Here is a 72,089-nt window from a genome sequence, read left to right as displayed (position 1 = left end):
ATGAAATGCTAATTAATTAATACATTTATACGTCACTTAAAAAAAAAAAAAAAAAAAAAAAAAAAAAAAAAAAAAAAAATGAAAAAGAGAAGAAAAAATTATCCCTAACGACTAGCTACAACAATACCTTACAATTTATTAGAAATTCTAAGAAATTTGACAATTTCAACAAAAATACTCTTCAATAAAAGTTCATTAATATTCTTTATTAATTAAAATTCTCTCTCGATAATTAGCATTTCCAGTAAGTTTATGATAACGTTTCAACTCACAATCCTCCTACGCATTTTTCATTATTAATTTGACGATACAATCGACACAACATTATCATTGGCATCATCACCATTACATGTATTATGCTTGTTGCATTCGAAGAATAAAGTACATTTTATTTTAAAAATTTTTATTCCAACGTAACATGCAATTAATAAGGAGAGATGAAAGGTATGCGATACTTAAAAACTCTTGGAATAAGAATAAATCAATTAAAATTACAATCAAAAATATAAATTCACCTTTGATTTTATTATGCCACGACTCAATTGTTCTAAGTATGTACATTTTTAGAATAAAATATTAAATAAAGATTAATATATACCGATTGTTCTATTTATTTTATTCTTTCAATATTAATGTAAATTTACGCACACGGGTATATCAATTTTTTTTTCTTCTTCTTCGGGTTTTTTTTTTTTTTTTTTTTTTTTTTTTTTTTTTTTTTTTTTTTTTTTTTTTTTTTTTTTTTTTTTTTTTTTCCACGATTTATGACTAAAATCTCAAATCGATCACTTAACACTGCACTTTAACAATTATCCAACAAAAATGATCCAACGCGTCCAACTAGATATAACGACGATAAACTTATCTATTAAAAATGGATTAAGAAATTTAAGAATTTTTTTCAATTAAAATTTAAGAAATATATAATAAACTCTTTAATTAATGAGACATTTAAAAATAAAAATGCATTTTGCACAAAATAGAATTGAGCATGCGTATACTTTCGTACTCGACATTGACAATTTCATGTAATTAATTGTGCATTAACATAAACATCTTAAAATATATTGAGATGAAATTTAATTTATACTATAATTTGATAAAATTCCACGTATAAAAATAACATATCATTCGTTAAATAAACAAAAAAAAAAAAAAAAAAAAAAAAAAAAAAAAAAAATGTCATCATTATTATTGTTTAAGTATTTTATTCACTGGTAGAAAAATTATTTCCGTTAGAATTTGTGAATTTAAGATAAGAAAATTTGTGGGTCGTTTGATTTTTTTTTAAATGAAAGACACTCCACCGTTCCCCTCCTCCCCCACCCATTAATGATTATATTCAATTGTATTTTAGACTTGAAATTAACAACATTCTACTCATATCACTAAAAAATAATTTTAACTCTACTGAAAAATATTTTCTCTTATATATTTTGGTGTGGTGGTGGTAAGAGAATTTTATTATAATATAAAAACCCGTTTTTCTCTCGAGTTCAAATTAATTTTAAACATTCAGGAAAAAAAAACAATGTCAGAGAATTGACGAACGAAGTAGTTGGTAGTAAGTAATAAGATAATAATATTATATAAATCAAAGTTGTGTTTAACATATTTTTTTTTGTTTTATAACATTTGATAAATATTAAGAAGATTCTCTCTCACAAAGTAGAAAAACAACAATATTAATGAGAATTTATTATTAATAGTTGGGAGGTGTGTGTTTGTTACCACTAATAAATATAATACTATTAAGCCACTATTAATGATTATGTAGTGGTAATAGTGGTAGTGGTATTAGTTACTAGTGGTAATAGTGGTAGTGGTAGTGGTAGTAGAATTACTACTTATCTTAAATTATAAATACTTTGTTTGAATTAGATCACAGGCCCAACTTACGTCGGGCACACAAAAAATTGGTAGTTAGACTCATCAAGTGTTCCCCTCCACGGAAATCTTTAGTAAAAGGCGAAAGATTTATACGTGTTATGAAGGGAAACCAGAGTGACTATCGACTGGTCGCCTAGGCATTATATGCTCTAAGCCTCACCATTTCTTTTGTAGTATTGTGAAAAAAATTTGTCGCCACCTAGCGGTCATAATTGGAATCGCGCGTTTGATTATAGGGTTAGCGCCAACATTTCGATATTTTTGTTACCGCTAATACCGACGTTTGCCCACTCATTTTTTTTTCCTCCTCTTCTCTCTCATTTCTCTCCCATTCCTTTCTCCGTCTCCTCCATTAAATACACTTAATTTATTATGTAATGAAATTAATTTATACAATTTTCATCTATTGTAATTGCTCACGATGTAATTGTTATAATTTTTTTTATTCTAGTTTACAGGTCTTGTCAATGGGCGGCAATAGATTAGCCGAAGTGCCCTCGACGCTTGGCAAATTGACCGCTTTGCAAGCATTAGTGCTCTGTGATAATAGACTCGAAAGCCTTCCAAGTACCATAGCCAATCTAAAGAATTTGAAATCCTTGCTTTTGCATAAGAACAGGCTACGTACACTGCCGACCGAAATCATTAGCCTTAAATGCCTAACCGAGGTACTTTAGACCTTTAGTTTCCTTTACTTAATTCTTATTATATTATATTCTTACTATCGCCTTCCTACATCGTCGCTACTATAAATATTGTATTTATGATATTTCTGAATAATTAATAAGCACGCGTATGGGTGATTAAGTAAGTGTCATGTAAAATAAATATTCCCATTATATATTATTGTTATTATTATGATTATTATTGTTATTATACAGCTGTCATTGAGGGACAATCCACTTGTAGTGAGATTTGTTTCGGATATGACGCATAATCCACCATCGCTTTTGGAATTAGCTGCTAGGGTTGTTAAAACTATTGAAATCCCTTACCGAGAAGAAGATTTACCGAGAAATTTAATAGACTATCTAAATAGCGGTCACCGTTGCATCAATAGTCGTTGCAAAGGTACGTAATAAATTAATAATCACATTAGATTTACAAATAACATTATTAAACCGCATATATGTTATTAAGAAATAATAATTATTCGACATTTGTAAATGATGCCCATATGGATTACTATTTATTGCGATTAACAAGTCTTTCATTTAACATGATGAAAAACAATTAAATAAAATTCATTTACAAAATTCAATTAATTATCAAGAAAATTGTGGAAAAATTGTTGTTCTACTGCTTGGAAGCAATAATTTCAAACGGTCGTTTTAAGAAAAAAAAAAACAAAAACAAAAAAAAAAAAACAAAAAAAAAACAAAAAAAATTATACAATAATTCTCTACGATCTAATAAATATAAAATGTATAAAATATCTTTTTAAAGTACTTTATCGCGTAGCTTAAAAATACTTTTGAATAAATTTCTTATTATAAGAGCAGCTCTCGTTGATCATTATTACACAGCTGTTGTGTGATTGAATTTTCAAATCACCGATTAGAGTAACAACGTTTTCTCTCAGACCTTATAGCTGAGATGTACAATTTTCACTACGCATACATTCAAGTTAAAGCTTCTCAACGACACATACATCAAGCAAATTAAACAAATCTACGACTTTCAATCAACATCCGACAGGATGAATACCCTATTTGTGTAGTATAAAGAATTTCGTACTTTTCCGTCCCGTTCCTTATTAAGAACAAATATTATAAGTGTTTATAAGTTGATTTTACCTCGGCTTGCCGATATTGCTGAAATTAAGCTTTATAAATATAGTGACGGGACGGGAGGAGGGGGGGGGAGAGAAAAAAAATAATAAAAATACGATTATAAAAAGTAGCCAGTTTTTGCATTTTCATAAGAAAATTTGCCCCTTCTTACATTGACAATTATTGCTTTCACCCAAACGTTACAAGAAATTATTCGTTATACGCATCCTCTCCCCCCCCCTCTCCCTCCACACCGCCATCACCACCACCGCCACCAGCACCACCCCCACCTACCCCAGTTAAACAAAAAGTGTCAGTAAAAGAAAGAAAGAAAACACGGAATGAGCTTAGTTTAATAATTTGCCATGAACATATTAATGTACAAAGTTCGATGAAATAATATAATCCTTGTGGATTTGCAGGAGTTTTCTTCGACAACAGGGTCGAGCACGTCAAATTCGTTGACTTTTGTGGCAAATACCGCCTACCCCTATTACAATACCTCTGTAGCAGTAAATGCATCAGGCCAAACGACCGCGACGAGGAACTAGTTAGCGGGGCCATGATCCGGAAGGTTTTGCTCGGATAAAAAGCCATAAGACGTGCGGGTCGTCGCTGGATTTCTTCACACGCCTTACCGCAGTTTCCGCTCTTACTCTTCTCCTTATTCTTACGCTCCTCATTCTACTCCTACTCCTACTCCTTCTCCTTCTCCCCTATGCCCTATGTATAGAGATTTTTTTCCCCTGAAACATTGGGAGGAAAATATAGCCTCGTGGGAGGCGTCCAGAGCTCATCAAGCAAGAAAACTCCACGATCGACTCTAAAGTCGGCACTTTTGTACGGGCACGATGTATTTTGCAAGGTGAAGAGAAGAGAAAACTTGCAATTATAATGTCTATTATTGAATAACCTTGCGTCGTATTAGCTTATGGGTTGTATTATTTTATGTATACTTGTGATAATTCAAGTGAATAAACTGATTCGTCGAATATTATATGTGAACTTTTTTTTAAAAAAATTTATCGTAATAGGAACCTTTCACTCCCTCCTCCTCCTCCCCCCCCCCTCAACCACCCTCAAACAATAATCTAATGCTAATTAGTAATTGTAAATGTAGATTGACCTTCGTTAAGAAATTGCGTATTTATATTTACATTGCCGTTTGTATTAATATTAAAAAAAAAAAATATATATATATATATATATATATATATGGGAATGCAATTTTATTGAAAATTATAAGAATTTTATGAAACATAAATATAAAATAAAAATATAAATAAATTATTATCTATTGAGAAAACATATTTATTATCCCATTATTATTTTTAATCGATAAACGAAACATAAATTATTGTTTTCTTAATGGGAAATACAAAACTTCACTATACCGAACACTAAGGGAGTAAGAAATAATATATGGGACAAAGTAGTAGATGGAAACAAAGTTATTTTTAATATTTTATTGTTAAATAAACCACAAAAATGTACAGTAATAGATCATAAAATGCGACCACACGTGCGCAAGTATCACGATCAATTCTCTCTTTAATACATTCAATAGTATACTACGTAATAAAATGATAACTGCAATATATATATATATATATATATATATATATATATATATATATATATATATATATATTGCAGTTATCATTTTATTACTTCAGCGTTAATTTTCTATTGTTTCTAAACGATTTACTTCTCTTATTGTTGTCTTTACATTAATTGTTGCTTGTTCTCTCTCATTTTATAAACGCATTATCTTTCCTCAAACATACAATATTACTCGTCATTTTTACTTTTGTTCAACCAACCATGTGTATGAAATTCCAAATACAAGATATGAAAACAGAAGCTGGCGTTTTTAATTCATTTAAACATAATTTCTTTTAACTCTCCATTTCTCGAATTACGCTTATATCTTAAACTTAGATAGTTAAAAAAAATTTTTCCGATCTAAATGCTCACGATTAATTGTGTATGGTAATTGCGTCGACTATGTAATACGTTTAGTGTGCTCTGGTAGTATTTGTTTTGACAATACTTATATTCGATAATAATGCAAATTATACGATTATCCATTGCTCATTATGATTCTGATTTCGTCTATTTCTTTTCAATCAATCCTCAATGCACATATACAATTTTTATTCAACTTCTTATTTATTGGTCTGTGAGAAAGAAAATAATTGAACTTCATAGTATAATAATTTTGTATTCTTATTCAACTCAATAACAATTATCATAAATCATAAACCCTTCATTTTCCTTTCTTCGAATCTCGTCGAATTAAACATTTATAACTAACTACATCGTTATCATTATAAAGGATTCTTAGATATTTTTTTTTTTTTTTTTTTAGCAGAATATAATATTCCATTATTTGTATGATTGCTATTTCATTCGTAAATATGTGAGGGTAAGGAATACTTTATAAATACATTATTATCCTGATGATAATATTGAATATATTAAATAATTACAAAATAATTAATTTAATAGTTCGACAATATTAATACGATTTAAAATAGTATGAAAATCAACCCTACTTTCGTCTCTATATAATATAGAAGAATATTAGAAGAATTAAATTCGCGTGCACATAATTATTTATTTATTTACTTATTTATTCGATTTTTTTTCTTCGTTTTTTTCTTTTTCTTCCTTCTTTTCTCTTTCATTATTTTTTTTTTACATATTTTATACACGCGAGCGTCTTTGTATATTAATGCAAAATCGATTGCTATTAGAAAAATGTTTCTTTTTATTTATTTATTATTTTTTTTTTTTAATAAACAAACCTGAGCATCGTAAACTACCATCTTGTTTTTTTTTTTTTTTTTTTTTTTTTTTTTTTTTTTACGAATATTGCTTTTTAGTATTAAATATCCAAGTTACTTGTCAATTAAACTAATGGATTCGCGGTTCAAAGAGAGGAGAAAAGAAGATTTATCGTTAAAATATATTTAACGTACATAATAATCATAACCAATGCAATTAAAGCGAAAATACAGAGAATAAAGTTTTTATAATCGTCAATAATAGTTTTTTTTTTTTTTTGTTTTTTCTTTCAAAGCTAGCGATAATTTTTATTTAATCTTTCGATTAATTATCGAAAGGATATAATTATTAAAGGACAGTATTTTAAGGCAATTTAGGATACTCAGGATTATAACTAACAATTAATAGGATTATACGAAGTGACATCTCTCTCTCTCTCTCTCTCTCTCCTCTTCATATAAATCAATGTTTAATTACGTGTGATATTTAAAATCTTTTCATGTATCTTTTCATGAATATGTATAAATTGTCCCTTGATTATTTCTTAGTAAACTGTCGTCCTACAGATAGAATGGCATTTAATGTTTTTATTAAAATTTTACAACGTTGATTGGTTGTTGTCATTGGATATTTACAAAGTTAGACAACAAAAATTTGTATTAATTAAAAAAAAAGTTTCTTAGAGTTTAATGATTTTCTTCAATAATTTACATTTTTACCCGTTTTTAAATACAAATTTTATTTTAGCTTATTTACGATTCAAAAGCAATTAAAACATTAATTTTTAAATATTAGAAATGTTTTTACTCAACTAAATTAGTTGAGAAATTTATTTACACTTACAATTATCTCCTGTAATTTAAATAACTTGAAATATTTATATAAACATTGAGTTTGTAATTTATCGAATAAACCTTGTGTCAAATAAACTAATTAATATTATAATACTATATAAAAGAAAAAAAAGAGAAAAAAAAAAAAAAAAAAAAAAAAAAAAAAAAAAAAAAAAAAAAAAAAGAAATAAAAGGATTAAAAAAATATTAATCTATATATTTAACTTTAAAATACTAAAATATATATATTGTATAAAATAGAGTTTACATTTCATACATTGTTTTCAGTAATCCAATATATATATATATATATATATATATATATATATATATATATACATTTAATGCATATAACAATGTTATCATATATTGTTATATACGTTGTATATAAAAATAAAGAAATTAAATTTTCGTAGTCCAATTATTTAATGTAGAGTCCCTGTATAAATTAATTTTCCCCACGTGATCTGTCTCGTATGTGCAAAGGTTGAATATAAAATGCTTAGCACTACTGATTACTTTGTTCTATCTTAAAAATGTATTATTTATGCCACGATAATTCCTTCTTTTTCTTTTTTTTTTTTTTCTTTTTTTTTTCTTTTTTATGTATCACATAATTAATATCTTATAAATTTTTCAATCGTAAATTAATTAAATATATAACTGAAATTTTAGTATATTAATGAAGAGGAAAAAAAAAGAAAAAGAAAAGAATAAATAATTTAAAAAAAAAAAAAAAAAAAAAAAAAAAAAAAAAAAAAAAAAAAAAAAAAAAAAAAAAAAAAGAAGTAAACGAAAAAAAAAAACAAGGCGAAGCTTGAAAGAAAAGTACAAGGATTCGTTACAAGAAAATTGAAGATTACATTAGTGGGCACCGTTGACAGAAATGTAAACCTAAATAAACAATCAGTTGATGAGTCTTCACAAAATGTTTAATCGTCTTAATGTTTATAATACACAATTTACTTGTATAATTTTACATAAAAGATAAAAAATAAAGAACACTCAAAACAATTTCGGTAGATTATTCATTTAATTTTATTTGTTAATAGTATATAGGCATCACTAAAATTAAAAACATCGCAATTATACATTACAAAAAATTAAAAATGAAAACTCGGTTGAACGGTACATTGTAAAGACTCGACACTCGAATGTTCATTCGAAGCAAGAGAACATTTTTTACTTATTACTTTGTTTTTCATAGTATCAGTGCAGTAGTCGCTAATTTTTGCATGCGGTGCACTAAACAATGAAATTGTCGCCGTCGTTTACATTTATCTACAAGTATATGCACCCATTTAACAAGCTTTATTTTCTCTTTCCTCTTTCATTTCGCTCACGCATTCACCCAGGCACACTTTTTCACAGATTAAATTATACACATACGCAATATCGTCACTATTTTATTATTATTATTTTTTTTTATTATTTATTTATTTATTATTATTTTTTTTTTTTCAATTTTATTATTATCATTATTGTAAATCGATAATCGATAATTATACCCATATTGTAAACAATTATTACATTTATCGCCATTCTTCGTCGTCTAGACTTATGTCGAAACATGAAAGCAGAGAACGGACATACGTAAGCGATTTTGAAAAATACAGCTTTAAAACATCAGTCATGATTCTTATAAATGTTAATGTTTCATTGAAATGAAATAATATATAAAGCTAAAACATTTTAGTTAAATAATGTTTTCGAACATCAACTTGCAAGAAAATATGTACATAAAAATGTTCAAATCGCTAAAATTGCGTGTTAATTCGATGTGGTAATTTTAATGTTAATTTATGGTTTCGTTTATTTACAGGCAAATTTTTAAATTTTATTTTTCATTACACAAGTAAAAATAAATCATTTTCTTATTATATTATCCTAATATATACATTAAACAGTATTGGCATAACTTAAGTTTTATGCTCTATTTAATTATTATATTTAAAATAACTTGTTATTGTATATCTCCAATTTAATGCTTCGCGTATTTTATTTTAATAAAATATCATTAAATAAAGCACAATATAAAATTATTAACATTTACGAAAAACATGGGATTACGGCAAGTTAAAGGTGTATTTTTCAAATCTTGGTTTAATTCTTTTTTTGTCCATTTGATTATGAACATTGTGAAATGTGAATGAAAAGTGGAGCGAGTGAAACGGTTTCTCTCAATATTCATGCGCTCGATTCAAAATGGTTTGCTGCGAAGCTCATTCTTATTTATTTATTAATTTTTTTAATTATTCTTTTTTTTTTTTAATTTTTTAATTTTTTAATAATAATTTTATGCAGAGTAGAATAAATGGGAAAAATGATATTAGCGTGACTGTGTGTCGTAGTGGCATATAATAACAAATTACGCAATTTCGATTTACTATTATTATTATTCATTTTAATTTACTTTATGCTTTATGTGTATTTTATTATGATTATTCCACTTTTTCTTTTACACAACAGCAGAATCGTTTTATTCTGAATTATTGATAATCTTAATTATTAAAATTAAGTATATATATATATATATATATATATATATATGTATGTATGTATGTATATTCATATTCATGTTCATACACGTACACGCATGCACGCACGCACGTACGCATACGCACGCACACACACGCACGCGCACACACACACACACACACACACACGCGCGCGCACATTTATTTATACGTAGACTTTCGGTATTTTACATAGGTTTACTTCTACAATAAGATTACCTCCCACCCCGACAACTAGCGTGGTTTGCTCAACTCGCTCGGGTTCTCTTAAATTTTCTATTTAATTATTTTCCGAAAGAGAAAGTAATTAAGAAAAATAAATCTAACGTAGATGCAGTTGTCCTTTGAATTGCACGCATAGTCAACTAACTTCGATATTGGTTTGAAATTCCATTCCTTTTCCCTTCCTTCTTTATATTCCTCAGTCGCAAATAGATCAATTGTCATCTCTTTATAAAACCAAGTAACAAGGTGATGATTATATATCTATGAAGCCGTTCTTCTTAAGATTTACAGAGCTAAGACGATTTAAAAACTTCAAAAAACAGTTACGAACTTTGCTACGCTGTACAAATTAGACAAAATCCTTATTCTTACGTTTCCATTTCTCTCGTTTGCTTGTTACTGAATTCTTCTCTTCGAATGTTCGAATGTAGAGGTAATATAATATACTATCAACACACTGAAAATTCATTTTTTTTTTTTATCTTACAATCATTCGAGCACTATATTTTATTTTTTTTATTAGGTTTGCTTATTCAATTCACATCTTTACTCTTTGCACTGATTACTCTGTAATTAAGTATTTATTTATTTCTGCATTTATTTTTTTTACAATGTATAGGGACGCAAATCGAGCTATATAAAATCGACTGTGTACTCGGTTTTCTTGTGAGAGAGAACGACAATATTATCAATTTCTTTTTTTATGTATATATATTTATATATAATAATTCAGTTTGTATTTCTTAGCTACTACGTAAACGCTATGCAAGAGAGTCTAGGCGCTTTCTAATGTTTTGCCTAATGTCGCCCACGCTTATAAGCAAGGTGTTCCTTAAAGCTTTTTCCCTCTTTCTCCAAGCAGATCGTACATTTCTATAGGCAAGAAAACATTAAATTTCGAGTAATTGTTATAAATCAGGTGACCCTTTTTTCCTCTTATATCCGTTTTATTTCTTATATACACACACGCGCACGCACACGCACGCACGCACGCACGCACGCACGCACGCACGCACGCACACTCACTCACTCACTCACGAGGTGTTGCTTTTGTTGTCATGCAAATTCTTCATTATAAAAGGCGCTCGTAGTAGTTCAACAATTTCTTTTTTCTTTCACGGACATATAATCATTCACTCATCGTGTTCTGTTTCATTTGCAATAGATTTTTGTAATTTTTTTTCTCATGAAGCTACTAATGTGTCTATTTGATTTATTCTAATAATAATAATAATAATAATAATAATAATGAGAATAATGAGAATAATGATAATGATACTCATAATAATAGTAATAGTAGTAGTAGTAGCAGTAGCAGTAGTAGCAGTAGTAGTAGTAGTAATAGTAGTAGTAGTAATAATAATAGTAATAGTAATAATAATAATAATAATATTAATAATAATAATAATAATAATAATGATAGAAAGGAAGAATACAAATAATAATAAAGAAAATAATAGATTTACGGAATGTTGCTTCTTAGTACATTAATTTACTTCTTTTACATTGATCTTTATTTAATTGATGTCTTTATTAAATTTGTGTATTGCATATTCCATATACATGTGTATTTTTTTTGTTAGCTGAAATTACAATAACAAAAAAAAAAAAAAAAAAAAAAAAAAAAAAAAAAAAAAAACACGAACAATTAGAACATGTTGAAGAGATGTATTGCGGTAGGCCTACAAGTTAATAATCAAACCCGTCAAACCTTGCAGATATTTTTATTTATTTCGTCTTTCATCAATATTATTGGAAACTGTTTTAAATTTAAGTAAACGTATGTTTTTCTGCTGTATTTAAATTTATTAAAAACGTTATTATCAATTTTAACAATCTATTTTCTTATATTACGTATAATTATTTTAACAATGATTCAATAGTAAATTTCAAGTATACTTTCAAATTATTTTAACGAATTTTTATTTTATTAACATAACAAGATCAAAGAACAATGAAATTTCAGTATTTTTTTAAAGAAAGTTTAGATCGAATCTTCACCGTGAATTCATTTTAACATATTGATGTTTCAAATAAATAATAAAAATAATAAATCGAATCGAAACATCTGAATTTTAATAATCTTAAGTTTTGAAAAGAAAAAAAAATCATAAATAGGAAGTGTACATTAAACCAATAAGACAAGAAAAGGAAGATACTTTTCATCGAATCATTGATAATAATTATAAAAATGACAATAATAATAGTATTAAAAATAGAAAGAGCGACAACATTTTAGATCGAATATTAATAATATTTGCATCGTAAAAATTTCAATTATAAAAACATAATACAACTATGATGTCGATGAGAATAAAATTTACAAAAAAAAAAAAAAAAAAAAAAAAAAAATAATAAAAAAAAAAATAAAAACACACACTAACGTAAACATTCAGACGCATTCTATTAACAACATTTTGTCTCCGTTCTAAACACGCATCCCCCGAAGTTCTCATTGTATAGTGCAATAGACAACTGTCCCACATCAAAAGAAGGAACTATATTGCTTCGTTAAGCTGCATCAGCCACTTATGAATTTGTGATATGTAAGCGTGTATTGGGCAGTCAACAGAGACAAAAGTTTCATTACTCATACGATAAAGCTTTATTTTTTTTTTTTTTGTTGATGAATTTTTCCTCTCTATTTCAAAAATTGATTTCTTACATACTTAATCATTCAAAATATTGTTTTCCTAGATAATTTTTTTAATCACTACTAGTCGGAGGTTGATTTCAAATTTAAAATGTTGGGATCAAGGAAAGGAAGGTCTAATACATTATCCATTTATAAGATGAAGCATATATATATACACATATATAGAGATATGGGCACACAAGTATTATATGCAAATACACAAATATTAAAAGCTTTGTGATTTTGCTTTCTTTTTTCTTTTTTCTTTTATATATATAAAGGAAACGAGTGTATAATTTGCTGATTAATTTTTTTAATAACCTTTAGATTTGAAAGAAAAAGTATATTTTTATCGACCAAATATTCTTTTATAAAATTACAAAATCGATAGTAAAAAATGATCAACCGGTCTTTGTCTTTTTGCCCTTTTATTTGATTAGATTCTGCAATCGAGACGATTTTGGAACCTCGACGAATTGTACTGATATAGAGTAAAAATGACAACAATTTTAAAAAGGGCTTTCTTTTTATTATAATCAAATGATTTCAATTTAAAAAAAAAAAAAACAAAAAAAAAAAAAAAAAAAAAACAAAAAAAAAAAACAATAATCACATCAAGTATCAAAGAGCATGTGCTGTGCAGAAAAAAATCCATTTACAACTGGAACAAAAAAATATTAAGTATATACTCATACATTCGACTTCGCTTAGTTTCTTTACAGATTTTAATTGTTCAAACGACGAAAGAAGAAAAGAATTTAAAAAACATATTATAAGACCGACGGCAGATGAATGTCAACTCTGAGCGTACGTCTTAGATAAGTCAAGACATAAAAGATTAAAAACAATCACTCACGCGAGTTTCGTCCAATTAAAAAGCGTTTGTTAATCGCAAGTAAATTGTACCTGATTGAACAGTACTCTTGATTTTCGCAATTCTTACAAACTGTTAAATTTACTTTTAAATATCGAAAGAAAGAGAGAGAGAAAAAAAAAAAAAAAATCGGGTATTAAAAATCAAGAAAGAGAAAATTAGTTTCCTCATAAATAACAATTAATTTTTATATTATAATAAAACCTTTGCTTAGGAAGACGTAAATGGGATAGAAGTTTTTCATGTCGAATGTCTTTTAATTACATTGTTGGATGCTTCCGTTAGGATCTGTACATATACAAACAATAATTATTATTTAGGATAAAATCGTAATTTCAATTGTTTATTTCATACGGTTAAATAAAGTAAGTGACATTAGTAATGAGCAAATTTTTTCATTCAAATTATTATTGACTTTATGGACTGATTGAATTGCAGCATTGATTAGCATAAAATTTTTTAAAACTTATAGAGTGAAACGCGAAAACCAGAGTGAATGAGGAGCCATAGAAGATATACGAAAAGTTGGCTGTGTTTCTTGCATATACTTTAGTCGATATATGAAGGATTTCATTTCTCATTGAAGAAAGGAATAAGGCAAAATAGCTTTTAAAAAGCCTTTTATCCATTTTCTTTCTTAATTCAGAGATTCTTGAGTTATTGAGAAATTAGCTCGTGACTTTGAAAAAAGTGTCTTGAATAAAACAATAGCTAAGAAAACCAAGTGCACGCCTTCTTTTCTTCTTCTTTCCCTTATATGTTTTTATTGTTGTTGTTGTTCACGTCTCAACATAGCGAATCGTAAGTATATGCATGTGCGTCAAAGAAGGAAAGGTAGATAGAAAAGAAAAGTGTGTCCGGAGGGTTCTTGATAAATTCAAGATAAAACGCGAGTCTTTTCTTCTATTAAACGTTATTACACAACTTCTCTCACGTACACAAGCGCGCACACGCACACACGCACACAAAAGAGTATATTATGTCTTTAGTTCTGTTATATTATCATAACTATTAACGTCGCTTTCGTCCCTCGCGAGGTGGGCTATTTTCCTCGTTCTCTCTTTTATCGTTTATTTCTTTTTATTATATATAATATATATACCGATGTAAGATCTTTGTAGAATTCATTCTATTTTTTCATTTACTTAACTACTTCTTTTCACAAATCATTATTAGAGCGCTTTCTATATGTACAATACAAAAGATTCGACCACACGCTAGTCGACAACCAGCTTCGTTCAGTTATTAGCTAATCTGATACAAGATTTTATGTTTTCATTTTATTGGAAAGGATTTCGAAGATGTCATTGTCGTATCTAATATTTTTTTAATTGCAGACGTCCTCGTCTCGAAAAATTTTTTTTGCGTATTCTCTCTCTCTCTCTCTCTCTCTCTCTCTCTCTCTCTCTCTCTCTGTGTGTCTCTCGTTCATTCAATCACTTCCTCCCTTCTATCACTGAACGTCCCTCCGAGCATTCATTCATAAATTTTGTTGTTATTTTCTTGATTTATTGATCAATGATCGCGGTTAGTTGTATTTCATTACTATTTTATACTTTACGTCCGCTTACAATGTTATTCTGCTTATATTTCAAAGCCTTTAAAACAACCCTCTCACTTTCACACACTTACAATCGCGCGCGCGCACGCACAGGCACGCGCCCGCTCGCACTCGCACGCACTCTCTCTCTCTCTCTCTCTCTCACGCACAAATGCACGCGCACTCTCTCTCTCTCTCTCTCTCTCTCTCTCTCTCTCTATCAATCTATCTATCTATCTATCTATCTATCAATCTATCTCTCGCTCCCTCTCCATCATTTTTCGCTATATGATCTTTCGAGTGAAAATCTTGTTAGTGACGATGCATGTGACGTTGTCAAACCTTCGGCAATGGGAAGGAAATTGTTGTCGTAGACGAATAATGCTAGTCCGTCGAAAAGTTTATAACGACTTCAGAAATGTGCAGACTGGTACACAAGACGTGTTTCCTCTTTCTCTCTTTCTTTTATAACGATCTTTATCGTTTGTTCTTTTTATATATATATATAAACTGCTTTTCTTTGCTTATTCGTTTGTTTTAAAAATAAAATGAATTAAGAATCAAATAGAAAGAAAGACGAGAAAAAGAAGCCGATTCTCCATAAAGCACAAACCTGAAAACAATGGAAAACAATATTTAAAACATTTTCGACAATTTTATTAAAATAATGTTTTTCTTATAATTGCTTAATCCAATAATTAAATACTTATTGTCGCAATATTAATTTTAGCTAAATCATTGTCCACTATAAGTATATAAATTGTAATTATAGACACCATGGAATAATGTATACCGAATCACAATTTGTCAATTAAAGTTTGACACTAACGATCGTTATGGAATTTACATAATCATAAGACATTCGTGCGGATTGATTGGAAAAGTAATATTATAATTAGTGCCTTTGGTATTATAACCATAAGTATTTAAAATAGATAGACACGATGTTACTACGAGGATAAGATATTGTTGTTTAAAATTTCTCATCTAAATTAAAAATTGACAGTCAAGAATGAGAGACAAAACTTTAAGTGCTTGGGCATTTTTATACATAATCAACATCATGAGTATATTTATAATTTTTTGATGTCATGAAAAAGCAAAATCTGTTCCTTTTCGTTCATTTCTTTCCTTCTTTCTTTCCTTATATTTGCATAGTATCGAGCCTGTGATAAGTGATGAGTAGTTAAGTGGGCACCGATCGAACTTAAAAGCTTCTACTTAAGTCTTAAATCGCTCGACGATCAATTTCGCCGTTCAATTAGGCTGAACTATCGTTAATCCCAATAACTCTCGTCTACATCGCGTTCAGCACAATAAGTCCTTGAATTATTGGATTGAATGTGGGAGGACCGAGGGGCGAAGGAAGCCAATGGTGGTAATGTATGAATGTAGAGGTGGTGGAGGGTTGAAAGACACACCCGTTCTAAGCCATGTTCGATTGGCTGGAGTCGGCGCTCTGCTGGGCGTCGGGTAGTTGGGCAGCGCTGACCTGCGCCTCGGCCTCCTCACCGACGCTACTGCCCGTGGCCTGCTGGGTCCCGGGGACCGCGAGTCCGCTCGCGGGGTTAACGTCGGTCCCGGTGGCGCTCGTCGCCGAAGTTGATTGGGCGCCTTTACCCGACTGCTGGCTGTACTTGGGCCGAAGCATGTTATTGAAGATCGGTTGGATCCTCAGCTCGTGCTCGGTGAAATTGAAAAGGGGCGGCAGCTCCCGTCCGTTGGGCAGCCTCATGCCGGGTTCGCGCAGCTCGTCGAAGAAATTGTGGACGCAGGCACCGAGGGGCGTCGCGCGCTGCGACGGCGTGTACTCCAGGAGCTTCGCCACGAGGTCCATCGCTTCCGGGGGCGTGCGCGCCCTGAATACCTAAGCGCCGGAGGCGAGACAACAGATGCGATCGTCAGTCCAGTGGGCTTTGAGACGTACGAGGGAAGTATTTGTTTTTTCTAGTTGGCACTTCGTTGTGTTGTATTAGATTAAGATTATTTTATGAAACGATTGGCAATTATACCGACTGTCCGAGTGTCAAGTCAACACGGGCTTTCATGACTTTCGAACGCATTCACTTTTAAATACAATTGGACCTCACCTGCTTTCTCTTTTTTGCCTTTTATACGTATGTTTTGTTTACCGCATCGAGTGTACATTACCGTTTACCATTTAATCATTTCAAAACTCGAGATACTTTACTGTCACTTTCTTACAAAACCACCATTAAGAGAATGTACAAAATAATACAATATGATTGTTAAAATAATGTTAATTTTCAAACTAGATAATGCAAGTTACAAGTTTCAGATTGTTTATCTCAACGTATCGACATTCTCCTGCTCATAATAACACTATAATTATCCATAAATTTCACCTTACAACTTTAAAATTATATGGCTAATTAATTTTTTTGCTACTTTTACACATTTCATGACAATAATGATTTTTCACAATGGCTGCAATGATAGATCATCGGCATATTAGAATCATCAAATGAATATATCATTTCGTAATAATTTTTATCAATGTAAGTATATATTTTAAATGAAATATGGCTACATATTTTTCTTATTTGAAATTCAAATTAGTTATATTAATATTGTAAAATTAACTTGACAATTTATACTTTTTGCTTTGTATTTAATTGAAAAAAAAAAAAAAAAAAATAAAAAAATAAAAAAAAAATAAAAAAAAAAAAATTTGAAATTTTTTTTTCATTGCAATAAATGTTAAAAAAAAGTGACTCATTAAATAAATATATTAAATGCATTCAATTGAACAAATTTCAAATAACAAACGATTGATTTATAATAGTGTCGATTTATGAATTATCTTATTAATATTTTTATTTTATCACTTCGTTTTAATACTACATAATATATAGAATAAAATACAAATAAATGTATATTTTCACCATGACTTTTTATTTTGAAGTTTTATTTGTAAGCTTAGCATACGTAAGCACAATGGAACTATTAAGTTTAAATTTCAACTTGACAAGTTTTCAATTAACAACAGGAATTTTTACCAATGAATATATACCAATAACGTACAATTTATTATAATCGATGATTGAGAAATAAATTTTATGGCCAATACTCATTTCATAATTAATTATTAATGAATTTTGGTTATTTTATTGGACTAAATTTGAACGATTTTTATATATTTATATATATAAACATTTTTGGTTTTCGTAGGTAAACAAACGTTGAATTTAAATATTTATTCAGTATATTTATAAATATGACGATAATTTGCTTAAAAAACAATGCATCATATATAAACGTAATAATAATAATAATAATAATAATAATAATAATAATAATAATAATAATAATAATAATAATAATAGAAATATAAGGTGAAACGAAATCTTTAACTAATTTTGTGTAAATATATAAATGTCATATAATATTTAATTAACTTGTAATTTATTTGCAATGAATAATCTTTGGAATTGATATTATTTTTGTGCATTAAAGAATGACCAATTGTGTGTATGTAAATGAGAAAGTCAATAATTATAAACATTTTATTATAATTATTTCATTATTAAATGAAGGACAGAAAATATTTCCAACATTATCGATGCATTTATTAAAAGAACAATCATAGTGAAATTAACTTATTCATATTATTTATACAATATTATATGTATTTATTATTGTTATGAATTATTCCAGTTAGACCCTAATATATGCACACCAAAGTTGTTGAGAAAAAAATGTTTAGTATAAATACGCCTGAATTTTGTATAAGTTATGTTATTTATGAAAAATATATATAAAAAAAAAAAAAAAAAAAAAAAAATGAAAAAACAATGGCATTTATCACAGACAACATTAACAGTTAAGCATAGTCTTATAAAAATTACAAGTTTTTGAATCATGAGAAATCGTTATGAATGATGTTTTTAGCTTTGTGTCTGATGAGATATTGTTATATGATAACATTTAAAAAGTCGAAAAATGATGCTTGGTAAGTTGATACAATGTTTATATAAAATTTGAACAATAATTTCATTAGAATCCTTATTCGAATCGCGTGTCTTCGAAACAAGGAGCACCGCAAGATTAAAGTAAGTGATGTATTTATTTATTCAAGACATTTGCAATGTTGGATTAACTATGTTAGTAATGTTAGATCTGCCGCAAATGATCATGGAAGAAAATATTGGTTTTAGCAGTAATTTGTAATGTGTTAAAAGTTTGAAATATTCTCGAATATTCTCATTTGAATATACTATTAATAATCGTATAAGTATTCCGAACTTCAACTTTCATGAACAATGTTTGTAGTTTAGCAATAAATTTGAGAAAAAATTATATTACGAAAATGTCCCACACTTGTATATAATTTGAATAAAACGAAGGATCATAAAGTCATTTGAATTTTCTAAGATTTAAATTCTTTCCTCGAATATTTGAAAAACTAATTTTGTCTTTATAAGTAACATTGAAACATTTTATATCATTAAATGACATATAATGTTTATATGCATGATTTTTAATATATTTAATTTTTAAAAATCTTTACGAATCGATGCATTAATACCCGCACCCTAGTAAAGTATTTTACTTTTCATTGGCTATATCAAACTGTGAAATCACTGTAAAAATATAAAAGGATATCATTAATTTTATTACAAGTTTAATTGATTAATTTACTAAATTGAACGTAGATTTACGATGAAGTTGTTTTACCTGAATTTCTTTAGCTTTGCTGGTTTTGTGCAATAACGTTATGTCTTTGAGAATGAGAAATAACTGTATTTTCAATATTATAATGAAATATTTTACAAGCGGGGATAAAAATGTAAAGAGACAATTTAATACTGAAGTCGTATGTAAATTTATAAGAAATATAAATTTTCTACGCCGTAATAGCATTCAAAATACATTTCAAATAGCTGAATTATACGATTGAATATAATTGTGAAGTGACATTTACAACGGGGCCCATCATCGTCATCTGTTATTTGAATTTTTCATTAAATCACCGATATTACACAATAACGTAACGCGATATAATTAAACGGTCATTTAAATTCATATTTAAATAATGAATATCCGATAATTTGTCTATTATCAAATTTGTATATATAATTATAATAGTTAAACAATCACGCTTATTATATCTCATTTTCAAGATTGAAGGAAACGTAAGGCAGATTGTTTTACAGTGATATTCACAAATTTGTGACTCATTTGGCTTTGTTAGTGTGTATCCGAGCTGGCAGATAGATAGATAGATAGATAGAGAGAGAGAGAGAGAGAGAGAGAGAGAGAGAGAGAGAGAGAGAGAAAAAACAACAAATAGAAAAACGTATAGTGTGGCAGCCACATAAACACGTTCCAAAATTTTTGTCACCACTTACTCTAATCTTTTGGTGCTCGGTGGAACATTTTGGCAAGCTCATTCGTTGAAGCATAAACTGCAAACCATGAGTAATACGTGACGTTGATACATATAAATAACGGGGATGGCTTGATTGTTAGTCTTTACTTATTTATCTAACTTTAAGGATAATAAATTTGCCTATTAGTAACGTCTCTTGCATGTCTATTCTAATTTTTCTGCTATTAATACGAGCTTATTTATATAAAGTATTTTTTGTACAATTTGGATTTACATTGTCGTTGTTGTGTTAAAGGTTTTACTTTACCGTTGAAAGTGAAAAATTAGACGTAAACGTAATACCATTGTAATGGTATTATTTTAAGTGCCTCGACTCACTCGGATATATTATAATGTGATGATAAAACGCGACTTAATGTATTTGAATAATTTTATAAAACATTTAATATAAACAGGATTTAGTCACATTAAAAGTTATATAAAATATAAATAGCGTTTGAACTATGATTAAAATAAATAACGAAGGGGAGATTAACGAGCCAAAAATAAATAAATGGTAATGACAAATGACCTCGGACAATTGAACGTCGGCCTGTCTGTAGTTGAGAAAAATTCATTCTTAATTTCATAATTTTTATGAAATCTCTTTACCTTTTGCCAAGGATGAGACCTAATTTGTGGGAATTTGAATTCGGTGTAGTTAGGATTCATTTCGCGAATCTGTTCACGTGTCGGTGTACCGAGAACCTTGATTATCTCGACTAATTGATCCACACCACTATCCCCAGGAAAAATAGGCTGTCCTAGGAGAAGTTCTGCCAGAACGCAGCCGGCGCTCCATACATCTGCAAAGAACAAGGATTTGTAAAACATTGTCATGCTAGGATTTTTTAATTTTTTATTTTTATTTTTTTTATTTTTTATTTTTTATTTATTTTTTTTTTATTTTATTTATTTTAACTCTCTTTCATATCATTCAAATAAACGTTTAAAATTTTATTTACATAAATTGAAATTTCAGCATAAAATTACGCCTTTTTACTACGAGCAGAGCGAAAGAAGTGTAAATGGATAGTAAATAAAAATATTTACCCCACTCTTACGATTCCTATTTATATTATAATGTGCAAATCACGTTAAATCGATGCAATAAATGTCAATATAGTTTTGTAAAGCTACGTAAAACAAGTGGCTTTACGAATTCAGATGATTTTATTTACTTTCTGATGAAAATTGCAGTTCTAATATTCACAGGAGGCACTTGACGGAACAAAACATACTAATGCCATTATACATTTTGATCCCGTTTGCTCGATTATAAAATACCCAATATAAGAGATGCTTAACCGTCGACTAACCAATTTTCGTGGTGTAATCAATAGCGCCAAAGATGAGTTCGGGGGCACGATAATAGCGGCTGCATATATAAGCGACATTTGGCTCGCCTTTGACGAGGTGTTTAGCCGAGCCGAAATCGCACAGCTTCAGTATCCCAGTCTCCGGGTCGAGAAGTAGATTTTGCGGCTTTATGTCTCTGTGACAAATCCCTAACGAGTGGATATATGCCAGTGATCGGAAAAGCTGGTACATGTATAGCTGTAAGAAATGTGAAAGTGCATTGTCAATCGTTACGATCACGTCAATTGTTTTTCTTCTCTCTAATAGCCCCATCCGAAGCGATGTGACGACGTAACGACCGTCGACACGGTATATGAATAAATCAATTGTCTTAAATATGAAAAGATACGATTTGCAATTATAATATTGTAAGTTGCTCTTGGGCGGTTATCAAATGTGCTTCCTTATTAAGTAAATTCAAATTAACAAATTGGCACTTTGTGTTAACTTACCGTTTACAATGGTATTCACAACAATTATCATTATTTATTGTCATCGGTGAGATACGCCGTCGTCGTACATTCTATTACGATTCAAAAACGATGACAAAGGAAGAAAAAAAAACTCTATTCTTTATCGATAGATACTTAAGTGAAAAATACTGCTTTCTTTAACGAGAGACTTTGTTTTTACCTTAATGAAGCTGATTGGTATCGTTTGCTTGCTCTTGCTGTAGTGTCGAGCAACTTTATACACGGTTTCGGGGACGTATTCCAGAACTAGATTGAGATAAACTTCATCCTTCTGTAAACATTCGATAAAGGCATCATTGAAGAAATTCTGAGAATAATTAATTAGAGCATGAATGTATATCGCAGATATTATATAGAGAATTTTTTTTTCTTTTTTCTTTTTCTTTTTTTTTAACTTTTTGTGTTTTTGTCTATTTCTTTTTTTTCTTCTTTTTTTCTTTTTTATGCATAAAAAAGTTGTTAATATCGATCACAGAGAAATTCATACATTTACATGATAACAATTTTGCATAAAGGATCTATGAATACACTGCGTTATACGATCGGATGAGTAAACAGTCGAATTTTGTACACAATTCTAGCAAATTCTACAAGTTTATTATATAATTTTACATTACAACAATTATTTATCGTTCATTTGCTACATCTATAATTTATTTACTTTATTTGTTACTTTATTGATATTTATATCGATTTAATTATGTATTTATAACATTAAAATTTTTTAAGCCTAATTTTAATCTAAGAATTAAAAGACATAAATAACGTATTGTTTAAAACATTGTTTTACTTGAATTTAATAAAAGTAACTATATATATACATAAATACATTTGTGTATAATCGATATATTTACTAACAATACAGAAACGAATCGTCTCTGATATTAATCTGGACAGTATCAATTTTTATGTTATAAATTTTTAGAAAATACACTAAGAATTAAGTAAGTCGATAAGTAAATATTATAAAATAACTATTTAATAATAATACACGAGGGCAAATTGAAATGAAAATTTTAGTTTAATAAATCTTAGGATTGCAAAAGTTTAGCGTACTAAAGAAGAACAATTTTTATAACTAGCCAAGCAGCTTTAGTCACTAAATGCATAATTTAATAGCTTATTGTTTATTTATTTATTTATTTATTTCTTTTTTCTTTGAAAAACTTCTTTCTATTTAATATGTCATTTTTATAACTCATTTATTTTTTCGTCATTTATATAGTTATATTGCACTTTTTCTACCGCGGAAGCGTGACTGCCTAAAAACTCCGTCAAAGGATTATTTTACAACTACTGTACGTACGCTTCAACTTACGTCCACATGAAAAACTGGATTAGTCGCATTTAAGAAGTTCTACAAAATAACACAATAATGACGCATCCATTAAATTTCAAAAGTTATAAACACTTATTATTGAATGAAGAGATAAATCTCAATCTTATTCTTATGTTCATATTTATATTCGTGCATTTATGCTGACTGGCTATTTATTATTGCTATACGGTCGAATAAAAATTAATTGTCTCCTCATGGTGAGGATAAAATTTATATTATTTTCTTGAAATTCAAACATCATTATCAATTATATGCATACTCCATAATGAAAATTGTTTAATATTTCTTCCAAAAATAAACTTAAAACAAGTCATTATAAAGCTTTCTAATAGTAAAATTAATTCTTGTTACACTTAATTATAACATTGTATTATATGTGTGTGTATAGTAATATTTTTCATTTTTATACTAATTCAATATCTATTAATCAAGCGATATACATAATATATAATAAAGCAATGTATTTTTAGTTAATCAAAAATGTTTAAATTTATCATTTCTGTCTCTATGGGTAGTTTAGTGTTTCATTATAGAGAAATTTTTTTAACATTATTTATACATATATTTTTATTATAATCGCTATTTAGTGATCGTAAAAAAAAAAAAAAAAAAAAAAAAAAAAAAAAAAAAAAAAAAAAATTACATTAATAATTATAAATAAGTAAATTATATATCTACTTATTATGATATGATAATAAATATAATAAATATAAGTATAATAAAATAAGTAACGAAAATGTTAAGTAAATAAAAGTTACCTTATCACCACTAGAGTAAAAGAAATACTTTAGTTTGACGATGTTGCAATGTTCGAGGCGTCGCATTATTTGCAATTCTCTGTTCTGAAATAAAAGTTAACGAATTAATTGTAAATTTCTAATACAATTGTCTTTTGGATTTTAATTCAATACGCTACGGCAATTAATGTCTCACAATAACCACTTTCTTTTTCTTACAAGTCATTGAATACGTAAAAGAAAAATCTTTGGTTCTTCAGAACGGTGTACATTAATATTATAATACAATTTGTTTATAATAAGTACATAAATATATGTGCAATGAAAGTGAGCAGGAATTTAGGTATTTCACGTACAATTGTTTTATCGGTATTTAGCTAATGATTACTGACGCGAAATTTCTTATTTGATTTAGTAAGAATATATTGCAATAGGAAAGATTGAACGAAGATGAAACGAATATAAATAAACTATATATTTATAAATATAAAAGAAAGACGTTATTACATGATTCCTAATGATTCCTAATTAATTGACACATTTTTTTTTGTTTTTTTTTGTTTTTTTTTGTTTTTTTTTTGTTTTTTTTTATATGTGACTAATCTCTATTGTACGAAATTAAAAATAATATATTTTTTATAATTTGTAGAAAATGAGTGAAGAAAATTACAAGTACTGGGATAACTAGGCAGGCACTTTGTTGATAAAAATTGCAGTTACAATTAAATTGTGAAGAGCCAAAAGTACAATTATAAGCCGAATATTGATATACAAATAAATAATGAAGCTTTTCACTTGACATTTATTTAATTTAATTAAATATCGCTTAATTATTTACCGATAAAGTTATAATATAAATTTATACTTTATAAATAAAAGTATCATATTTTCATTCATATTTTATTACAATAATTTCGATAATATTATGTCCCTTTTAAATATGATATTAATAGCCGTCAATTTCAAAGATCGTTTTAATAATTAATTTAAAAAAAAAAAAAAAAAAAAAAAAAAAAAAAATAAATTTGGTAATTTTTTTTATACTTTATCGGAGCTTAAATTTTTTATACGAATCATTGGAATATTTTTTCCTTTTTTTTTGTAAGCCAATGGTATTGGAATTAAAGCTTGTAATTATAAAGGGGAAAAAAAGTACACTAGTTAGTTAAATTGTCGCCTATCATATTGTTGGTTTATCAATTAAATTAAACGACGTTAGATTTGAAAAGATCAAGATGAATTGGCGGCATGAAATTATAATAAATTCATAATTCTTCATAAGATTTATTATAAAGAACTTTCTATAAGTATAATCGTAAGAGAAGAAATATGACCTCATTGATGATATTTTAATAAATAATTCTTTATACTAGAAAAATGTATTGCATTGCGAATATTTAATATCCTACGGTAATAATGTATAAGGTCCACAGAAAGTAAAAGGTGTGCATTCATTTACTGTATACGGAATTGAGTTTGAAGCTCCTTGGCGCTCAATGATTATAGTAATTAAAAATTCTCTCTCTCTCTCTCTCTCTCTCTCTCTCTCTCTCTCTCTCTTCAAATACATATGTATAATTCTTTCTCGATTGCAATGGTCTTATTAGCTTTACAAAGCTTGGCTTAGTAAACAACACCGAGTTGCCGATAATCTTGATACGGGTGTAGGAAATATCTTGAGGACGATATGCATCATAAAGCCAATTACATTAGTAATATATATTGTTTACTAGAGAAATTGGTTTTTAAAAAGTTGCTTCAACTTATTTAATATATGATTATGGTGAAATTGTATCGAATCAGAAATGAATAAACAAACCTAGTAAATATAGTAAATTATTTTAAGTTTATTATTACTATGTGTAAATGGGGAAACATTATTATATTTCTTAATACGTGGATCGATCGATAAATAAATAAGTACACGTATGCTTGTAACCGTGCATTAACTAGATTTCCCTTAAAAATGTAAGATAATAAAACTACAGAAAATCATCTTAAAGTTTCGCGCATTCGTAATAGCCAATAAAAGGCGAAGGCTTCGTGTGGCTAATGTGGCAAAATAATTTACCTTCCGCTTTCACTTTAGGCCGCATATAAAAATAGACTGACTACTAACCTTAAACCGCTTGTCCTGCAAGACTTTCTTGATCGCGATGGTCTCATTGGTTTCACAAAGCTTGGCTTGGTAGACAACACCGAAGCTGCCATTGCCGATAATCTTGGTGTCGGTGTAGGAAATTTCTTGAGGACGATCCGGGCCAGCGCCAGGTGTCGCTACCACTGTCGTTGCCTTGTTGCCATCCTTGCCTGCTTCGAACATCGCACCATCCATAGAAAAAACGGAATAAGAGAGCGGAAACGCTATAGTGCAGTGACGATATGGTTATTAAGATTTTACAATAAAGCTATTAGTGCAAGTTGGTAATTATTTCGTTTCTGCACTCGGGTAATTCGGGTGCAAGTCATTGAAGGACAAGTGTCGCCATTGAATTACCGATTGGTAATCAATTGTATAATGTGCGGGGAGCATCATTTTGCCGCGACCATAGGATTAGATCTTAAAGATATCCTTTTGGATCTGAGAGGCTCGGTTTCGCGTACTACTTTTAAACGTCTTTCTTTTATTCGACAAAGTGCTATCTCACACTCTACTCGTAACTAGGTCAAAAATATATAAACTTTTGTAAACAATCAAACGTTATCTTTTTTCAAATTTTATTATCTCCATTCACTAATATTATTCACAATTTCACATTATGGGGACACGCACACACAAAAGCACACAAAAACACGCACGCACGCACGCACGCACGCACGCACACACACACACAAAAAGGAACAACATTAAATTTCAAATTTTTACATGTAAAACAAAGACAAACCAAAGGGAAAAAAGAAATAAGAATTCAGCTCAAATATTTGAGAAATTTATCAAGATTCATTGTCGGATAAATAATTGTATAGAGGACACGATTATGCTTAATCTTTTATCAACACCCAATATTATTTTGTTTGCATAAATAGCTACGTAATGCTCGTAATTATGATCGTTAATTAATTACCCCTGATTTATGAAAAACTATGCTTTAAGAATTTTAATTTTCTATTGGCAAGCAGAGAGCGCCAACTACCTACATAAAGGTATAAAGAACAAGAAGAGGAAGAAGATGAAGAAGAAGAAAAAGAGGAAGAGTGAGAAAAAGTATGTCGATGATACATTGATGCACATCTCAAGATATTTTGACGTCAATTTTAAATAAAGGTCCCTCCGTCCGTCCCCCCCTCCACCCCACCAAGCAACATACACTTCCGTCACGGCAAAGCGATATTTCTTTTCATCGGTTCACAACTGACCTAAATTATATGCGAGCTCGGTCGACTCGGAGAGACGAGGACTCTACACTTGCTTCGACCAGCGAATTATCGAGGTCTGGGAAGTAGCAGCTATCTAGGCTCTATTTTTGGTTGACTGCCGGTGTAGAAAATAGTGTCGCCAAGTGCTTGGGAGAGCGGCGAAGTGTACCGCTCTCCTTAAGGAGTGAGCGAGAGAGTGTGTGCGCGAGCGGGCGCGCGCGCGTGTCCCTTTTAAGCACGAGACGAAATATAAAATGAAAGCATTTTTAATGTAATATGTCATCGGGGTGATGAATGCGCGTTGGGAATGGGCTGTTTGAACCGCGGACAATGTAACCAATGCGCGATCAACCGTCTTTTTCACGCTAATCTAACTAAAGCGTGACTTTTCTATTCTTTTTTTATAAAAAAAGGTTTCGAAAAAAAAAAAAAAAAAAAAAAAAAAAAAACACAAAAAAAAAAACACAAAAAAAAAAACACAAAAAAACTTTTATAATGACAATAATAACAATAGCGGTAAATAAAATAATCATAATTTCGTATTGATAACAATAACGACAACAGTACAAAAAATAACGATGTTCGTTTTTCTTTTCTTTCTTTTTTTTTTTTTTTTTTTTTTTTTTTTTTTTCATACACGAGGCGAATGTTGCTCGATGCAAATCGCCGATTCCAATTATATAATACAGTTATGCTTAGAAATGTCATAAAGGCTCATTGTTAAATGAAAACGAATAACAACGCTTTTACACAAAGTTGAAATATCGAATAATTTTAAGTGTTAATTTTATAATACTACCCAGTCCAAATTAAAGAAGCAACATCCCATTGGTTTATAAATAAATTTTTATAAAAATAATAATCTCCATAAGTAAACAGATTATTTTAAGATATTTGGTTTCGTTAAATCGAAGTAGGGATAGTTTATTTCAATTTCAATTTTGTTTTCTTTCACAATTCTTTATCACATATAATCGTCTAATTCTAAATTTAAATGTATACTAAAATCTAATATAATTAGCATACCAATTATAATGATTATTACAATATATTATTCGGTAAAGTTAAGTGATTTTAACGTTTACACGAGACGGAGCATAATCGTCGAACTCATGAGGTGGGAAAGAAATCTAAAGGCTTAATTTTTATTTTCATTAGCTACATAAATGCTTTATTGTATCGTAGAAACATTATTATCCACATAGAAGTTAATATACTTAAATCAGATAAAGAATCACAAGTTTAAATTCTGTAATTATTTTTTATAAAATTACAATCCCAATATGAATTTAAAATTGAATCTAAAACTTTGCTGTTTCATGGATTAAATGGATGGCAATTTTAATCGCATTATTGGAGAATAATAAAAGTTAAGCCTATATAATATAGAAGTTTGGATAAAAAATCTTTAACATTTTGCAATAGTGAAAGATTTTTAACTTTCTTAGTTCATTGTAAATTGCTACAAAAAATTGATAATAATTTTCATTTGGACCGAATGAAGTATCCTTCATTCAAAAGCTTACTTCCCAATATATTATTAGTTATGACTAAGAAATAACAAAGAGACAATAAATTTTTTATTCCGATTGATAATAAGTTAATGGCTTAGAGTTGAATTCATAATAAAAACAAAATTAGGAAAGAAAGTGAAGAAGACCTTCCCTTTTTCAGCTTCACAATACCCATCGTCAATTCATAAAAGTAATAAAATAATGTTTTATTATGCACCCATATCTGTGATATTTTAGCTTTACACCCCGAATAAAAATATATTTCTCATCGTACGCTAATATATCACCTTCACCCTTACCTGTAATCATTTAGATTTACCGAACACGCATACAAATATATCATTTTACGAGAGTTTTTTACTTGCCTCTCATCTTGGACTAATTCACTATTTGTATTTAATAATTTAAAATTAATTGAAGTTATTTAACAATAATAATTATTTAACAATAATTTGTTAAGACGAACAGATTTTTAAGTGATTGTTGTTGTTTTTTTTTTTTTTTTTATAAATATTTAATTATTTTTACATAAGGACACAGGTACCGAGATAAGAAAATATCAAAATAACAACAAAGTAATTAGCTTATTTTTAAACTTAAAATAATATGTAGTACATTTGCTTAGAATTAAAAAATAAATTAAATTCAAATAATATATGTAATAAATCTACTAACAATTGTCATCATAAATTTGTCTTCTTAAATTTCAATTTTCGTTATATAAGGAAGTAAGGTGAAGCCAATATAGCTAGACATTTAATATTTCGTATGCACTTCTTTTCAAATGTTATATATTAATATAAATAATTAATAAATAGACAGACAACTTATCGATGATTTTTAGAGAAATCATACATTAATAAATATCTCAATTATATTATTATTTAGGATACTAAACTAAACGTAAATATAAATTCACTAAATTCCCGCTAATGTCGATTTAACCTTTTCGAATTATATGCAAATTAGATATCTTTTAAATAATCAAAACTGCATTTGTTTATGAAATTGATTAATTTAGCGCTATAATTATAATTTAATTATAGGCGAAAATTGGACTTAATATGGTATAATTTACGAACCAAAATTCAAATTGAAAGCAATAGATAATAAATAAAACTGTAATTATGAATAACAAATTTATAACTATCAAATCTAATTTTATGGTTGAAATTAAAATGGAATTACGATGGAATGCCGCAATAGCTACTGATGCGGTTTAAAACATTTTTTTAATCGTATAGATAATTTATTTTAGAAAATTAGTTTTCATTTTTTTAGGAAATTGGAGTTACAAAAAAGAGGGAAGCAAAAATTATAATATATGATTGCAAACGTTTGATTGTGTGTATAAGGATAAAAAAAGCGAATTATTAAACTTTAATAGAGAACATTGACGATGATCAAATTCTCGTAATAATTTAAGATTTCCATTGTATATAATAATTGTAAATATAAAATTTAGAAATTAAAGATTAACGTCATATTTAAATTTCATTTGAATATGTTAATTTGATATTTACGCGTTGCGTGCCAATGTATTAGTTTATACATAGTCAGAAAATTTGGTGAAATTATTCAAATGTCCTACCTCTATCAGCTCCTAATAGCGCAAAAGTGTTAATGTTAACATTTCAATTATTAACGATAAATGTAACGGTTGTTTTTTTTTATTGTTGTTGCTTTCTTTCATTTTCAGACTAAAAGTGTGAATAGATTTTGTGAAAATAGCCTCACGTTCTTATTATCGATTTTGAAATAATGTAACATTTTCTTAAATATAATTTTCAGTGTTACTTTTCTGAATTTATCGTTATTATTTAAATTTCAGCTTTTTGTTTGTTTGTTTGTTTGTTTGTTTGTTTGTTTTTTTTTTTTTTGACAAATTTCTACCACTGTATAATTGCAAAATTTGTAAATCAACGCTCTTTGAAGAATACGACGAATGGAACGGCGTGATTCATAAATTGTCTTGAGAGCGTACGAGCTTTGTGCGCATAATGGTCGGACATATAAATAGATATTTATTTCTCAGAATAACATGCACTGCCGGGACTGGCGGCAAAATTTTACTTCGATACCGAATTGCAAATAAAAGAACAGCCTTTATCACAGAACCGCCAGGTTATGTAAAAGTGTATGCGAATTTAAATTGCAGCACAAAGGCAAAAGTACATTCCGTACAGTTTAAGACGATTGTAAAGAAATCGGGTATCGTCGAGCAGATATATTTCTTTCGTACAATGAGCTAATATTACCGCTGACTATTATTATTATTTTAATCTTGAATTGAAAATGTTGACGAAACTAAATACTGCATCTTGAAAAATTCATTATTTTTTAAAATTATCTTAAGGAGTAGTCTTGGGGGAGGGGGGAGGAGAGCGATATCGATTATTACGGTATTTAATAATTTATAAAAGTATTTATCAGACAGAGATTGTATCGATAATTTTAACGATGAATTCTCTAATAACTGTTTTTTTTTCACGATAAAATAACAATTGAAAATAATTAAAAATTTATAGAATGTAGGAAATAATTTTGTAAAATATATAAATATATATATATATATATATATATAATTAATAATACATTACATTACCACAGGTATAATTGTAAATTATTAAAGGGGATTAAGATTAAATTTTAATAATAGTCATTAATTCCTATTCGTAATCATAATTCATAAATCAGGTGCTCGTGTTGAAAAAAATCGATAACGTGATAAATTGTAAAATTAACGATTTAATCAGATAGTTTTAAGCCACACGAGTCTTTATTAAATATGAATTAAATTCTGTATCGTTATCATATCCCTGGTGCGAGTAAGAAATGAAAACTGTCAAAATTGATGGGATATTTGTTTACATTCAAAGGTTATATGGAGTAGATAGGCTTTATGTGTACAGTCTCCCTAAAATTGCATGCAATTGATCAAATATTCATGTAATGATATATTAATCTAATACGATATAACGTAATGTGCATGTATACGTGCTTTTCCGTATGCACACTAGATACGCACATATGCGTGTATGTACGGCACGCACGCGTAGTGTTGATGAAAATACGTCTGGGTGGCACGGAGGTGGTATGGAGGTAGTATGGAGGTAGTATGGTGGTGGTATGGTGATGGGGTGGTAGAGGGAGGGATTTATATAATGAAAGCTGGATGGTCTCGTGAAAAATCCAAAGGATTCCAAGACTGAGGTTAGGATGATCGTATAGAGAACCGTGGCCTCCCTTTTCCATTACAGCCCCTTGCCGAGCAGCAGCCGTATTGCAGGCAAGTGAGTGACCGGAGTGCCCTTTTATCTTCAAGGTCTTGACGCGCGGCGACCCTGTGGAGGAAACGCGTAACTCCGGCGCTCGAGTCCCGCTTCTTAATTCGCTCGGCGTCGCCCCGTTCGTACTTCCGCATCGCCGTGCTCTCAAGTTTCGACCTCGCCTTAACTCTTAATCACCGGTTTTTGTATTTTCGTTAGACTCGCTTCGCATCATGCGCAAGGGCTATCGTCAGGGCGTTCGCAACAAGATGCGACAGTTGAAGGTGAGGGTCGATCGTCCCGTATCCGCTTACACTAACCATTTAACCATCCTGGCTTTGCCCCCCCCCCCGACCATGCCCACGCCAACGCCAATGCCCCAGAGCGCTTTGTATTTACCGGGCGATCCTTGGGAACCTTGCATTTGGAATCGTTCGATGTGTCGACGATATCCTCGTTCGACGCACAATGCAAGCATTGACACACAGAATCTAACCTCACTTTTCGCGCATTCCATACTTTACCGCTAATTTGAAAGTCGCATTATGCTTTTCTTTTTTTCCCTCGTATTATATCCTTTATTGAGTTGGACATTACGCATTTCCATTGTCCAATAATTATTTCTCTATCGATTCATAGGGGAGAATGTAGTTCGATTCTATTTACAATGCTATGCGTACAATACTTGCAATGCTTCAAGATAAAAAGACTATTGTAATCTAAAGGGACTATGAAACAAAGTATAATTTTTATTATACTTATTTGGGGCGACAAAAAAAATTTACAATTTCCTTATTTTGTCTATAATTAGTATTTATGAGCTGCGATATTACAAAGTACAATTCGCGATTGTTTAATGCTACTCTTATGTCTTATGATAATTGAGCTCTCTGTTTGGTGATTTTACATTAATTATTAATTTATTGTATAAATATATACTATCCAAAGTAAACGACATTGATTTTTATATGGGAGAAAGTCATATAGATTTTAAAGAAGAATAGTTTTATAAGGACACTTTGAGAAATATAATGAAAATTATAATTAGCACGAAAGGATTATAAATACAAAATATTAATTTACTTGCAATAAATGTATATTAATTTCTTTTTGTCTTTTATATTATCAAGGCTTTTAAATACTTCAATAATTTAATAATGAGTAAACAAATCTTATCAATATATTTTCTTTATCTGTGCATAATTATTAGATACATCAATTTTCATTTCGAACAACCATTAGATATGTATTATGGGTAAAATGTTTAATAGTACGATAATTTTATTAGTAATTGAATTTGAATTCGAACGATATTATGGCTCGAAATCATTGAATTTATAGAAAAAATTCTTTAGCCTATATCAAGTAAAAGATACACGATGAGAAAAATTTTCACTTGACAATAATCACCGCACCCGATTGTAACATAACTGATAAACAATTCTATGTAGTCAGCGAATGAAGTATTAATCGTATTAACTAGTTTAATCGAAAAATTTAATTGATAAATTAATCTTTCATAAAAATTTTAAATCGATAAAAATTTATTTCTATATCAATACATTATTTTTATAAATTAACATTCAAGTGTACTTGATTGATAAATTTACTTTTTCATATTTACGCATAAAAATACAATTTTTGAATTATTACGCACGCACGCACAGAGATTTTTATTAATATTTTGTAAACAAATTTATGTAAAATAAATAAATAAATAATTAAAAATAATATTTCTCGATCAATTGCATTTGCATATATTTCATGAATTACGTCAATTTCTAGTTCATTACAAAGGAACATTAACAACCATACGAGACAATAATAAGAAAGTGGATAGCTGACATAAATAAATATTATAGTACTACTACTATATTGACTGTTGAGAATAGTTGAGAAAAGAAGAATGTAACTGAATAAAAGTTTATCTGATGATTGAAGCGATTGTTGGACGGAAAACAAGTCGCGTAAATGAACACACGAAGTAGAAGGGAATGTACGATAAGCCTTGTGACGTCTTCAATCTTTAAATTTGAACAACAGTTGCACTTTCTATTCAAGTTCTCCAAATTAAAAAAAAAAAAAAAAAAAAAAAAAAAAAAAAAAAAAAAAAAAAAGCTCTGTGTAAGAAACTATACGAGGAGAAATATGAAATGAAAAGTAAGATAAGACGACATGAGATTATTGCATACTTAAAAAATTTTTTCATTTCAAGGATTATTTCTCACTTTTAATTGAAAATATTTTTCTACTTATAAATACACTTTTTAATAATTACAATTTATTTATAGCTTTTAATAACTCGTATATTTAAAATTTTAAGATTTTTCAGTTTCGCTGTATCTTAAAATAAACGATATTGCGTCACTTAATGATTATAGAGTATTTTTGTAAATTATAAATAATTGATTAAGCCAAAGAAACGAATACTTATATAAATTTAACCTTATTTTTTTCTCTTCGTTTTGTGAGTTCGTTTAATTTTCAATCGCTTCATTAATAGATGAGAAAAATCAACCTTATTAACCTTCGATGATTTTATACTGAAACAATAGAAGATTTTAACTGCTAATAAAAGAGTTTCTGATAAATACTACTGTATAGTTTTATCAGTTATTAAAAGTTCTTGAAACTGTGTATGTACTAAATTCGAAAGAATATTTGCTTTTTGATAAATTAAATGCGAATACAACTTAACATTTACAACATATTTATATTAAGGTTTGAAGAAATTATATAAGCCTGAACTTTCAATATTTGTACACACGCATGTCGATTTCTTATTCTTTTTTTTTTTAAACTTATGATTAGGTAATGTAAATATTTGTATTATTTAAATCATATTATTATTCTTATATTTTGTTAATAATTTTTTATCAACAACAGTTAATTATTAATAACAGTAAATAAATAATATACACTCACTAACTAACGTTTGAGATATTCAATTTATATGTTATCCCTATTTTATTTTATTCAATTGCTATATCGTTGATAATTGCAATAAAGAAAAGAAAAAGTATATTAAAGTATGAGTATGTGTTAAAAATTATCTCATGACTGTTCTTCTATTCATTTTCTGAACAGTTTTATAACAAGTCTAAAAGTTGTATGCGAAGCTAGAAATAGTTCGTCGGTCTTTCAGAATTTGCACCAAGAGAGTAAAGTGCAATTACGTGCTTCCTTGTTTACGCGGATTGAATCTTTTCCCATTCCAGGCATTTCTATATTCTTAGGGTTTGTAATCTTTTGACAATTGAAACGTCAATGTGTAGCTTTTTCTTGTATGTGCAGCGCAGTGAATTTATTATCAAAATTTTAATTACTACATTGTTAAAAGTATTTATTGGGCTATACATTATGAAGTAATGAATAGCAATCATTATTTATATAAATTTTTAGCTATTTTAATAATTAACTATTATTATGATATCTGCATAAAAAGTAATTGTATATAAAATCTACATAAAATGAATAACACCCAATATCTAATTATAGCTTTTCTTTTGTAAAATAAGTTTCTCATTTAAGTATTTTAATTTATTAATATTGTGAAAGAAATTAAAAACAAGCAGACATTTTTAATAAATCCAAGTATAATATACGTAAAATATTTGAAAAAATGAAACATTATATATTTAGTTATCATTATTTTTTTTTTTTTTTTTTTTTTTTAAATCAATAGTCATTATTGAATTTTATTAGATTTTTTTTTAAACATTATACTCTATTTTAGAATTTTGAAATTATTTAAAAATGAAAAGAAAATTCCTTTGCATTAGCGTATGCTATGCGATAAATATAAATTCAACAAAATTTTTTCTTAACACATTATTGAAGTATTTCTAGATACAATGACTTTACGTAAGAATATGTTTATCTAATTATAACAATAAACTTTATATAAGAATGCAATTTAGTATTTCTTTGTCCTTTTCCAGCATACACACTTTTATATAGATAAAAAAATAAGCCAGTATATCATTTTCTGCACAATACGATCGTTTAACATTGCTCCGTAAACTTAACATCCGTAAAGTATTTATTTATTTATTTATTGTTCCCTTTGAAAGTTTTAAATACATAATGAATGCGTTATACCAATTGAAAGATCGTTATTATGAAATTATTAATTATTTACTTGCTTAATATTCGAATGTTATGTAAACATTTTTTAAATTAACTTCTAAAATTACTAATCATTTCTGACAATAAATTTTGTTTTTTTTTTTTTTTTTTTTTTTTATGCAACTCTAAGATTACGGAGGTTTATAATTAAAACGTCGGATCGAAATAATTAGAAAATTCATCGATAAAATTATCGATTGATTTTCATATAAATCATTTACATTTTGTAAAAGAAAAGATTTATGCAGTTGCTCTTAAACAGTTGTTCTCAAAGTAATGGATTTCGAATGTAGTTTTCATTTTAAAAGCGAACAGATACAATTAAATCTATAGGAACAAATTGAATCTTAACGAAATTTGCTCTATTAATGAAATCTATTAATTGGAGAAAAAAAGGAGAAAAAAAGCAAACAAACAACAACAAAAAAAAAAAACATTTTTCTATAGTAGAATGAAAGGTCAGTAGCAAGTTCACAACGTTTCATTCCGCGTGTGTACACGCAAAACATTTCCGAGTCAATTGAAACTTTCCTCATTGTGAGTATTAATGCCTCATTATTATATAATGGATCGAACAAAATAATGCCTAGGTAAATGGATATGAGTTTTTTTTTTTTTTGTCATTCTTTTATTATTTCACGTGGCTAAATATGTTATTCGATGTTGGCCCGTTTATAAAAATGAAATTGGTGCAATGGGAGAAACTAAAAGTTTTAGATGTTCTCACATTTCTTGGACTTGAGTCTTCTAAGAAACTTGCAAATCTTTTTGTATGCTGTGTCCGCCTCCTTGTCGTTCAGATCTATCGTGCTTTGCATCTTAATTGTTTGAGAGTTATGTATCCTAGTGGTTACCGTCATCCCCTTGGGATAACGCCACTGCTGCCGCGGCTCTGACCAATCCAGCAAGCTTGCTGGGGCCATTTTTCTTCTCTCTCTCTCCCTCTCGCTCACTCACTTACTTTTACTTCCCTTCTCACCCAGGCACTCGCCTATCCCCTTTTCACTCACTCTCACTCAATTAATGCGTACTCTTACGTAGAATACTGATTAACGCGTTCGTCTATCACTAGCACTTTCCCCTTGCCTCCGTATAATAATATCACACGACGAATCCTTAAGTACTTACTCTTAAATAAACCTCCGGCACACATTTACAATGTACATAAAGGCATACATATTTTAGTGCCAGCCTTGTCGTGTATTTACTTAATTAGATTAGGTTATTCAGTCTTGTCCAGCTCTCGGTGTCTACGTAAGTATAGTTGCGCGGCCTCGGGATACACGGCTAAGTCTGGAGGTCGGCGGCCGCACGACTTCCCCGACGTCGGCCCCGAAACCCCATCGCAAACAACCTCTTACCCTTATTCCCGAACAAATCTAAATGTCCTTACTCTCCTCAAACTGGTTTCGCAGCTGTTCGGCGTACAACTGAAGAGCGAGGAGGATTCGAGCCGCGCGCAAGCGACGAATATCAGTGGAAGTGGTGGAGGTGGTGGAGCGTCGGTGGGGCAACGCCGAGAGCTTCTTTCTTTTTCCTCGTGAGTACCTTTCCCCCTTTTTCAGCGCGTCTCATCGCGCCTCTTGCCACGTGTTTTGTCTTCTTTCTTTCCTTTTAATTGTATCGTCAACATCTATTTTACATTGGCGTGAAAGGCTTTTTACTACGCGTATCAGCAATCTTTATCACAATTATAAAATGTGATTATAACTCGCGATTGATGTCACGTTTAAGGTCAATTTTTTAAGTTGATTTACAGCCTACAGATTTCCTGTGTATTATTTACTTGGCCATTTGAAATATAAGATGTTTGAGTTTTTACGATGTGTGCTATCTTGTCTCGAATATTTCGATTCAACAAAGTAGAGTTTTAACAATAATTACAATAATCTATTTTACATAATGTATCTTGAAATCGTACAAAGCTATGCATAAGTTAATTTTCTTCTATTTAAAAATCCTATTTTATTATATATATATATATATATATATATATATATATATATATATATATATATATATATATATAATAAGAATAATAATATAAGAATGTATTATTCAATCATCGAAGAAAATTTTAATAAAGCATTATTTAAATTAAAATATAGCTCATTTCAATTAACAAGTATATTTATTGATATAAATAAAATTTGTATTGGAATAAATTAGCGGAAATCTTAAATTTCAATTAATATGATAACCCTCACTGAATTTCGAAATATGAAAATTGCATTTCAATCTATTCAATCTATAGGTTTTAATAATAAAACTTTAATGCACTTTTTCTAGAAAATTTATAATTCAACCAACCTAAAAGTAATAATTAATTTTGTTTGTATTACACAGGATTCGTTATTATTTTAGTAAAAATAAAAATAAATTCGTCGACGAAAAAGTATTGATTTCCCGATCATTTTAACTTTAATTTTAAGTATTAATAATTTATAAAATAAGTTATTGAATACCTTCTGAAAGCGTCCCTTTTAACTATAAATAAGACTTTAATACACCACGTATGGCCAATATGAGTTTAAAATTCTTTTAAATATGAAGTAAAATATTAATTATAAGATCGTTTGAAAAGTTATATATATTTATAGAAATATAATTAATATCTCATTGATATTTCAATTGCGCGTCAATTATTTTAGAACAAAAATGAAATACATTACTACTTTTTCCTTTCATTTACTATACACTAATATCGAAATACAAAATATTATCTTTTAATTTCACATTGACATAAGCATAAATTATAATAACTAAAATGTTATCAATCTAATTAAAAGAATGAAATTACAGTAAATATAGTTTTTAAAAGAGTTCGATTTAAAAAATATATATCATAAAAATATCAGTGATAGAAAAATATATTTATCATTTAATTGGCACATTATTTTTCAATTCCCGTGTAATGAAGATAATCTATAAATCTGTTTAAATATTTTTTATATATTTAAAATAGATAAAAATTTTAATAAAATGCTTTCAATTTCATTTGCTCTTTTATTGGTCAGATAAGGTCAGATTGTATTTGCTAGAGATGGCAAAAAGGAAAAAAAAAAAAAAAAAATCAACATACATTGGAAAAGGATATCTTTACCATTAAAAATATTTATTGTTCTCTATTATTGAAATTACTCGGAAGAAATTTCTATTTTCAATTGCACGCAATTAGGCTTGACATTTTTCATGAATCATTCATCATCCTAGATAGCTTATAATATATATTATTATTTATTCAAAATTAAAAGACTATTAATTTTATTTTTCATTTATATCAATAAATTGTTTTTGTTAATCATTGGCAGAACATAAAATTATGAAAATACGAGAGTTGGGGATATAATTCGTAGGAATAGAATTCGATTTAGATGAGATAATGTAATAAACAAATTAGTAATAACTAAATTCTTGCAACTATTATTGTAGTATTGGTCTCGTAAACTAAGAAATTCAGCGAAAAAACCTCTGGCATCTCTTTTCATCTTCTTTTGAGAATAGAATAGAAACCTTCACCCAAATTTTAACTAAAATATATGATCTAGACTTTTCGTTTTGTCATTGAATTACATAATATGTTGTTTAAAATACGAAAAAATATTATGAATGTAAGGTATTTTAATCGGCTGATCTATTAAGCGGTGCCGACTCAAACTCAAATTGATAACAGCTTTACATAATTTTAAATCTGAGATTGAATATTTAATAATCGAGTACTGTACGTGCAAAATGGAATTGCAGGGACGAACTTCAACGTCCGTGATGATTTTTTTCCCACAGTACAATGCACGCGAGTAAAATTATTTTATAAACGTTCCTCCTTAGATGCCACTGGCCAAGTCAATCGAGTGGGACGGCGATCGGATACTCTGGAAAAATGAGGGAAAGTCAAGCGATGAGGTCGGAGTGCGCGGGTCTTTATTATATCCGAACGTTCGCTTAGATAATACAGCTGCGTACTAGCTAATTTTAGCTCTCACATGCCAACTCGAGGAGATAGCGCGACGTAGTCACCACTGAGCGGGAATTACTCCACATCGTAACAACATTACCAATCGGCTGTGGCACCGCATGTTGAGAACTAGTAATTTTCTTTTTTCTCGGCAATTGCGCCTCGTTTAGTTACTGTACGACTCGTTTTTTCCACGTCGTTGCGACCATCACTTGCCGCTTTGTCAACATTATGAACTTAACCACAAGTTAAATCATTTATTGCATTATCGCGGTGCTTCCTCAACTTTGATGTAAAAAATGTTTCACAAATAATGCTTGAAATATTGAGCAATATCGTGTGCATTGTTACCGACTCTTTTTTCTGTTAATATCCGAATTGTGCACAATTTCTTTTTCGATTATCGCGACTATTTTATACATCTCTATGGTGATATGGACATTACTTTTTTTTTTTTTTTTTTTTTTTTTTTATAAATTTATTACATTATTATACATTGCAATCCATTACAGTCACGTTATCTTATATGAATTATTTATTTATTTATTTATTTATTATTTATTTTTTTATACATTTTGCAAATTAATTTTTTATATCACTTATAAGCGATGAGATTAATTTAAAATCCGGAATTTTATGCAATTTTTCTTTTATACATTACGCAAGTACATACTGTCAGTTATTCTTTTATATTCTGTAATTATAACTTAATGCAATATTGAATAGCAAATGAAAATAAACAACGAAAAGAAAAATATTTTGACTTTTGATGATATAAAGTAATGAAATTTCAATGTTTATTTACACTAAACTTAATAATATTTATTTTTTCAGTAAGTAAAGTGGTAATGAGTATCTATTGTTTTAAAAATATACATATTGATGATGAATGAAATGAATTTATGTTCGAATATATTGAAATGTCAAGCATCATTTTATTATTTATTATAGATTGATTAAAAGAAAATAAAGTTCTTAAGCAATTTTGCGCCAAAAAGAAAAAAAAAAAAACTATACTATGTAAATTTATAGAGGAGGTGAATTGAAAATTTGCTTACGAGTTGGAAAACAAAAAGCCGTAGAAATCTGATCTATCAATCTGATCATCAAGGAAAACATTAAGTATATCTAATTTTCATTATTGGATTTGCGAATATAAACAGACGCAATGCAAAATTATGCAATTAGTCTTCTTAGAGAAATGGCTTCCAAGAATTGAGAGCCGCATTGCTGAAAGAATAAACTAATTGTGGCTGACCTGGTCTGGCTATTATCATTTATTTCTTATGTTTTTATACATATATATATATTGGTTTTAGATATATAGAATTAGAGAAATAGCTGAAATACAGCTTGCATATTTAAAGCAAAGTGTTGTTAAGGAAAATTATTCAACTACTTTCAATATGAAAATCAATTCCGCCTTTACGGTTTATACAATATGTTATTATCAAGAATAAAAAAAAAAAAAAAAAAAAAAAAAAAAAAAAAAAATTTTAAAAGTATATTATAAATCTTAAGAGAGTACGTTATACGATTTTCACAGAACATCGGATGTATCATCTTTTAGAAAACCAAGAATGTAATAGAGAAAGAGAGACGCTCTCACGTTTATCGAGCGGACGTTGCTGCTACTCTATTTCACGTGGACGCTTCTTTTTATCTTACATGGCTTATCAACACAAATCCAATCGCCATGGGTATAATACCAACTTTTCATCAATTTGAAATATATTACATCAACCTTCGTAAATTTCATAAATATTTATAATTTACTTAGAACGGATAGTTGCAACGATAGGCAGATACTGATATGCACTTATCTATTTAAGCATAGACGAACATAATAAAATGTCTCAAAGGAATTGAAAATTCCTTTTAATTTAATTGAAAAAGGTGTTTTATTACATTAAAACATCCAAGACTTTGAAAGTACATTATTTCACGTCATCCAAATTGTAAAAGAAATAAAGAAAAAAAAAAAAATAATAAGACTGAATACTTACATACCTGCATTTAATTTATCAAATATTACATCATTGTCTTGAAAACTGATTCGAAGAGATGAATAAGAGTTCATTTGCAAAGAAAGCAAACATTTGATTTCTATAATTTATACATAAAAGTTAATTATTTATGGTTTTTTTTTTTTTTTTTTTTTTTTTTTTTTTTTTTTTTTTTTTTTTTATAGTTCACGGTCGAACACATCGTCGTTGAGATTAATGTAATACAATTCTACATTTACTTTTTAAAAACAAAGTATAAATTCTACCGAGTAATATTTGAGTTTGAAAACTGAATTATAAATAGTAAAATTTTTGTTCTATTCCAGCAATTTAATTTCGATATTTATTATACAATCTAGCAGATAATATTTGTGAAATGTTGTCTTAATGAATATTTTGAACTGACAATAATTCACCAATATTTTAGCCTAAATCTGTAGTTATACTTCGTCATATATACGTCTATAAATTTCAGATTTAATTAACAAATTATTACAATATCAATAAATGAAACGGATACCTAATGAGCAATCTATCAAATGTATCTTCTGAAAGTGAATTTATTATATAAAGTCGAAAAATTAGAAAAATCGTATTCTATTTTCTAAAAAACAATTAAATTTTCGAAACAATTTAAATAAAATAAGAACATTTTTATTAATAAATATAAATTGTATTATTAAAATATATGGTCTTTATTTGAGACATTGAATGGTCAGAAAGGTAAATGATGGAAATTGAATAATAAAATTAAGTAGTTTATCTTCTATTATGTAAACTTTGGCAATCAACGTATTAATTGAGATATGCCACTTCATTATTTCTGTAATAATTAAGAAATCGTTTATTTTTGTCTTATACTTTGGGCAATTAATATTTTTTAAGTACGCATTCAATTACAACTATATCGATTATAATTATTAATTTCAACAGAAATACAATTAAAAACAAAAAAAAAATCAATTATTATTTAAAAATCATAATTTACGTATTAAATTTCATATATTTTATATTTGAATAATTCGAAAAAATATTCAGAAAATACCGAACATAATCAAACTATTCAAATGAATTAATTTATGTTTAACAAATACTACATTACATTTACGGTCACCGATACAGATAACATCGGATAAATCGAAGATTTACTCAAACATGCAGTGAATTGATCTAAATAAGTTTTACAATTGGTTTGTGAGCAGTAAATATTCTATTTATGAATTATGATATTTAATATTTAAGAGACGTAGAAATTACAGTAAATTTTCATTAATCAATAAAAAATAGTCCCAAAAATAGTTAGACAAATATTATATTCTAAAAATCGCATATAAGAATGAATTAATTACTATTATTGTATAGAAATTATATATCATTATGCTAATGAAATATCAAACTGCAAAAAATTTGAATAGAAACTTTATTTTTATCTTTATTTTAATGGTTATCAAATATCCATTACCGACAGAATTATAATTATTATTAAACAAATATGTTCGTCTCTTATGGACCTAGTAATATTTATAAGTGAAACGACATACTTATGGGGAAGCGCTTATATATAATTAAAATATTATAATTAAATAAGCAAGTTATTAAAAAATGATGAATACGAATGGAATTAAGTTAGAAAAAACTTTTATTGTCGTGTATAATTTATATTATCATTTTGTTTTGTTTCTCTGCACTACGGTAGCTGAGAAAAGAAATCCGATGGAACATACATGTAACAATGAACATTGATACTTTATTCTTCTTACTTCAATAGCAATTTAATACTTTTAACTATATTTTTGATTGCATTATATACTGATGCAGTAAATTTGTATGTGAATTTTCTTATGTTATTATGATAATATACGTATTTTACAACTTCAAAATATTAATCAGAAAAAATGAATAAGTCAATGGATAATATCATAAAAAAAAAAACAAAAAAACAAAAAAAAAAATCGATTTTAAAATCCTTACTATTTATCGAATATGAAAATAAAAGTCAGATATTATGTATGCAATATAAGGAGAAGATTAATTTTTCATAACAACAATCGATCCAATATGATTAAAGGCAAGTTTAATGATGCCAATAAAAAATATTTTTTTATTTTCATTAAATACTAATTGTATAATTCATATACGTGTAACTGCCTTTAATATTATTGTCTAAGTATTGTAATGTATTTCTTAATTAACGTGTTGTCATGTATTATAATATTGCAATTTTTAATTTAATATAGTGTTGAGAAATCTGCAAAATACCATTGCATTAAACCATTTAATTTTTAATGATTAAATCGATTTTAAAAATCGTTATAATCTGTACATTTTTCTTGAATGACAGTATAAATATTCCAATATCAATACTAAGGCTTTTAAAATTTCCAATATAAAATAATAGTTTAATTAAAATTTCAAAGTTTTCGTAGATAACGCTATTAAATATTTGCCATAAAATTTATTTAATAACATTAATTAAAAAAATTATAATTATTGAGAAAATAAGTATTTATTATTTAACATATGTGTGCTTACGCGTTTTCAATAGAAAAACTAGGATAAACATTGATCTATTTTACTACTATTTAAAGAATTTTTATTATAACGAATACATTGTTTTAAATTTATCGATTTGCTCTTAAATAAATATAATTCTAAAGATTATGAATTGATAAATTTATTTAAACTAAAGATATACATTTTCGAAACAGATTAAGTCAAACATAATAAATTTAAATTTATCTTAATTTAAATTTATATTAATCAAAATAAATTTAAAAAAGATATTTAAAAGATTAATATTATTAAACATCTTATACGCCTTATGAACTACAGAAGCAGGCCCAAATTTCTTTATTTAATATAGTTACTTCATTTATAAAACTCACCTAAATGATCTTACATCTTTACGTAGCAATTTTCAAAATACAATTACATTGCTAATTGAAATATTATTATACATTGATTATATATAAGCAAATAGCAGTCTTGACGTCATGAGAATTTTGGAATTGCAAAATTTCTTTGCCGTTATAACGGTAAAAAAAAATATCATAATTAGAATTACTTTGCGTGCATATAATTCAAAAGATACATTCGTTGTTTATTAAACTCCAACATTATAACGTAAAATCCATTTAACTGAATTTCTAAAGTAATTATTAACTAACTGTGATAATACGTCAAGTAAAATCTAATATATTATTCTATTTGCCTACTTTCAATTTAATTATTTTGTTATCATTATTTTTTTTTTTAAGTATTTTATGATACTGATGAGTATTTAAGTATTTTTATTTGAGTATAAAATATAACATGTAAGATTTAAGTATTTTATGATTTTACTTTTAATAATGTTGAAAAATTTAATTGTCATTACCGTTTTTTTTTTCTACATGTTTTACGCATGTACTTCTTTACGAATTTTTACGAATTTTGGAATAACGTCAAAATATAATTAATAAATAATAATGGGTGACATACCCAGTATCCTATAAACAATAGAGAGAGAGAGAGAGAGAGAGAGAGAGAGAGAGAGAGAGAGAGAGAGAATTGAAAGAATAAACCAGCTACGGGAAGTATAGTAAGTTTTCAACCAATGAAACCATTTTTCTTTTTCTTTTAACTTAATTTTTTCAGAATTGAAAAAAATATTTTAAAAAATTAATCATAATATCTACTACTTAATTAAGTTGTAAAAATTGATAAATTTATTCTGTATTTCCATTTTGAATAACTTTCAATGATTTTTCTTTTACCTCTGCTTAACATTTTTAATGATTTATTTTAATTGTATTATAGTTAAAAAAAATATTAGGCCTGAAAATGAAGAATACGAATTTAAAAAAAAAAAAAACACTGAACAAATAATATAAAGATTGAGAGCGATGAAATATATCTAAGATACTTTTATAGTATGGATTTCAATAAATTCATTGTTCCATCCATTTTTATGAAGAACAATGACTAGAAAACACTTAAATTAAGTCACTAAGCTATTTTCCTTCTTACTTTGTATTTTTACTTTATTACACATATTAATACTATCGATTTTATTAAGTTTTTTTTTTTTTTCTAATATTGATCTTAAAATAAAATCAGAATTCTTCTCATTCACTGTTAAGAAATCTAAACTACGCATTTACATGATATTATTTTAACGGCAAAGAGTTTGCTATCTAAGAATATATTAAATAAATATTAAGCTTAAAATAATTCTATAAAAATTTTTCAAATTTGATAATTTAACACAAATTTAAATGTTGCTTATTTTCACGTGTATGTACACTTAATCTTTACTTAAAATTTTATAAGATTTCTTCCGACTATACTACTATTTCTGAACATGTATTTCAATTAAATTATTTTATTTATTATTTTTATAAACGCATAATTGTAATATAATTTTGAATATACGTTTGTAAAATAAATCAGGTTGCTACTCCTATGATTCGTTCACTTGAAATATAACGCAATAATTATAAGAAAAAAAAGTTCTTTCATACATTATAATAAAATAATTTTCTTTTTATACGTTTGATAATAGAAGTAAAATTACGTTAATTAAATCAAAATAATTAAATTTTTCGTACTTCTAAATAACTATTGCAATAAACTAAACAATGACCAATATATCTTTATTCCATTATCAAGAATAAACGAATTTTTTTAGAATGATTAATGTTTCCATTTTAAATATAAAGTGTACAATTGGATAAAAGAATTTCATTCAATATTGATGCAATATAAATATACTTTATTTAAAATAATAATAATAATTGACATTCAGTTATTTTTAAGCTTACGAGGCAATATCTAATTTTTTGAGTAAATAGGAAAACAGTACGAAATAGATTGTAAATATAAAATCGAACCAAGTTGCGTTCTTATATGATTTGTAATCTTCATTTGATTTATATTAAATGATGCATCTAAAGCTTTAACATTATAGTATATAAAAATTAATATCCGCAACTTTGGAATATTTATCGTAACAAAAAATTATTGGTTATCATTAAATTAATTCTTTAAATTATTTATCAATACTATTTATTAATTATATAATAACATAAATAGTCGCTATTAATTTATTGCTATTTAGTTCTTATCGTATTTAGAACACAACAAAAGAAATTCAATTAAAACGTGAAAAATCAATATATTATTCTATAAAATAAATAAATATTATATTCAGTAAATTAAGTATTTATAATGTTACAACAATCTGCTCAAACTTATTAAATAATATTATGAATTTCTCAATGATCACAATGTATTAACTATTCATTCTTACATATTTAAATTCTTAAAAATATTGGTTATAAGATATTTAAAGTATATCTAAAGCTATTTAAATCAACTAAATATACGAATATATTCACTATAAAGTAATCTAATACACTTTTAATATATTATTAATTTACACTCAAGAATATTTAAGTGTCTTAAGTTTTTTATGTTCTGAAAATCTGAACTTTCATGACTATGTGGGAAATATATATGTTTTATGCATTCATTTTCTTTTCGATTTTTGTTTTTTTTTGTTTTGTTTGTTTGTTTGTAGCTACTATATTATTCTTTCATATAATCTATATTTAAATTGAATAATATAACGTTAAGACGAGAGGATTTGGAATATTATATATTTGATAATTATACATTTTTGCGAATTGTCTAATAAAACGAGGCATTGAATTTTTACGAATATTATGGTAGAATTTTTATCAACTTTATTAAAATTATATATTTAACAATAACAACGACAAAATTAATATAATACATAAAATATGCATTTAATGCGTAAAGTTTTTTTATAAATATATTATACTTGAATAGTATCAATTGTCAATAGCACAATATAGTCAAATTCAAATACCTCACACGTTTTTATACAATTAAAAATTAATTCAACTGTTAGTACTAATAAAAACAATGATTAATTTCAAATAAACTAAGAAAACGATGTATTCTTAATAACCTCGCTTACATAATTTGACCATTTTTAACCTATTTATAATGTTTATACATAAGATATTATCATCAATCGAACAATAGAGGATAAACAAAGATCACATTTTTGATAAGAGATAAACCGAAGACGAAGAGTAAAAAATGTAATGACTGTTTTTTCAAATAATGTACTTCTACATGACTTGGGAATCGATGACGTAGACAGAAACGAGCAATGACGCTTTTCGCGAATGGTCGCGAAAAAGTTCTTTATATCTCTCTTTATTTGTTACTGGATTTCCTTATGAGCACAATGTTAAAAAGTAAAGAGAAATAGTTTCTAAATTTTACTTCATTATTAATTGAAATGTAAAAATTGGTTACATTATTATATTCTACCGTTTTAAGAACATTTTAAAATTAATTTACTATTCTAAATATTACATTCTTTATTGCTACATTTTTTACATTACCATATCGCTAAGTTTAACAAATATATTAGCATTTACATAATATGTAATTCATAGTCAGTACGATCAATTTTCTTGCTTTGAAATCTGAATTCCTAACCTTAAACTATAATAAATGTAAAAAAAAAATAAAATTTGCGAATCTAACGTGTTAAAAGAAATTAACATACATATCTATCTTTTTCTTAATATTAGCATCGGTAAACTTATTGCTTCTTAAACACAAGACGGCAGAGAAATTTATTTATAAAATCGTCTTCCCTCTTATTAACATCTTCGTATTGTTAAAAAAATCTTTCTTTGTTAAAAATTATTAATAATGACACGAATGCACGCGACTTCTAAATGTCCCATTGTTTTATGAAATCTATTTTAAGTTCACTTTAGTGCAAACGTATGCGTAAAGGTATACCCTGCTCGGTGTCTGCGCTCACAACTAGTTTTTCCAGTTGCCAATTATGTGCGACGTTCTATAATCAATGTCAAATTTAACTGATTTTTCCACGCAATTACTTATGTGTAACAACTTGAATATTTTTCTTTCTCTCGTATATCCAATTTTCTTCTTTTTCAACCCAATGAAACTTCAATCAAATTTTTTCCCCATCATTTTCGCAGAAATCCAATATTTTTATACACTTTATCAAGACAATAAGACTTTTTAAAAATTGTATTGATTGAAATTGATAGATAGATTTAGAAGGTAATGTCGTTATTTATTTTTTGTCGAGAAGTATTCACATTCATTATAATTACTAATTGACAGATATTCGTCGAGTATTGAATCTATACATATTTATTCGTGATGCTTGATTCTTAATATTCATAAAATACATACTAATTGTAGAAAAATATAAAAGCTATGAGGTATGGATAATAAATAAAATTAGTTGCTTTTAAATGTTTTTAATTTTTTTCGTATTGAATATAATCAACAATCAATTGAGATAAAAAGCATGTGAATTGATAATTTTTTTAAAAAATATTATATAGAATGTCAAAAGCATATAAATATTTTAATAATTACATTGCTTATTCATTAATTCCACATGTAAAATCTACACTGACTTTTGAGCGAATTTTCGTTTTATAATCCCTTATTCTTTATAATGATACTGGATTTCTTAAATTTATGAGAAAATCATGCTCGTTTTCTTTTATGTATATATATATATATATATATATATATACATTTGAAGAATTATTTCATTATTTAATTTGTTACAGGTAAAAAATAATAAGAAAAAGTTTTACATTTCTATAAATATAGAAGTGACTTGACAATATAATCTATACTTTTATTATTATTTTAAAATCTTTCACTCTCTCTCTCTCTCTCTCTAAATCCATATTACCAAAGTACTTTAACAAAATAATTGTGTCTATATATTACGGATTTTTTTTTTTTAATATTATTTAAGAATTTGTTAAACAATCATAAATTTGTGCAACTACGAAACCATTTATATTCAAATTTTCAAATCAAGGAAGGGTAAATGTTCATTTTAAATTCAGCATCAAAATTTAATTTAGCTCGAATTTCACTCAACATAATTAATTTAGATAAATATCTATAAATAACTAATAATACCTATATTATATAATAAACTAAAAGGATTGTTTATCTACGAGATTTTTTCTTAAAGTATGTATAATAAAAATAATAATAAATTGAGCAAACGTTGTTTTGTCTCAAAAGCACACACAAAGCATTAGCAAGGATAAGATTATCCTCTTTGACACCAGTAATTTACACTCGTATATACCGATTCACAAACAACTCATGATAACGCCATCAGTACTATTAATAGATTGGACCAGTGTTTCAACCGAGGAACAATGCGCAAAAAGTACGAAAAGAGATACAAATGACATAAATTACATATTCCACCTTTGTTACATGGCGAACGAGTGATTGTACATTGAGTCGATATATAAAATACAACCGTAATTGTTGATTTCTATTTCATTTAAAAAATCAAATTTATTTTTCATATGCTCGCTTATGGGAGGATATGATATAGTTACTTTATCGATTTTTTCAGCCTTTTTAATATTTAATAATGAGTAGACGGCTAGATTATTTTTATAAATATCTCCTACATTTTCGTATTTATAAATACGATTTACATAATATATTTATTAACAATGACAGCACAAAATTACAAAAATATGTAAAATTTTTTTATTGGCTTGAAAGTTTTTGTATATATATTGCAGTTATATATATATATATATATATATTTATATTTATAATTATCACGCTAATTCGATCAACTACCAATGTAATCATAATAAATTTTTATTTTAATTGAAAATTTATTTCAATAATTTAGTTGCTTGGCATATTGATTTGCAAATTGCCTACAAAATGCAATTGTCACATTCGTAGCGATATATCTTTGATATCTGATATACGTTTTATGATTTTATAAATATGATTTATTATTGAAAAATATGTAACTCGTCACGAGGAAATTTTATAATCTTAATTGAAGATGAAGATAATTTTTTTTCTTTCATTATTTAATATTATAAAATTTAACCTCTAATTTAAGCATTAATAAGATTAAATCTTGTGTGACAAAGTTAGTTACAAAATATTATGTTACATGTGAAATTGTCAAGAAAAAAAAAACTCAATATAATTTTGTTATTATTTGTGGAATAATTTTTTACATGGGAATCATCATTATTTTCTGATATTTTTGGTATAGAAGAGAAACTTATGAATTAAAAAATTAATAATAACAATTTATACGATTATTGTCACTTTATATGAAAATATCTCTTTCAAAATAGTGAGTAATAAATTAATATTTTTAAAGTTGGTATTAATCATTCGCTTTATTTAACTAAAAATTGTTATAAATAATGCTTTACAATTATTTTAATTAGCATTTAAATAACCTATGAAGATTGAATAATTATTCCTTAATATGGCGAAATAAAAAGGAAAATATACTTTTAAGGGTTATAGTTGATTTTTGTTATTTTAATCCATTATTTTATAGCTTACAATTAACCTTTCTATACGTTCTCTCATATAAACAATTTTTTCATTCACATTTTCTAATTGAACAATGAGCCTTCGATTAATAAAATTATATTTATTCAATATAACATCAATTTGTACAAAAAAAAAAAAAAAAAAAAAAAAAAAAAAAAAAATTATTGTACCACTTGTAATGTCATTCTGATCATTTAATCTTATTTGCCATAAAAATGATGTAATACCTTCAAAAATATATATATATATATATATATTCATAAGTCAATATATTGATGTTTAATTATGACTAATCGTATCTCACCATTAATTCGTTGGATATTTTGATGTTCGGTCGTTATCCGATTCTTAGTCACTATGAATACGAACCACAAACCTCTACATCTACATGTTCGATTTAGTACTAAAATATAAAACTGTTGCTCGCCTCACATTTCCTGGCCGATAAAACGGTTTCCTTCGTGACTAACAACAGATCATTTTCGTTTATTTGTAGTTGAGTACGGCAGCACGCGAGTAAGCCTTTGGTAGATAAAATTGTTACTAATATTAATTGCAAATGCTAAAGCGTATTGCTCCATTTTTAAAAAGATCTTTAGAATGAACGATTTTTCCATCACATCTTGCTCTCATTACTGGTAAAATATCTTTCATTTATGTTAACACTTCATTTGTATGTAACATTCAATATAGTAATTTTATTTCTAATAATTATAATAATTACAATAATTTTGGCACTTAAATTACACAACAGTTTCTTTACGTAATATTTGATAAATTTAAAATTACCAAACTTATTTCAATATGAAGCACAGAATTTAATTTGATTGATTATATACTTCATTATTGCACTAATTGCTTTCTTAACAATCATCTAATTATGAAATATTGTAAAATTTACAACATAAAATTAGAATAATATTTTTATATAATATAAAATCTATACAGATTAGAAACTGAGCTGTGATAATTAATTGTGAAATGATACAAACATTTGCGTGATAATTACTATCGTCATAAAAAGTATATCTTTTTAATGATATAATTTGAATTTTAAAAAAGACCGATTGTAAATAATTCTTTCATTAGTAAAAGTCTTTTTAAAGCAAAAATAAAAAAAAAATAAAAAAAAAAACTCAAATTAATACAAAAAGGAAATAAATCATCGACATTAGAAACATATGTTGTCAAACAATTTTATTTCATATGTATGTGCAGTTGAATTAAATAAAAACACTAAAGCTACAAAACTGTGAATTTATTGCTTAATAAATATTCATATTTTGATTTATTAAACCTTTTCAAGCTAATAATGTGCATTTTAAATTCTTCCAATTTCTGACATAATTTTGGCTCGATTCTGTAATTGAGCTGCCAAATATTTTAAAATAGATTTTATATTCTCAGGTTTATTCATTTATAATTATATATATATATATATATATATCTAATATACAATGAATTATAAAATCATTAATACAAAATCTGACTGTTTAAATTATTATAAAGAATATATTGTGCACGAGTGTATATCTTTAAATAAATCTGCTTTTATTTAAAATAGTATGGAAATGTTATTATGGCAAAATTTAAAATTAAACTACTATTTATTACAAAATTAGGCTAAACGATATAATGCATTATCATTTCGATTACAGTAACTAAAAATTCTTCCAATACATTGAACAATTGTAAAAAAACACTTTAATGTGAAATGTAATATTGATTTACTGCCCATTACGATCATTTATTATGTTCAGTCACTTATCAAATTTGTCTACTTTTCGTATTACTTTATCTAAAGGTAATTGAAATTGGTCTTACAATTTTTTTTCAAATTATATATACTTATAACATATATTAGAATTAATACACCTAATTTAGAAACATGTTATTTAGAAAATTCTAGGTTAAAAAATCCGATTGAATAAATGAACGTTGAACCACCGATTATGGAATTGGAAAGAGAGAATTGGAAAGAGAGAAAAATAGACAAATCATTCGACTACTTAGAAGATTGATAAGTTATTTAACCGACAATGACTTCATGAATAAGGCAATATCGGCGACTTATGTAAACATTTATCGATTATTGCTAGAAATTTTATGTATTAAACTCACGTGAAGGTAGTAATGGCCTTATCTTTATTAGCATAAATATATAGCGTAAATAAAAACTGCTTGACCCCTGTGTAATACATCCCTTTTTGTTATTTATTCAAGTATTCGAGACACGCATTTAGACAATTTATGTACATGTAAACAATTAAAAGAGACTGCGCAGGTGGAATAAAGTTTTATAGCATTTTTCAAAATAAGATAATCTCAGTTTTATAAAATGTTATATCATAGATTTGGATAGTACTATATTATCAATTAAATAATTTAATCAAGCTCATATTTATTATGATAATAGAAATGTTAATACCTATTAAAATTATTTATAAAGTAAAATTAAATTTATTAGAAAAACGTATTCATTATGGTAATTATCCAAAAATTGAATTTCCATTCAAATCTCAAAACTTTCTAATAATTCTAATATTAACCAATCATTATTATATTCTTACGTTCTTCATTTATTAGAAGTCGATAAATAAAAAATTATTTATTAACATACAAATTTTAAGAAATTTTTTATTGTGATAGATAAAAAATATAACCATTAAAGAGCATTTTCACTTCATAAAAATTCGAAAATCTATCATAAACCAATGATTAAAAAAAAAAAAAAAATAATAAAAATAAACATGTACACGTAATAAATTTTTAAATTGCATTTACATTATAGCTAATATTCATATATAAAATTGTACATAAAACTGTATAAGATTATTATTATTATTATTATTATTATTATTATATTAATTACTATAATAGTATTGATAATTATAAATTCGAACGACACTGCTTCATTTATAATGACAAGTTAATTAATTAATTGCTTTGGAATTCAAATGGCAAAAATTTCATTTGTTTTCGATAAATGCACGCGTTAATTATTGGATAAAAATTATTATAAAATATGTGATTGAATATTCAATACAGTACATTGCTGTTACCAAAATGAGTTGGTTCAATATAATGTAAAAGTATGTATACGTACATAGACGATTTAATAATTATTATTATTATTGCGAAGAAAATAACACTTTCTTACTCTTTTACGTGAAATTTTTTGAAAAAATTCTTTTAAATTGTATTCTATGATTATCATAATAATCATACATTACAACTTCGCATATTACATAAATATATAAAACATTTTGGAACATCAAACAGTTTCCAGTATAAAGAAATCGTGAAAAGAATCTATGTTGATTCCTAACTACATAAAGCATACTACATGCGCATGTATGCGTGTGCGTAAGCAATTTATCTCCCCAGTATCACTGGCTTTCCGACTGCTTTTTAAATAGCTAATTATAAAACCTTTGGCTTAATATATTTATATGTGCATATAAATACACATACATGCGTATGATATATACGTTTATACTATATATACTTGTATGTATACTTGTAGAGAGAATTTTTACTTTGCGTATTATCTTGAAAATCTTCTCATTAAAATTCAGTTCGTCACTATTATTGCTCAAAAGTTAAAAAATTCTTTTATTTTTTAATTTAAAACGTTACGAAAAGTACGCTTATTTTGTATGATATTTAATTCAAATAATATAAAATAGAATTATAAACGTACATTGAATGAAACTAATGGTTAGATTTCAGTAATTAATATTTCAAGTTTTATTAATCTAAAATTAAAATGTCAATAATTTAAAAAGTTAATTAAATAAAATTTTAAGTGAAAGATAATATAGAGAACAAGCAATGATTGTACTTTGAATATAATGATATATTTTCTATTATTTTAAGAAACTTATGTCGTTTGTAGATGAATTATACATAATTTATTATAGTATTAAAAATTACTTAAGCATTTGCATAATTAATTCTACGTTAGTTTAGTAAATAAAACTTTCATAAGGAAAAATGATTTTTAAATTAATAATTTTTATATTCTTAATATTAAATATAAACAAATGAATATTTAATATTAAATTAAACAAATTAATATTAAGGAATTACTCATATACTAAGCAATAACAGTTTATTACTTTTATTTTGTTACATCTTCATTCAAATGTGAATCTTATTTTTAATAAAGCTCGATAAATTTATAAATTTCTTAAACTTTATGTTGAATAATCGATCAAATTTACTTTTTATATCATGGCTTTCACATTATGTGACTTAGATTCTTGTGATTTAATTTAAAATGGTGTATGAGAATTGAAAACGAGGCTTTAAAACAGTCTCGATATTAGTTAAATATTACGATAATGTTAATGTAATTTAATTCGAATAGAAAGTATGACCGTAGAATAATATGTCAATGTAATGGAATTCTTATAAATTGTCTAGTAATGAGTTAAAGTTTATAAATTGTTAATTATGACTTGTTCAAAATTCCATTATGCACATTCCAAAAAGTGAATAAATTATTGGAAACTGTAAAATAAAAATATAAAAATGAATTGAGGAGATTAAAATTCCGAAAGAAATTTATAAATCTGCGATACGTTACATAGTGGGGGTAGTAAAATAGTTCCGGCACACATGTTGAACTTTAAAGCCACTGACTTTTCTGTCATCTGTGTCGAGCATCGACTTAGCTTTATAATTATTTTCTTATTTTACAGAAACTTTTTACAAAGCAAGCATTGCAAGTATTTCGCCATGATTTGTAAAACTGGAGCAAAGTATATTTCTTCCAATTTATTGTCATGATATAATATATTTTTATTTTAAACGAAACAGTGATGAAATTTGAGCGCACATTTATAAAACACACAAAATGAAAATATTTAAAAATATTATTAAAATGCAATTTTTTAATTGTATATAATTATGATTGAAACAGCAAGAATATTAAATTAAAATCGACAATTTATTTATATTTTTAACTGCTTATAAAGGAATCAATTTTTTTTTTTTAATTTTTCGGTCTTTTCCTTTAATCTGAGCTGTAAAACATTTCTTTTTCCCGATTACTCTTACAAACTAGATATTACTTTCTAATAAGCATTTAATTGCTACAGAAATATAACCTCTTGGTGAAACGCCAATAATTATGCTATTAGTAATTATGAAAATTTTAAGATAATCCGACATGAATAATTTTGTAAAAATAAAGTATCCGTATATATCTATTGTATGGGAACGTTTTGGTTCTTATGTTATGCAATGTTTTTTTCTCACGCATGTAATTGAAAAAATTCGTTTTACTTCTTAATAGTTCTAACGCATCTAATTATTTATACTTAATCTTTCTCCTCCCCTTAACATCTTTGTAATTTATCGAATATATAAAAATTGATTTATCATAGATGAACGTAGAAGAAAGGGGGTGAGAAAAATAAGAGCAAATAAGGAAGAGGAAAAAATGTAAAATGAAGAGATAAGTTTATGTAGAATAAATAGAATCGTCTGAAAATATTTTATCGAAATAAACTGACAAGTTGTGAATAAAACGAGGAGTATTATACCTGAAAATTTTACTTATATATTCAAATGTTATCTTAATAAACGTTTTAAGTTTACTACTACAGTTGAATACTAGTTAATCTAACATTAAATTACTTTACTTTAAACTGTTTATTAAGATTATTATTGAAAATTGACAAAAATGTATATAGTTTTAGGATGCAAATCAAAAGAATCATTATACTATTTGCATTTGGCAAACTAAAATCAAAATATAAATCGTTTCTAAAAGTTCTCCGAATCGAAACCCCCTTGACAATTTTCTTTATTCTGCAGATATTTTCCCCAAGAAACTACTGCTTTTGTGTTTTCGCCACTTTAATTTAAATTGACAGAATCATAGATTTTTGTACGCATGTGAATAATACCGAGTTTATGATTAGACAAATACCTTTTTTTTTTTTTTTAAATCTTGTTTGCCTATTTTTTTATTTTGTATTTTTAATTTTCTTTATAATAATCATGTTTACATATACTTTTTTTTTTCAAATTTCTATTTGTAGCCTTTATTTCTCGATTTTTTAAAGTGTAAGTCTTATATATTTCAACAGATAGTTTATTATTTATATATTTTTGCTAAAGATATGTGATAATTTTATTTAAGTATTGTATCTACCATATTTTATAAATAACTTTTAGAAATAGAAAAATTAATGTCATATAATGTTATACATATAATATATATATATATATATATATATATATATATATATATATATATATACATGAGTATTAATTTATTGTCATTTCTTTATATTATTCATAATGCAATTATAAATAACTGTACGAACACAAATATAAAAGTAGGAAATCAATCGTGTAATAAAATATAATTCTAATTTTTAAGATAATACTACAAGTATTTATCAAAATTGTATTTGCAAATTTCTATGTTGTGTATTTCAATTATTCATAAGTTGGATTAATTTTATTAACTTAAATTAAAAATTCGAGAAAATATTTGTGATAATTCCGGCCTTGTAAAATACATTTGAGCTTTTAATTTGAACTTCTGGCAAGTGGTGCATATTGATTTTTTCTTTCTTTCCTTTTTTTTTTTTTTTTTTTTTCATTTAAATTGAATTGAATAGAATCAATAAGGGTAAAATGAAGAGAAAAAAAAATGAATATTTTATTTACTCATTGACCCTGAAGTTGTACCCGAAAAAGGCGCTTGATTTTCAGCTACGAAAAGCACTTCTGCGTACGAGGTACTTAGTCAACGAAAATAGTTTTTGACAGAATAAGACATAGTGCGATCGCTCAACTAAAGTCCAATATTTAATGTCAACGTCAACTAATGGCATTCGTGGCTATTCATAGATTTATATAGTGACGATTGATTCTTCTATGCACTTCCTAAATATATTGTCTAATTTCCACATAAAAAGTAATTATTAATATAAACTTTTAAAAGATACTAACTACTAACTGGCTAGTATACAAATCGAATGAAAAGTATTACAAGGAGTGCATAAGAAGCTGAACTAAAAATAAAATTCGAAAAATAAATTTTTGCATATACCGATATAAAACGAGTCGAAATAAGTCTTTCTTAATCAAAATATTACGTAAGTGAAAACTACTTACACAAATGTATGGTCTATATTAGTCATAATTTATTAATTGCAACATCAATATATTCGTCGTTTAAAGGGGAGTATTTGATCAAAATTTAACTTCTTAAATAACTATTTATACGAATTTCTTTTATATAATAATTAAATATCATACGATCTAATCTATCGCATGTCTTTCTTTTCATTGCCGTTGAATCATTTGTTTATGAAACTCGGTGTGTGTTAAAAACTCACGAAGAAATTACAATCTCATGATAAAACAATAATCAAATATTAATGCAGCATCATCAACTCGACAGATTTTCAGAATATTTGACTCTTTACTGCCCCAATTGACATAGAGCGATAAATTTCAGATGAATAAAAAGGACTATTCTCATTATGTGATTATATATTGAAGGATCAATACGAACTGTCGAATGAAAACAAAAAAAAAACAAAAAAAAAAAAAAAAAAACAAAAAAAAAAACAAAAAAAAAACAAAAAATTTTTTTTTGCACATTAAAAATAAAATGAAAAATAAAGTGATGCAATTCTAAACTAAACTTATACGAACACTCAAAAAAGTGGACCTGTCCAAATTCCCGACCAGAGGAACAGCACCTCCCTGGGTTCGTCCGAGTTGTTTTCCTCTTCACCGCCTTCCATCCAAGAACAATCAGTCCTGTCACGTGTGAAAGCTCGCGCTCGCGCGTTCTTTTCTTCTCTTTTTTCTTGTTTCTTGTTTCTTTTTTAACGATCTACGCGAACAAGAATATGGACGAAGGCTAAACGAGGCTCAAGCAACGACTCACCGGCTGTGCTCGAGATTGACGCGACTGCGGAAGAGTCGCGCAACCGAAGGAGAGTATTACGAGGAAGAATATGTTGATGATGCTGAGAGGAAGGAGGAGAGGCGAAAAATAAAAGCCACGCTGCCCTCTGAGCGCGCCAAAGTAATATGTGCGTATGCAGGCGAAACCGCTGTCCGACGATGACGTAAGACGAGCAAATCTACACGTTGCTTGATACTCTGCCTAGAAGTCGACGACGGGTGACTGAACACACCCGCGCATTTAATCGCGAGCCAAGCCGTTGCTTTAGCCTATAAGTAAGGGCTGATAAATAGCGAGCATTGATAATGCATTTATACTCGATTAATGAACCTAGCTTTTATTATTTTATGACGCTGGCAAAGTATTAGAAGAAGCGATATGTTGAGTGAGATGTGATGGCCGTTTAATTACATATGCATAGGGATAAGAACTATGCGTGCTTGAAGAAAATTACTTATTCAATAAATTACATGAATTTACATTACGTGAGTTATACATCTTACTATTGTATATTCAATTTTATGTTTTGTCGGATTGACGAGCATTACTGGCCGCACGAGCTAATTAATCTTTCATTAAGCTTTTACTCGCGTTATATACGGCTTTTCGCTCAACGCTCGAAGATCCTTATAAAGACGCGAACTTACGTATAATTCCGAATTGACAACAATATATTCACCTTTATATTACGTATAAAAATTTTTGTTCTATTAATTCCTTATTCATTTGATGTCTTCCCATTCCAATATGAAATTATACAGCTTATCTATAATTTGTAGCTTTAGCAGTGTACTTTAATACTACAACAGTTTTTCTTAATAATTTCGCAATTTTCGGTATTTCTCTCTTAAAATATTGGCGTTTATCTTCGATTCTTATTTTTGACAAGCTTTTTACAAAATCTTTTAAACTACAAATTTTAAATACATTATAATTTAAAATAGCAATGATAAGCATAAAAAATTCATCACTAAATGTTTCTAAATATTTTTCGATTTATATTATAATCTCGATATTATAAGAGTGTAAAGAAAAATTAACTACAAAAAAACTAAAACAAAAAAAAAACCTATATATCATTTATATTTCATGAATACCTTTGTTAAATAAGACTTAATTAGAATTATTAAAGAATTATTAGTTTTTAATTTATTTTACATACAGTATGTGTATAATCGGTATAATGTAATGTATTGTATTTCATTGTAATAGTAAAATAACATATAATTTTCTACCATTTAAACGACACTTGTTTTAAAATAAAGTTTCTTCACAATCGCCTCAAGTCACATTAATAGCAATTCTCATTCGGAACAATAAAACATTGGGCGAACATCGTAGAAAGGGACTACTTGTGGCAATTTTAATAGCAACTTCCTACGTTGCGATGTAAAACTATTGGAACGACACTATGCTGACAGTATTCGGCCCTTGGACTAAATAGTGCACACTTACACGTATCTCATATATTCTAATTTCCGTCGCACGATTTAGTGTGGCGCGGAACTCGAGATGCACCGCAATTCGCTGCTGCACCTTCTTCTTGACTACACGTGTTCAGGCCATTGTCCATGTGTTGTAATCGCGGCATCTTGTTCGGAAAATAGGTATTAAGGATCTCTCGCGTGGATCGTCAAATCCAGTGAAGTTAATTGTTTTGGTGATGCTTTAATTATATTAGCGAGCTTAACGAAGAAAAAGGATGACCGAGACGATGCTGAGCGTGCTGTGTTAGGAATTTCATAGGAGGCGAGCTGATTTACACATGTTAGTTGCCTTGTTTCTTAAATATAAATGCACAAACGTCAGTGCGTGTGACTTATTTAAGTTAAATATATATATATATATATATATATATATATATTTTTTTTTTTTTATTGATAATTCAAATATCGTATGTACTATGTTAAATAATAATTTCCTATGCTGACTATGTATGCATTACAATAAGAACGAACGGAAGCATATAATTAGCAAGAAAATTTACAACTACTAACTGTCAAATTATTCATATTTTATTACTAACGTATCAAGATAAATAACATTAATGTTTAGATTTTAAATAGCCTTAAGTTTTAAATAGCCCATTAAATGCTGCTTTCAACAAATCTTAATAATTTGTTTTGTAATAATAATGTACAATTAATTAAAAGAAATTCATTGATTCAATTTATAAGTATTAATCTTTTGCTTTATATTGTGGAATTTATCTTACGAATATCTGCATTATATTTTTATTTAATATAAATTCATTAGCATGTAAGTTTAGTCAAAATATGCTGACATTAAATAAATATAGTTCGGATGAACAAAATATAATATAGAATATTTTATTTACTTATTCATTAATTAATATATTTAATACATTTCTAAAGCAATAGATATTAATACAAATTTATTTTATTTATATATATATATAAATATTATACTAATTTTTTATCTTATGAAATTATGTAATGTAATGTTATTGCAACTTATTTAATTCAGTGGAATATTTTATAGGCGGAATCATTAAACTTATTTCCATACCTTCAGACCGGAAAATAGTCTTACTCGCCTTAAACCATTTTTGTGCGAATACGAAAATTCTTTCGTGGTTATGAAAATTGGAATTTGAATTTAAATAATATCATATATTCAAATCTATAAATAAAAATTTTCCACCATTTATTTATATTATCATAAAAAAAAAAAAAAAAAAAAAAAAAAAAAAAAAAAACAGTCGCGAAATAATGAGTTATAAATTTAACTTAAATTAATTTTTAATCGATTGTTTCATTGTTTCTATATCTAAACATTTTTGTGTATCGATGTAGAAAATATAAGTGACCAAAATATAATGACCAAAAAAATCTTACATTATCAACCTTTGTTTCCGCTAATGAACTTTTTTTTTGTTTTGTAGTTTCAATGGATAATACTTTGTTTTGTCATTTTGCTTTTTAATTTCAGCTCAAAGTGAATAAAAATAAAATTTCATTAGTTATCTCGTTATCGTCTATATAAAAATTCTTTAAGTTTCTTCCATACGGCAAGAAACCAAAAATTAATTAATCGATTAAAAATTTAATCGCTCGTAATCGTATACAACAAAAGTATATAACGAAATATTTCCATTATTTTTATTTGTATATATATATATATATATATATACATAATCTCGCTTGTCGTAATTATATGTAATAATTTTAAAAGTCGAGTATCTTAATCATTATGGTTACTTGCAATCTTTTATTCTTAAGGTCAATATAGTATTTTATAAGATCAATGTAAAAATAATTCAGAATCTTGTGAAGTGCTTTATTTAGCATAGCAGGTTTATTAATGATTGTTTAAGTATAGTAAGCTGGCCTCTATGTTTCGAAAAAGTGTTATTTATATAATACAATATAAGAATTAAAATTTTAAATTAGTATGAATTTCTTGCAATGTATATTTTAAATAAGTGGAATATAAAAACTTATGGTAAATTTCATTTGCCAAATGTTAATCAACATTTTATTCTTAAAAATCTTTTTTTATAATTTTTTTTTTATAAGTTAATAAAACGTTTAATCTACCTTATCTAATATCAATATAATGATATTTTTGACATTGTAGAAGTTAGTAAATAATCAAACAAATTAATGAATTAATTGAAATTTCAAAAATATTCACTAGGCAAAAATAAAACACCGACTGATCAATTAAAGGGTATGTTAGTATTATATATATATATATATGTTAAACGGTGAATTAAAAAAGCCAATATTTGATTATATTTTATTAATTTATTCAAGAATTTCATCTGACCATAATTATAACCGAATAAATTAGAAACGAGTATTATAAATAAATGATCGTTTATCTTATATTTTGATATTTCGCTAGCAAATTGGCTAACATAAAGTTAATCAAAATACGTCTTAGCTAAAATTTTCAGATTCACTTATGACGTATATATATTAAGTTTTTTTTTTGTTTTTTGTTTTTTTTTTTTAAATATATTTTTATTTTAAGTAGATTCATATTTATAGTGACAATTGTGAAATTATAAACATTTTCTATAATAGGAGGATAAAAAATATACAGCGCCGGTAAAATATACAAACAATATGTTCTGGGCTGTAAGTAAATAAAACGCGACCTCTGTCGGCAACACGTGAGTTGGTTGGGGAGATCAAAGTAGTCGGTGTTGCAGATATTAAATCTAAATTACAATCTATGACCGTTATAATAGGAAATGAAGATACTGTTGGTAAAATAGAGCATCATTCACTATTATTAGCTTTGATTTTGTTATTTAAAACAATAGTCGGTCAATAATTCTTATTTGCAATGAATAAGTAACGATGAAAAGTCAGTCAGTATGAGAATGAATCTATTACGTAAATGAAATAAAATGAAATTGTTAGAGCTACTCTAAAAGAAAGATACCTTTAATGCATATTTATTGAATTCGGATATTGAAAATTGAACAAAATGTTAAAATAACGTAACATTGTTTGAATACATTCATTTATAAAATCACTAATTAAATTATGGTAAATCAAAGAAAATTAATATGATCTTTGTTTATAAAACAATTTATTATTTTCATTCGAATTCATCTTTATTTTCTTGCATTCTGCCATAAATAGGAAATGTTAAATTTATATAAAAATATCGTCATTTTTTTAAAACTTAAACTTTGAATTTTCGCATACTAATTTTTTTTTTATATTGTAATATTATATAGTTTGGAGCATATTTAAAAGCAGCTATATGTATTTTATAATCTCGTTTGATAACAAGCAAATAACAATGCATTTATAAGGAAAATTTATGAGCAACACAAGAACAATGGATTCCTTCACGTGATTTTTGAAATCACATAACAACGAATGATTAAGCTTATTGGTTACAAATATTGTAAGATATATATATATATATATATATATATATATATATATATATATTTTTTTTTAATATACACTTATACCGTTCAAAATAATAAATATCTTTTTCTATAATAAATGTACTTATAGATAAACGGAGTATTCAAATGTTTATTATATTTGGTTTATTTTTGGTACACTTTTTTTTTTGTTTTAACTTTTTTAGAAAAAAATTGAAATCAAACCAAACAAGCAATGTATAAAAATCTGTTTTTATTTCATTTATATAATAAAAAAAATTTGTTTTATTATTCATAAATATAAGTGATAAATAGTCGTTAGTAATTTTTGGCGACAACATATTTTATTTACATATTTAATTGATATATTTAATATATTTGATACAATTAAATATTTTTGTTCAAATGTATGAACTTCATTCTAATTTTCATCAAATTCATTAATATTTACCATTAAAACTATTTAAAATCATTTATATTTATTGAAATAATTTTTTAAAAATTCTTTAAATACCTTATCCTCACGTCATTATTTAATTAAATTTTACAATAATATGTAATAATGAAATTTATTTCATATGAAAATTAACATACCCAAGTTTAATCCATCTATAATACATTTACAATAATTTTGTACGTTAAATTGTTATTTTTACTTTATAATAGTATTTATTCCAATTTGTAAAAGTTGTTATATAAAAAACTCAATCCATTCTATATATATTTTAGAATTTGCTTGGTCATGCTGAACAAAATTTTGAATTACACTTTAAACACAAATGAAATACAACTCAACAAAATTCGAATGCTCTTATTAAATATCATTAATATAACCGACGAAAATATTATGCATACTATATTATAATACTTACATATTAACTTAATTCATTGGCATGTATATATATTTATTTTTGTTGATTAAATAATATATGTTAATGTTTTTAAAAATATCAATATCATATATATATATATATATATATACAAACAATAAATTGTCGTATTTGTAGAAGTACGTACGAAAAATAAAAACAAAAAAAAACAATAATTATAATAATCGATTTAAAGGATGAATATATAATATTTCTTATTCGAAACGTGTTATACATTTCGTGCAATGCAATTTGTAATAGAGGATTTTCCGAAAAACTCACTGAAATATTTCTAGTGGGTTATTATTAACCTTTTTTTTTCTGTTCATAAAACTCGACTAAATAGGTGATGAAACGCTAATTTTTTAGATGTGGTAAGAAATTTTCTTGGCTCATCCCGTTTACACGATGCGCCATTCTGCTATAATTTATGAAAACTCGGCGCAGCCAATCGTCTATTCCTTTGCAAAGACTTATACTTAGATCTCTAAAGCCTACTTTTCACTATTTCCAAGGCAGTTTTGTGTGCACCCTCAACCTTGTTCTAACGATCAATAGTCCATTGCGAGTAATGCAAGAAGCACTGCTCGCTCAGCTTTCCTCTCTTTTACTTTCTTCTTTATTATCACTATCACCGTTTAATGGAAACTTCAATTACTTTTCAAACATTTTAATAATTTCTTTGAAGTAAATAAAGTAAAAGATAATAATTTCACGAACTTGTAATATAATTTACATTGATTTTTATTGTTTTTATATTTTGAACACATCACGTATATAATGATTATTAATAACGTCGAGTTAAGACAATGAAAAAACAACTAGAATACTAATGTTATTTATAATAAATAATATATTATAATTAAATTACTTCAAGTCTAAAACTTTAATATTTAGAATAAACAATATATAGTTTTTCCCAATAATTTTCTCATCATGTATGTAAATATATAATGCATTGTTATGTAAATTATTTTTAAAGCATTCGAATTAATTTACATATTTAATTCTTACATGAAGTCATAGGTAATGTAGCTTTAAATCAGAAAATATAATTGTAATAATAAAATAAAAAAAAATATATGCAAAAATTAATTGCATTAGACAGAAAAATAATCATTTGTTTAATTTAATTTTACAAATTAAACTATCATTTTGTCGATAAATTTATAAAAGTTGTACATTTAAATTAGTTGTTGAATTCTATTAATCGGAAAGTTTTATTATTATTTATCGTTCAATTTTCATTTTGCTTAATAGAATTTTCATTCCATCTCAAAAAAGTATTTTAAAAATAATTTTTCAACAACACTATTTTTCATTTCTAATATATTCAAAATGGCTTAATGAATTTTATGACAAATAAGCGAATATGTATTTTAAATATCAAGCAAACATTGTACATGCAAATTTTACATTCATTTTTCTAAAATATGAATGATGTTTTTATTCTTCTGTTTTTATGTGACTATTGTTAATATCAAGATTTATGTTGAATCATAAGTTATTTTAAATCACTAATCATAAAAACGACTAATTTAAAATTATACGTGGTTGAATTTTAGAACTTTTGCTAATTCAAATAAATAATATTTATATGGAAAATGGTTTTTGTTTCATTCACAATCAATATTGAATACAGTGTTTTATTTAGAATTTTTATTACTTAATTTAATGTTATTATTTTTTTTTTTGTTTTGTATTTGATATTATATTGCTGAATTGTAAAAAAAATTCATCAGAGAACTGCAAAATAATTGATATTTATTAAAACATTGATAGTCTATGTTTCAAAGCTGAAATTGAAAATAAAAGTTAAAGAATAAACATTTGTGTATTTATATTTTCACTTAGCATCTTTAACATTTTTACTTAAGAATATGAGAATAAATCATTATAAAATTGTGAAAATGTAGTTTTTTAGCATAACTACGCTATTAATTGCGTAAATAAAAGTCATGAAGATAAAAAGGATTTGCATGTGAACCTTAGTTAAAGGCCTAAATTACTATGACAGAATGTTGTATATAATGTCAAAATATATTATAAATAAATAATAAATCGTACAATAATTCATAATTACACATTCGTATTTGCAGTTAAAAATATTATTCAAATTTCACGTTCTTGCGAATCGAGTCAATTTGCAAAATTTCTTCTTGAATAAATAAAGCTTTTTATTAATAAATAATGATATTTTTTAAATAGGCTGCTTAAAACAAATAAACATTGCTTAAGAATTACCAATGGATTACCAATTACCAATTACCAACATTATAATAAATGGAATTTAAAAGCTAATTTACGTACGTCAGCCTGCACGAGTTCAGTATCAAAAACATCTTCAGCACAACACGGGATTATAATTATAATTACTTAAGAATTTTTAAATCGTCTATTTTCTTCTCGAAAAAATAAATAAAACTTGAAAATAATTATTAGTATAAATTAACAAAAAATTGTGGAATAGACATTACCGTTCCATCAAAATTTTGATGACCCTTACTTTCTCTCTTGCTATTCATTATTTTACTTATTTCTTTCCTCATTTAATCCTTATCATTATTATTATTCATTATATTTCATATCCCAGAATCTTAAACGAAGTCCCAAATTAATTGCTTAATGTAACAGAGAAGCCGATTAAGAATAGCAACGAATTAAAGGTTTGTATATTTCAAAATAAGTAATCGACTGAATTTAATAGAATTAAAGAGCAATCGAGTGATATCATTAAACATCTATTACTACTTCTTCAGCGAGCCATTATTAACATCAATCCCTCCATTTTTTTCTATCTCATACGTTACAACTGCCACTGTCGAGGAACGATATGCACACTTATTCTGTCAGAATCAGCTGTGCGGGCAAACCAGCGATCACTGCGGTGGTGATCATCCAAGCTTTCACTGCGCTTCGGATTCTGGAAAAAATATAGGGAACATTATCTAACGCATACGTATGCCAAAGACGTCGAAGAAGTCCGCCGCATTCATTGGCACAGAAGAAGAAGTGCATACGTGAAATTGAACGTTTCGTTGTTATTGAGAGAAATTTCAAGGACCGTTGATATTTTGAAGTCTGCCTAATTATCATGTTGACGATTGTCTTTGTATTGATGCTTATACGGTAGAATTAAGTTGGCTTTTCTCTCTTCCGCATGCTTTCACAAACTGCGACTCATACGGCTTCGTTGCAGTACATTTAAATGGCCAAAAGGTTGAAAAATAACTTTTAAAATTATAAATGCTTTATGTATATGAGAGTATTTTTTAATGAAAATTATGCATAATTTGTAATTGAATATCATTACTGGTCATACGCATTTTTAAATACATTGAAGATTTTTGTGGCTTTTTGAATTCTACTGCCGATATTTCATATTTCATATTTCTATTTCGCATATTTTAGCATAATTTATTTTATAAATAATTTGCTTTATTATTATTATTAGACTTTCGACATTGTATTAAATATTATTATTAAACTAGACTTTCGACATTGTATTATTTACAGCAGTGACAAAAATTAATTATTCATTGTCATTATTAAATAAGTTACTAATTATGTTTAATTAAAAATTATTGGACTTTGATGTGTGAAGTTGAAATTATTATAAGATTAAATATCATTTCAACTACAGATATAAGTAATTAAATATGGAAATTGGGAATTACTATTAAGTAATATTTACATTCAAATACCACCGATTAAGCTTCTATTTTATAAAAAAAAAATTTGTTTATAATTAACAGAATAATTAATTATTTCAATATGATTAAGTGTATAAAAATTGAAATTAAAAAAAAAATGTAAGTATTTAAAAATTTTGAAGTCTTATCGCTTTGGATTATTTTTTTTTTTTTTTTTTTTTTTTTTTTTTTTGTAATAACTTTCATATAATTCATATTTTACTCATTCAAATTTAAAACTTTAAAGTTTTTAATTATTTACATTGCTACAGATGATAATGTTTAAGATTAGTAATTTATTTTATTAAATTAATACTTATGAATGTAATGAATGTAACACGAGAAATACTAATTATACATAAACTATTTAAAAAAAAAAAGAGCCTAACTGAAAATAATTGAAATTCCAATATATTGACATATAAACCTAATTCATGATGAATCCTTTTATTATCAGCTCATAAATACATTCATATAAAATAAATAAGTATCTATATATATATATTACATAATAAATATATAACAAAGAAAACAATATTAAAAAATATATAATGTAACAGCCTAAAAGTAGGAAAGATTTGGTATTAATTGTTCTTATTTATAAACAATTGAAAAATACTAAAGAAATACATATAAAAATAATATTAATATATGCAAAAAATTTAGTTTAAATCAATTTATTTTATTAGATTTAAACATTTTCAAAATCATATTATTAAGCATAACAATTTTACATAAATATACAGAGTATTATAAATAATAATATTAATTTTCTGATTCATCTATATTATTATGTAAATTATAAAAGGTAACAACGATAGAAATAATTAATTTTTCAATATAATCTTACAACTTTAAATAGAGAGAAGATTGCTATTATTTTGAACTGATAGAAAAAATACTGAATTTGTTCAATAACAATTTCAATTTTTTTAGTAACAAAATTAGTCTTATTCATGATACATATAAGAATAAACTTATCATAATGACTTTCTTTGTTAATCAATTTGTGCAAATGTATTTATTAGATACATTCGACATTTTGAGATATTTTTTTTAATTGAATTTTTGAAAACTAAAGTAAAACATCTTCATCTTCGAATATTGCAAGGCTACTTATATCTTAATATTCTTATATCTAATGCTTATATCTAATGCACGTAAATAAATATAATGAAATTATATTTAGTGATACTGTTTTAACACATGTCGTTTTGTGAAAAGGTTTAACTAATAAAACGGTTAGTTCTTCAGTCTACAATTCATTTCATGATAATAATAATAATATAGCAAGTATATTTTTATTCGACTAATTTATTTCATCATTGATGTAGCAATTATATGATCCTACAACTTTATAAACACATATCCTAAATGATAAATGCTCACATGAAATTCGTAATTTACGAATAGTTGTAAAATTAATTAGCAAAATTTCAATCTCATCATTTCTTATGCATTTTAAATCTTTTTTATCGTATAATTCTTAGAAATTAAAATCTTTTATTAAACTTTATACTATAATTTGATGAAGGATTTGACAAATTTTTTATTCTTTATGATACAACTTTTATTAAAACATAATACAATTGGTTATTTTTGTTCAAATCTTATAAACAATTTTCGGAAATTATTAAAAGTACTTATTTGTTCTAAAAAAGAAAATTTTCAATTATATTTATTAAAAGATATTTTAAAAAGTATTAAAAGCATGAAAATAAATAGCAAATTTTTAATTAAATTAATTATTGTGCTCTTAAATTAATTTGATCAACAGAATTACATTTATAATTTCAATGTAATTTTGAATATTATATACAATTTAACTCTAGAAATTCTAAATTATATTAAACATTTTGCCGCCTATTTTAATAATAATTGATTTTACTTTTTTAAACGAGAAATTTTAATAAATAGCACATATATAATACACACAATGTAAGGTTTATATTTGCTAAAATAAGAAGGCAATATAAATTTTCCTTAAACGTTTTATAATCTGTATGTAGTTACTTATTTTTTATTTTAAAATGTTCTATTGCTCCATAAATATTAAATAAATTATCAATAGGGAAATGTTTTAATGTCTGAATTTTATTTACAAAAGAATGTGTACATGTATATTCTATGTAATCTGAGCTAAATACTACTTGATTAATTAGCTATTTATAATGATTCTTATTATTGGCATGGAAATTGAAGGTATAAAGGAAAAAAGCCAACATCTAGATTTGATTAAATCAAAAAAAAAAATTTACTCTCGTTATACGATCGAGCTACTTATTAAATGTTGAAAATATTAAAATTATGTAACAAATAATATCTGCAAATTTTATAGACAAATATTATTCATGCTTTAATTTTTCATTTATATCCGTATATGAATCATATAATGATTTATTTTACACATGACAATAAACTGTCGAGTACATTACTTTATGATTGATAGTTTAAATTTAATTGCATTTGTTTTGTTATGATCATACTATTCGAAAAGTTTATAATCATACCAATACATGGGGAAGATGGCTCGCTCTGTTTAACTTCCTCTTTAAGAGAGCTTTCCAAAGCATCTATAATATAAATACATTTATATGTTACAATATATTAATATTACGACAAATGAAACTCTTCCAATATCTATTATCAGCAAGTGCAAGATTATGAGCTTGAAGTT

The 72,089-nt window shown here is 26.4% G+C and overlaps 2 protein-coding genes across 4 annotated transcripts in view; one reads left to right on the top strand and one right to left on the bottom strand.

Annotated features, from left to right (window-relative positions):
* Positions 1 to 4,317, top strand: part of LOC105361004 (leucine-rich repeat-containing protein 58) — a 7,527-nt gene extending 3,210 nt beyond the window's left edge. For both annotated transcript variants that reach the window (XM_011498082.1, XM_011498081.1), the window contains exons 3-5: positions 2,342 to 2,558; positions 2,772 to 2,961; positions 4,085 to 4,317. In XM_011498082.1, coding sequence (XP_011496384.1) covers positions 2,342 to 2,558; positions 2,772 to 2,961; positions 4,085 to 4,251 — 574 coding nt within the window. In that variant the 3' untranslated portion in view covers positions 4,252 to 4,317. The remainder of the gene's footprint in view (positions 1 to 2,341; positions 2,559 to 2,771; positions 2,962 to 4,084) is intronic.
* An 11,294-nt stretch (positions 4,318 to 15,611) lies between these two features.
* LOC105361003 (glycogen synthase kinase-3 beta) lies at positions 15,612 to 59,891 on the bottom strand. 2 transcript variants are annotated; one of them, XM_011498080.1, is made up of 8 exons: positions 59,717 to 59,891; positions 26,495 to 26,685; positions 24,397 to 24,480; positions 22,460 to 22,570; positions 21,787 to 22,024; positions 21,080 to 21,273; positions 16,497 to 16,942; positions 15,612 to 15,688 (listed from the first exon to the last, which is right to left on the bottom strand). In XM_011498080.1, exons 3-7 carry the CDS (start codon positions 24,460 to 24,462, stop codon positions 16,502 to 16,504), a joined length of 1,050 nt encoding a protein of 349 aa, XP_011496382.1. In that variant the 5' UTR covers positions 24,463 to 24,480; positions 26,495 to 26,685; positions 59,717 to 59,891; the 3' UTR covers positions 15,612 to 15,688; positions 16,497 to 16,501. The 2 variants fall into 2 exon arrangements, with proteins under 2 accessions (XP_011496382.1, XP_011496381.1); XM_011498079.1 differs by lacking the exon at positions 59,717 to 59,891 and adding an exon at positions 37,371 to 37,588.
* Positions 59,892 to 72,089: the final 12,198 nt, after the last annotated feature.

The sequence above is a fragment of the Ceratosolen solmsi genome, unplaced genomic scaffold (assembly GCF_000503995.2).
Source record: "Ceratosolen solmsi marchali unplaced genomic scaffold, CerSol_1.0 scaffold14, whole genome shotgun sequence".
Classification (NCBI taxonomy): domain Eukaryota; kingdom Metazoa; phylum Arthropoda; class Insecta; order Hymenoptera; family Agaonidae; genus Ceratosolen; species Ceratosolen solmsi.
Note: the sequence above shows the minus strand (reverse complement) of the source record. Positions and strands in the feature narration are given on the sequence as shown.

What these genes read in the sequence shown, in the direction of transcription:
- LOC105361003 (XM_011498079.1), bottom strand. Translation starts at nt 37,566, where the DNA reads ATGGCCCCAGCAAGCTTGCTGGATTGGTCAGAGCCGCGGCAGCAGTGG. An exon ending in AAGACTCAAGTCCAAGAAAT is followed by an intron (nt 26,686 to 37,370) that starts GTGAGAACATCT and finishes TGTTCGAAGCAG; the next exon opens with GCAAGGATGGCAACAAGGCA. An exon ending in TACCAATCAGCTTCATTAAG is followed by an intron (nt 22,025 to 22,459) that starts GTAAAAACAAAG and finishes CATTTCTTACAG; the next exon opens with CTATACATGTACCAGCTTTT.